Raw genomic sequence first — 60948 nt, 5'->3', positions numbered from 1 at the left:
CTCTCCTTTGGGACACCTGTCCCACCCATATTTTTCACCCCCTGGGGCCGAGGGGCATCAACACTGAACCCTCTTGGTTCTGAGGCCATTGCCTCCCCCTAGAATGCAGTCTCTGTGTCACAAGGAACTTGGGTCTGTCCATCTCTCTTCTGGGACACTTGTCCCCACAATCCCTCCTTTGGGACACCTGTCCCCCCCATATTTTCACCCCCTGGGGCCGAGGGGCATCAACACTGAACCCTCTTGGTTCTGAGGCCGTCATCTCTCTCTTTGGGACAGCTGTCCCCCCCATATTTTTCACCCCCTGGGGCCGAGGGGCATCAACACTGAACCCTCTTGGTTCCGAGGCCGGCATCTCTCTTCTGGGACACCTGTCCCCACAATCTCTCCTTTGGGACAGCTGTCCCCCCCATATTTTTCCACCCCCTGGGGCCGAGGGGCATCCACCCTGAACCCTCTTGGTTCTGTCCATGACTATACAAAAAGAGTCCAGCAAAAGCCACTCCATCATCTCTTCCCACTAGGATTCTCTCGCTTGCCCAGACCTCTCTCACACTGGCCCATTTCCTTTTTCATCTTCCACTCTATCTTCTAGGAAAGGTCAATGTTCTGTGAAGTTCTCATTTTCCAAAAAGGGGTTAAAAGCTCCTACAAGCGGCCGGCTGAACCCCCCCCTCTTCTCCGTCCCAGCCGTGCTGCCGGCACAGGCCCATGTTTATCAAGCTTCAAGGTTACAGTCTCAGGCAGCAGCTCTCTCTTTCTCTCTCTCTCTGTCTCTCGGGGGGGGCCTGCCCGATAGCTCCCGGTGTCTCTCTCTCGCTCTCTTTCTCTCTTCCACCCTTCCACCCCGGGGCTCAGGCCTACCTCTCTTGGCCACATGGCTTTCCCCTCCCCCTGCCCAGCCAACAGCTGGGCCGGGGGAGAGACCCGAACTCTTTCCCGCCGGAAACCCAAGAGGACCCTCCCAGGGGAGAGCTCTGCTTTTAACCCCGTGTTCTCAGAGGCGTGTCCATGTCTCAATGGCCAGGTTAAATGCCAATATTAAAGCCTGAATATCCATTGGCCAAAAACACAGCATCCCAAAAAACACATTTCCTGTCAAACCACCACACACACTCTTGCCTCTCTCTCTTTCCCTCTCTCTCCTCTCTCAGGCCTGCTCTGAGCTGTGTCTGGCAGCTCCCAGCAGGGCCCTGCACCCAGGCCCTTTGCAATAAACCCACAAGTTCCCAGCCCTGGCTTCAGAGATCTCTGCTCTCCATCTGTCCTGACCATCCTACCCCTGACACTCCTACAGCTCCCCTATTCCTTCTCTAGGGGATGGGATGGTGACATGCTCCTGGGCTGTTCTACTGCAAAGAAGAAACCCTGCAATGCCCTCAGAGCAGCACAGGGAACCCTCTGAGGCACCAACCTGTGGCTGGTGGGACCCTGTGAGACCGTGTCTGGGATGGGCTTCTTGGGTCCACTCTACAACAGGACCCTTCAAGGCTGAGCCCAGCAGGGGCTCTGTCACTGGCTTGAGCAATGTTTCAAACAGATTATTTATTTTCATTAGACTTGTACCCATATCTCTGTCCCAGTGTTCCTGATGCAGGTCGACAGCAGTCCTCAGGAATGCTTTAATTGTGTTTTCCTGGCTTTGCACAGCTCTTATCTAATGCCTTCTGGCTTCATTAGATTAGACACCTCTTGTCCCGAGGATGTTGTCATGTTTTCAAATGGCTTCAATCAGCACCTCCCAGGCTCTGGCTATTTCAGGATACAATAAAGCTGAACCTCATCCAGGCTGGTGAGTAATGGAGGTGCATCTCCCACCCCCGTGCAGCCTGGCTTTAAATTTGCCTGCCTGACATCCTGTAGCTGCAGGCAGAACACAATTAAACCTCTTGTCTTTCAGGCATTGTCCACGCTCACACACAGCTCAGGAGGAAGAGCACAGCAACAGCAACCGAGTTTCTAATGATCTTGTCATCCAGAACAGCAGAGAGAGATAAATGAAAGAGTGAGGAAGCAGCCAAGATCAAAGGCAGCTCTCCAGATGTCCAGGGCATGGCAGGTTGCAGGCTGGCTGTGCTCATCTCCTCAGAGCCACGCTGGCTCAGGGTACAGGGACGTGTCCTCAGTGCCAGGGAGTGAAACGCAGAGGGAGCAGCCTAAGCCCACCCAGCACCAGTGCTGGGGGCTTCTCTCCAGGTTTGACTGCTCACAAACCTCATTCTGCAGGAGCCTTCACCAGCCTGTGTCCCCACCACCCAGCTGCAAAGTGCCCACAGGCTCAGGAAGGAAACCGAGGTGGGAAGGGACAAACCAGACCCCAGGCTGGGGGCATGTCGGGTCCATCTGTCTGTCTGTCTGTCTCTGCCCCGACGCAGGTAGGGTGGTTCTTGGGTGGACGCGTTTCAAAGGACGAGTCTGGACTCTTCAGCTTTTCCATCTTCAGATTGTTTATTGTTTCTTATTTACAAAATTTTTCTGTCTGCCCAACAGAGGTCTGATCTGCAAGGCAGCCAAGGGCACTCGTGACCACCCATGGGGCGGTCGTGTCTTTTTATACTAAAATCTACGTACATGATATTTACTTTTATTTTCTAATACTTTTTACCTATGTTGGCAAGTACACTTTCACCACAAACTAATCTCTAAGTGCCAACATCACTACAGAAGATGGAAGACAAGAAGAAAAAAGAAGAAGGACGAGACACGCCCTGATCTCTCTATCTTGTCTCTATAACGTCCCTGTACTAAAAACTTTAAAGCTTATATTTCACTTTCTAAATGTGTCTCTTTTACACTTTTCACTCTAAAGTGATTTTCAAGTCTTCAAACTGCTGTCACTTCTGTGGATGGGTCAAAATCAAGCTACCAAGCACTCTTGGCAACATTCTAGGATTTCTGAGACTCTCAAGGGTTCTCTTGGCATCTCTGGACATCGGGAGCGATGTGCTGAGTTCCCACAGGGGCAGAGACCCCCAGGTGCACTCTGGGGGGGGCTGATGGCTCCAGGACAGTCCCTGCACTGTGTGTGTCCCTCCTGGAGCCCAGCACACCAGTCCCTAGCACAGCAATCCCAGGCACTCTCCCCTGGCAGGAGAATTTCCTCAGCCCTATCTTCTTATCATGAGCCACCACAATGCCAGCATCGATCCCCTTCACCCCACAGGCAGTATTTTGACTTCTGGAATTCATCTTACCTAGCAAGGGACTCTAAATATATCCCAGACAATTTCCTCTCCTCATTTTTAATAATCTCTTTCAGCCTTAAATTCATTTTTGAAAATATGTATTGGGATGATGGGCTTTTTATCACAGCTGATGGACAATATTCATCACACCTGTGTCTTACTCCTCACAACACACACACTCACACATTCCTTACAGCACTCCTGCATCAATTTGAACAGCACTTAATTCATTACAGCCCCATCACTGCCTGTGCCTGCTCCCCTCAACAATGGCACTGGTGATTTGTCACTTGGGTCCCTGTAGGCAGCTCTGTCCCACCTTGCAGAGCCACTGTCACTCCCTGAGCCATGGGACAGGGTGGAATGGCCCTGTTCAAGCACAGCAGGTGTAAAGGGTGCTTGTGCAAACCCAGGGCACTGGGAATATTTCCCTGTCTGCTCTGGGGTGCTTTGATTTCTAGGGGAGCACTGACTTTGACCCTCATTCATGGAGAAAGTTTCCTAAACTCCAGAATAGACCAGAATCCACTAGGGTGTGAAATAGATTATAGAGAGTAGTGTAGATTTATCACTTAGGTGGGAAATTTAGGTTTTAGGATTTTTAGTATGTTGTAGATGGAAGCAAAAACCTGAAGACCAAAAAGATGCAGTGTGTCTCTCTTTCCTGACACAAAATCACTCCAGGAGTGTTTTTTCCCCCTGGGAGGGCACAGCCAGAATCCCAGAAGTTGAGGAATCAGCAACAGGAACCCAACAGGTGCTTCACTGTCCCCACCCTGGAAAGCTCCAGGTGGGAGAGCAGAAGCAAAAAACCCTTTTCTGTCCAGGATCTCTTGTCTCACTGGGCACAGCAGGGCTGGGGACACGTGCTGGGGCTGTGCTGGCACATCCTCCCAACCCTGAGCCCTGGGGACAGCAGCAGTGGTGCCTCTCTGGGCCCCCAAATCAGTCAGGGTCCCCAGGACAGCAGCTCCTTTAGAAAAACTCCTCCAGCAAATTCCCATTTTGCTAGAAACTGAGCAGGACCAATGGTGTCTCTCTGGGCCCCCAGCTCAGTCAGTTGAGTCAGGAAAACTCAGCTTTTGGTGGAATTACACAGGTCAGGGGAGAGAGCTGCATGTGCTGTGTGCACCTTCAAATCAAGAACTCCTGCATGAAAAATCTGCCTGGAGATGGCTCTAATTTGTTCCAAACCATCATCCCTTCCATCAGCAGGCAGGGAATTGTGATCTATTTATGTCTTACACTGCCATTGAATCAAATGGCACCTGGAAGATGTTGAGGATGACAGAGCTCAGAGCCAGCACAGCCCAACACAGGGGCCTCACTGATTATTATTTCTCAGATCAAGTTTCACATTTCCATTAATAATTTGGGCAGAAATGTGGAGTTCTCACAGCACAGCTCAGCACACACCAAGCCCCCCAGGCCACAGGAAGCCCTGAAGGAAGCAGGGCTGAGCTCTGGCAGAAATGCTTTTTCCCTGCCAGGCTGCACTTACCCAGCCCTGGGGAAACAGCCACATGCTTGTTCCCTGTGCAGCTTTCTCTTTCCTAAGGGAAACTTCTTTTGGAAGAGCTTTGGTCTTAAAAATTGCAACTGGAGCTTTTAAATTAGTGTTGATTTAAAAGAATTCCCTAGGTCAGTTAAAAATACTAGTTAATTTTGTTTTCATTTTTTAAAGCAGAATCTCAACTTACACATCCAAAAGCACACCCATTTTTTTATTTACAGCTCAACTAATTGATACCTTTAATTAATTAATATGTGCACAGCAGAGCAAGGCAGGTGTAGGTGTAGCTGAGTGGGATATGTTATTGCCACCTGCAGTTAGGACTCAGAATCTGCTGAAACCTCTCAAAGAGAGTTTTCTAAATCCAGGGTATAGACATGAGGTCTTCCATACAATAAAGTGCTTGTTCTCCAAAGGAAATTCATGTATAAATGCTGTTGTATAAATAAGCTTTGCCACACCCTGCACCAAAGAGCTCTGACTGCAGTTTATCTCCATTTTAACCATGCTGCAGGCCTGGTTTTGCCAAAAGTAGAACTTTTCAAATATACAAAAGGTTCCAAAGTCCCAACATCCCTGTTTATAGCCCCATGAAGAGGCTTAAATCAAGGACAAAGAGGCATCTTTGGAAAGGACAGTGCAGCAGCTTCCAAAGAAACAGGCTTTTTTCTAGAAAAAGAAAATTCTAGACAAAGTTAGAGAGAAGCAGAGTTATTTACTCTGAACATGGCCCTTAACATGCCAATCATCAGGCTTTCTGCCCACTTGCTAATCTGCAAGCCCAAGAGAAGTGTCATGGTTTCGACCTTAAAGGAAATTTTCAACTGATTTTATTTCTCTCCAAAGTTCTATTTATTTTTCCTCCATTACATATCATAGGTAAAATAACTAGTTTTTAGCTTCCATTCTGTATATCAATAAAAGGAATATACAAATTAAAACAAGAACTACAGAGGGATAGAGGGATGTCTTGCTCACTGACTTCCATCTTGGGGCATTTTTGCCTCGTTGCAAGCCTGTGTGAGACAAACCTGAAAGGAAAGAGAAATCCATCAGTACTCAGACACTGGTCCAGCCCACAACCACCTGCAGCTCCAGCCTAAAGCACAACTCTGTTTTTCAGACTGACAACAGCTCTTTTCCCCACTGTGCTATGAGCCAGATGTGATGTAAAGCTCCTGCTTCTCCCTTCCCTGCTCCACGCTGCTTCTTCACCTCAGCCAAAATTCAAGAGAAGGGGCCAGGGGAAATAAGGAGTTTCTATTGCAGCTCAAGAGTCCCCTGAGAGGTGACAGAGGGACAGCATTGCCTTACAGCCATGGCTGACAAAACCACCCAGACTTACTGACAGCTTCTGCATGAGCCCTTGGGCCTTGGGGTTCAGCTGAAGAAAATTCTTCTTGGTCAGATCCTTTTCTGTCAAACGTATGCTCTGTGAAAACAAACACAAAGCTCAGGTTTTCTGTCTGGCCAGCTGCAGCAGTTGGACACAGTAAAAAAGTTAAATAAAATAAAAGAGACTAAGATCTAAGTATAGACAGGCAGAGAACCACATTCAGCTGGAACAGCAGCTCATCTCACACCTCTCCTGCAGTGCATTAATGCATTACTGGCTGTGGTGGTTTTAACTAGCTTGATTTGTGGTGAGGGGAGATAAAGCCAGGGAGTGAATGATTTTTTTTGTGGGTGCACTGGCATGCAGCCAGCATCAAACCCACTAAAGCTGCAGTAGTGTAAGTGCTTTAAAGTGAATGCACAGTGAAACACCCTCCTGTTCTGTTTCAACCAGCTTGAGCAGGCCCCACTTCTGGCTAAGAACCTCTTCAGGTTTGTTTGAAGCTCAATCCACCCCTCGGATAAACTGCAGGGGCACAGCTAAAGAGACAAGAGTGGCTGAACCAAGGCAGGTGAGGCTCCAAGAGGTGCCTGGGCAGTGGAGGGTCAGGATTTACCTCTCCCCCACCGAGGGGCAGGGTGAGCACGACGTCCTCGGGCTCGGCCAGGGGGCTGCCCTTGGCAGAGAAGGTGTAAATGCGCTCGTTGATGGCGGGAGTGCGCAGCCCCGGCGTCCTGAACACCCTGCAACAAGAAACAGGAGGGAGTGATATTTGCTCACAGCACCTGCAGTCCAGTAGGAGCCTGAATGAGAGATGTGGGACTCCAGACAGCTCCTCAAAATGCAGTTTGGTCCATCCAAGAGTTACAGCAGTCCGGGGTTGTGGGTGACAGAGCTGTGCCTACAGCTGTCAGCTCCAGCTGCACCCTTAGTTTGGGTCACAGTGCATTTTGCACTTTTCTTTTGGCCACAATGCATTACATACTTCTTTTCATTTGGTTACAAATGCATTTTGCACTTTTCTTTTGGCCACAATGCATTACATACTTCTTTTCATTTGGTTACAAATGCATTTTGCACTTTTCTTTTGGCCACAATGCATTACATACTTCTTTTCATTTGGTTACAAATGCATTTTGCACTTTTCTTTTGGCCACAATGCATTACATACTTCTTTTCATTTGGTTACAAATGCATTTTGCACTTTTCTTTTGGCCACAATGCATTACATACTTCTTTTCATTTGGTTACAATGCATTCTATACTTTTCTTTTGGTTACAATGCATTATTATACTTTGCTGAGCATTTTAATACAGTAGAACCAATCTATACCTTAACTTTTATCTACAGCCTATCATAACTACTATAATTGCCATATTAATGTTACTATTCTCCAATCACTAAAAGTTAGTACATTACAGTTTAAGCTAGAAGTTGTTTTTCAGTTTTCTTGCAGTAAAAAATTGAGACATTTTTTTCTGCTTGCAACATTGGCAGGTTTGTTTGCCTGTGCTTTCTTTCTGCTTGGTAAAAACATCTTCAGTTTAAAGTGGGTTTATCCTTTGTTCTAAGTCATAAAAACCCTTTCTAACTAACACACCCTTTGCCTCCTTGGTTATCCAGTAAGACTGGCTCAGCAATTCTTTTCTTCTATATCAAAACTTGCTATCATTTCTATTCCTTCTTCAAATTCTATATTCAAGAATCTTTCTGCTAAGCATACATATCTGTGAGACTTTCTTGTCAAACTTCCATCCTTCCCAACATAGTCCAAGTCTTTCATTTCAGGTCCAAAGAGCCATTGAAGGCTGTGCTGTAAACAGATGGTGTGAAGCAGACTGGAGCAGAGATAGAAGGGAAATGTATTTGTTTTCTCTGTTAACAAACCTGGGATCAAATCTGGGTGTAACCATGGAGGTGCCTCCCCGAGCACACATATCAACCATTCTGCCAGAAGCTGGGGTGATGAAGCTGTTCTTGCTTGATCTGTAAAGGGAAATAAACATCTGCACATATCACAACCTCTAACAAGTGTACAGGCACTTGTCAAAGGCTTGGAGAAGGTGACCACCACTAAACCCGGGGGTTATCACTAACCAGTGACCCCCAAAACTGGGAATAGCTTTCATTCCCATCAATTTTGCCCTATAGTGAGGCACAACTCTCCCCACCAACCAAAGAGAGATACTGATATTTGCACTCCCACTCTCCATTTCTAGAGAGGAGACACAGACATCCCCTTTACCTCTTGCTCATGCCCTTCACACTTGCTGAGGGGGGTCTTCTGGCCACGGGTGGTTTTTTGCTGGATGCCTTCACCTGCAGCACACATCAGTCACCAGATCAGTTACTTCCATCTCGTGGGACAGCTGAGTCCACACAAAGAGGCTTCCACACAAAATGCTCAGCCCCTTTCCATGCACAAGAGCCCACAACAAACACCATTCAAGCCTTTGGGATCCTCCCCACTGCTGGAACTCTCTGGGAAGCACCAGCTGGGTGTAGTCTCCCTCAGAGCATCCTGGGCAGCCCCAGCCATCAGCTCAGCCAGGAATTCCTGTCCTGAGGATTATGTCACCCCAGAGAACAGCTATTCACTCACCTTGGCAGTCCTTGCATCCCCTCCCTCAGCCTCTGTGGAACACTGGCTGGCAAGCCGAGATCTCTTCTGCCGTGGAAGTGATGGAGGCTCTGCTTCCTCATCAGCTTCAACACTCCTTTTGATTTTACTCACTAGAAAGAGAAAGTGTTACCCAACTGAATAATAACTTTAAATTGTTACTTAGCAGGGAAGGCAAACAGCTACCAGCAGTTTTGGCAACAATTTGCTTCAGAAATCCAAATTCCAAAGCAATCCTAATGGTTACCAGAGCATTACTTTGGATTATTTTGAATGTTTTAATGAAATTAATTAGACATACTGTAGGTACTCAGCATAAAAGTAGGATTATTATCCTGGTTTAAACATACTGAGGGATGTCAGCAAGAACTGAATTATTATTCACAGTAAGTAACCACAACATGCTTCCACCTCACCAGTGATGCCACAATGTTTAAACTCACCTTTCTCAGCAACATCCAACAGGGGATCGATGATGTCTGCGCTCAGCCTGCGGATTTTTGTTATTTCCATGTCTGCCTAAAATTAAAAACACTTGTGGCACTATTGGGATTGTTGTCAGCCCAATGTAAGTCAAAGTCATAGAGCAAACCCCCAATAATTTTACAGCCAGATGAGCTCCATGTTTGCTGTTGTGCTCAAACTGGGCCCTTTCATGGATCTCTGCCTCCCTCAGGACTCAGTGCCTGGTTGGCAGCTGCAGGTGTGCTGTGCCTACACCCAGCTGCTCAACCAGCTTGGAAATGCTGGCCTTTACTGCAAAGTGCCTGTGCTCTCAGGGATTCGGGAGTGCTACCTAGCAGGTAAGGAAAGATCAACAGGGAGGAGCAGCACCACGTAAATCCCACCTCTGATACAAAGGGCCTCTCTTATTGCTAAATTTTAAAGAAACATTTGTGAAAATATTGGTGTAACTGTTTCTCTTGTAACGCTCCAGTGTGAGGAGCAGAGTGGGATAGCTCCAGAGAGCTTTATGTTCGTTCTGGAAACCTACCTTAGCCACATCCTCCGGCGTGTTTTCACCTCTTGCTAGAGCTAGAAAGAAAACGTATCAGATACATCAGGACGTGTCAGGGGACACTCACACAGCACAGCAGGGCTGTTACCGTGGGGGCGAAAAACCCAGCACAAACCAGACAACAGAAGCAGTGGGGTAGTGGGGTCATTCCCTGGGGATTGCAGGCAGGGTAGATCCCAGCCCCTCCCTTACACCCGTTCGTTATTATCCGCGGCGGAAGGAGTCCCTAAGCCCAGCAGCCCCGGCCCCGCTCCGCACCGAAGAACTCCAGCCAGTTCATCTCGCGGATGGCGGCCGGCAGCCGCAGGATGGCCATGTCGTACATGTGCTCCACTTCTTGCACCATGCGCTCCCCGTCCGCCTCGATCCGCTTCAGCCGCCGCTCCACTGCGGGGAGACGAAGCATGAACGCTGCCCACGGGCCCAGGGCCTCTCCTCTCCCTCTCCTCTCCCTCTCCTCTCCTCCCCGCGATCCCCTCCTCCTCCTCCCTGCCCTACCTTCTCTGTCGAAGTCTTGGAGGAACGCCTCCATTTTGCGGCGGCGGGCGCTGGAGCTGCCCTTTTTCTTGGCGGGGGGCATTTGTGGTTCTGTGGTTCTCTCCTCAGGGGTTCTTATTGCGGGTTACTTATCGCAGGATCTCTCCACTGCGGGTTCTTATTGCGGGTTACCTTATTGCGGGCTTTTTATTGCGAGTTCTCCCCTCAGTGGTTCCTGCCGGGCGGGCTCGCTGAGCGCTTCCTCAGCGCTCGCTCCTTTAAACGCAACCGCCACCCCGGCTGGCCAATGGCGGCGCGGCGCGGGCTGATGACGCGCGGCAGCAGCGCCGGGCAGTGACGGCCATGATGGCGGCGGTGATGGCGGCGCCCGTGGCCGCACTCCGGGCCTGGTCGGAGGCGGCCGCGCGGGCGGAGGCGGCGGCGCAGGCGGCTCTGGCAGCCACGGCCCCGCTGCTGGGCTCGCTGGCCGCGCTGGCGGCGCAGATGCGGGCGGCGCGGCGGCTGCCGTGGGACGCGACGGCGCTGGGCGCCTTCCCGGAGCTGCGGGCGCGGCTGTGGCAGAAGCAGCGCGGTGCGGCTGAGGCGCTGCTTGAGCAGCTCGGCCAGCGGCGGTGAGGAGGCGGCCGGGGCCGGGCGGGCAGGGCCGCCAGGGCTCGGCTGACCCCGCTGTGCTGGCAGGGAGGAGCTGCGGGACGTGCGGGACGCCGTGGGGGCCGCCGGCAGCGCCGTGCTGCGGCTCGTGGAGGAGCGGGGCCCGGCCGAGCTGGGGCTGGCCGCGGTTCTGAGGCGAGGGCCGCGCTGCCCCTCGCTGGCCGATGTGCTGGAGGGGCTGCAGGACGTGGAACGCTACTACCGGCACCTGTATCCATCCTGCTGGGGGTCTCTGGGCGGTACTGCGGGGGCTCTTTTGTCCTTGTTGTCCTTAGCAGGCACGAAGGTACTTGGAGAGCAAACTGCTCCTGCAGCGCCTCAGCTTGGACAGCCTGGCAGACGTGGAAGCCCTGCCGCAGTCCTGGGAGAGGATTTTGGAGCGTTATAAAGAAGATGATGTTGTTCAAGGTAGCTCTGTGTGGAAAAAGCTGAGGGGTGTTACCCAGGGCTCCGGGCTGATGTCCCCTGGGGACAGGCCTGGCTCTGCTGGTCTCTGCAGCAGTGGGTGACCCTGCTCTGAGATCTGGGTCAGCCTCAGGGGAAAATACTCACCATCACACCTGGGCACAGCTGGAAGCAGCATCCTCACAGTGTGGCAGGGGCTCAGTGCTCATCAGTTCTACCCACGCTTTTTTTTATTGCCTTTAGGACGAGTTTTTGGGAGTACAGAATACAGGTAAAGCACATTGCAGCTGACAGGGTTGTTGTTTTCTCTCTGTCTCAGATACACTCCTGAAGGTCTCACTGTTTGTGGAGAACCATCATGAGGTGAGCTGCTCAGCTGGCTCCTGACAGGGCAGCAGGGACTGGCACTGCCCAGCTTCTGGCACGTTCTGTGATGCTGCAGAGGGGATGAGGAGCTGAGGGAGCTCTCCTGGTGCTTTTTGGAAGCTGAATGAGTTGAGTCTTGGCCTCAGCATGAAATGCTTGAACTGTACCATTTTCAAGTGGAAATGGCCTTGGTCTCTGAAGAAGAGGCTGAGCCAAAAAAGCCATGAAGATAGAAGGGAGTCACCTCCAGCTGTGGAACTTGTCCTTTCCTCCTTCTGCCGTGCCTGTTTCGTGTCATGGTAAAAATGTTGGTACTTACCTGAGGTGCTGCAGATTTGTGAGTGTAATAGAGTCTTTCAGGCTGGTGCCATGAAAGATATTTGTCCTTACAAATAAAGAAAACATGTCAGATTAGGGTCTAGAAACAGTGCTCACCTCATGTCTTTGAGCAGTGTGTTCACATTCATCCCACCTGGGCATGGAGGAGGAAGGAAGCAAATCTGGCTTGAAAATGTCATTACAGAGGTGCACAAATGCCTGAGTTCTGACACAGGCAGCTTTTAAGGGTGAGGAGTACACTGCTCTGTTACCACTGAAATCAGTCTTAATATCACTGTGTGACAGTTCAGGGACACCTTTTGGTGGCCATGGCCAACAGAACTGATCCTCTGAGCATTCCCAGGAAGCAGTGGGGTGTTTGTCTCTCAGCTGTGTATTTGGTGAGGAGCTGCAGGGTGACATTTTCTGGGGTCCCCTGTGGCTGGAAAGAATGAATCTGATTCCATGTTCTTAGAAGGCTTATATTATATTATATTATATTATGCTATATTATGCTATATTATGCTATATTATGCTATATTATGCTATATTATGCTATATTATGCTATATTATGCTATATTATGCTATATTATGCTATATTATGCTATACTGAAGAATAGAGAAAGGATACTTACAGAAGCCTCAACAAAATATTAATTAAAAACCTGTGACTCTCTAGAGTCCCGACACAGCCAGACTGTGATTGGTCATTAAGTAAAAACAATTCACATGTTGGATAAACAATCTCTAACCATATTCTAAAGCAGCAAAACACAAAAGAAGCAAATGAAATAATACTGTTTTCCTTTTTCTCTGAGGCTTCTCAGTGTCTCAGGAGAAAGAATCCTGGCAAAGAGATTTTTAAAAATTTACCAATAACACTGCAGCTTCTTGGAGAAAGCCAGTAAAGAATTGCATGGGACATGTTGTGGGCGTGGTGTTTGTGCTCACATTTCTGTGTCCCCGACCTGGGGTGTCCCCGTGGCCACCTGAGGGCACTGCATGACCCATGAACCCTGGAGGGGAGCAGATCAGGGTGCTGGGGATGCCAAGGGTGGGAAAGGGCTGGATAAGGGCTGGGCTGCCAGTGCTCCCATCAGGGACAGGGGATCATGAGTTCTAGCTGCAGTTCTTCACACACAGCTGTAATTGCAAAGGAAACCAGCTGCAATGGAAACCCTCTCCTGGTGCTGGGTGCCCTGCCTGTGGAATTCACATTCTCTGAACACGATTGCTTCATCCACGGTTTTCTCCTGGGAAGCTGAAAGGCAGTGAGAAACCTCAGAGAAAAGAAGAACAATTCTTATCTCATTTGCTTCTCCTGTGTTGTGCTCATCTGGAATGAGTTCTCCTGTGTTTGGAGATTGTTTACCCACAGGTGATTGTTTCATTGGATTCTGCTGTGGGTTGTTTTCACTCTTTGGCCAGTCAGTGCCAAGCTGTGTCGGGGCTCTGGAGAGAGTCACGAGTTTTCATTATTATCTTTTTAGCATTCAGTGTCTTTTCTGTACTCTTTAGTATAGTATTCTTTAATATAATATAGTATAATAAAGTAATAAATTAGCCTTCTGAGAACATGGAGTCAGATGAATTGTTCTTCCCTGCCATGGGACTCACTGTGCATTTCCAATACCCTGCCCAGGGTGGAGGTGAGCTGGGTTCTGCTCCTGGTGGGGGCTCATGTGGCTGTGCAGCCTTGGCTCCTTACACAGGGTTTGGAGCATGGCTGGTGGCTCAGGGTCAATCAGAGGTGTCATTCTTGCTCAGGCCTCGGTGTGTCATCCTCACAAACCAGGTGGTGAGCTTGGATGCAGAATTGTCCTTGCATGTGTGCATGCTGTACAACCCTTCAACACCCCTCTTCTGTCAGCCTCTCTTCAGGACAGCTGCCCAGTGAACAAATGGATTTAAATTCTGGGAGATGTTCAGCACAGTTCAGTGGTGGCCCTCCTGCTTCTCCCAGATGTTTGGCCCCTGATGTCTGTCTTTGTGCTAACAAAGTGCTGAGGGAGCTTTCTGCATTGAAAGTGGCTGTGCCCTGACTCTGACTGACTGAAATGGGGTGAGTGAGGTGCTCATTGAAGTTTTGGTGTGATTAATTGCTCTGTGCTGTTCCTGGGCTGTGTCATCAGCCAGGATGAGCGCTCTGTGGGGTGTGAGTGAGTCTCTGCACTCTAATTGGGATCAGCTGTGGGGCTTGTTCTGCTGCAGATCTGCATCTTCTGTCAGGATGGCTGCCAGAGACCCCACAGCTAAGCAGGACACGGTTCCTCATGTGTGCAGAGCTCCCTTCAGCCTGGGAGTCTCTGGGCTTTGAGGGCTCCCCCATGAGCAGAGCCAGGGTGGGCATTCAGCCTGTCAGTGTCACAGGTGTCCCCAGGCAGCTGCAAAGGCCACTCCTGCTCCTTGCTTGACAGCTGCAGGGCTGAGCCAGACCCCTGCTCACAGCACAGGGATGTCTCTGGTGCCAGATTTCTGCACCTTCCTGACTACTGGGACAGGAGGGAGGTGAGTGAGAGCAGCAGCTGCTGGGGAGCCAAATGCAGGGTCAGGGTGATGCCTTTTCCTTGATCCTAAAATTAAGAGCCAGGCACAGTTAAGGGATAAAGGGTTTTTTTTTCTTGGTATTTAATAAGGATCCTTATGGTGCAACACTTCATCAAGGTGGAGTATGCTGAAATGTACACCTGAGAGATTGTGTGTACAATTTTATAGATTTTGCAAATTAGTATATCTAATAAAGATGCTTCAATGAGAGGCTTGAATTAACAGTCTGACATTTTCTCATCTCAAAATATTCCCTCTTGGATGGGCTTAATCTTAGTTTATAGGATGTATTTTAGATGGGACCTTGGATTTTCAAGATAGTGTAGGGTTTTCCAGCTTTCATCTGCAAGGCCTTTAGGATGTTTGATCTTCTAGCCTAACAGAATACCAGGACTATATTAAGTTTACCAGGACTATATTAAGCTATCAGACTTAAGGAATTACAAGTATGTGTTCTAAGAGCACTGAGAATACATAAAAGATAGAGAAAAGATCTATAAAAGATATAGAAAAGGCAAAAATTTATCTTGGCATCAAGGGGCTCCAGCCTGTGCTGTGTCTTAGTGAGGCTATGGGTAAGGCAGCATAAGGGCTTCTGAGACCAACTGGTAAAATATATGTAACCATAAAAATAAATCCAAGTACCTTTATTTTTGGAGTAGAGCTCTTAAAAGTATTCTTGCACGGAGATCTGTCTTTGAGGAATGCAATAAAATGCAGTTAGCAGCTGGAGCTACCTTGTTAAAGGAAAATTGTCAGGAAACACAAAGCTCACACTTTGATTTTCAGCTTTACCTCCTGCTAACTCCATTGGAAAACAGTTATTCTTCACTTACAGGAAAAGCACAAACTCAATTCAGCTATTAAATTCAAATGCCCACAAACATTTATAAGAGCACCTGACTCGTGTATGGTTGGGTTTTTTCCTCCTGTAGGGGTGGGCACTGGCTTCTGGTGCAGTGAGGCCTTTGCAGTTCTGCTTAGAAATGGGGACCTGCTCTTGGTAACACCAGATTTCCAAAACAAACCCAAAAGCTTTGCTTCAGCCTAAGCTCATGGATTTGAAGCAGATTTCAAAACTGAGTGTATTACAAGAGCCCACAGTTATGGAAAAGACAAGGGATTTGGCACCTGAATTGAAGTGTAAAGTGGCTCAGAGGCAGAAATATGTGATAAAAAGCTTTGTGATTAATTTAATAAACCAACTATGGGCTTCACAAGTCCCTGTGGTTTTTGAGCTTATTCTTTGAGACTTTCATCTTGGCCTGAAGCAGAACTCCTCTGTGACTGTGCTGAGGGGCAAAGAAAATTGCCCCATACAGAAATACTAAACATCTATTTAATTTCCCAAAAAAGCACCCTGAGATTGAGTTCCCCTCTGTCCCCCAGCATGCCACAGCTGCCTCTTCACTGGGGCTGCCATGGGATGGCTCCCTGTGTCACCATGATATTTTATAAAAAATCCTTTCCTTAGGATTTGTTCTCCTGAGAAACTGAGAGGCCTCAGAAATGAAATGCAAACAATGGTTATCTGCTGCTGTGGAATGCAACAGGTGCATCTGGGATTGGTCTCATGTGGTTGTTTTTAATTAATGGCCAATCACAGCCCAGCTGTCTCAGGCTCTCTGGTCAGTCACAAGATTTTATTATCGTTCCATTCCTTCCTTTGCTAGCCTTCTGATGAAATCCTTTCTTCTCTTCTTTTCGTATAGTTTTAATATATCATTTTCTTTTAATATAATATATATAATAAAATAATAAATCAGCCTTCTGAAACATGGAGTCAAGGTTCTCATCTCTTCCCTCGTCCTGGGACCCCTGCAAGCACCACCACACTCCCTGTTCTCCCTGCTCCTTCTCTCCACAGCCCAGACAGTCTCGAGGCTGCCTGGGGAAAGCAGAATGAAGAACATCAAGCCAGTAAGTCTCCTAACCATTCTGCTATGTGAGGAATGAATCCAAGAGCCTTTGCACACTATTAATCTTTTCCAGTTCCTAAGAAAGCAAACGATCTCCTCCCGCTCCCATAAATCCAACCTCGCTCTCCAGCTTCTCCCCTGGTGTTTGAACTGCTCGCCAAGAGCTTTATTAAAACCTACAAGATGCAGTTTTGTTCCTCACTGAATCCTAAACAACTGTGCTAGATGGAGAAGAAACATTTGGTGCTGTCAGCTTTAGAGCATTTTTGTGTGTAGTCCATGGCCACTTGTCAGCCTCAGCCCCACACTGAGCCCAACAGGACCTTTGCTCTGCTCCCCTGAGGTTGGGAGATAAATTCAAGCTGGCCAAACCTCACGGCCTCATGTCCCAAAGCACCTGGCACTGGTGCATATGGGGGGCAGCAGGAGGGATGTTCCCCTGGCTCCAGAGTGCTCCTGTGCCCTCCTGTGCCAGTATCTGCAGCTTGCCAGTGGCCCTGGGGACACTGTGCTGGGCAGCTGCCCCTCCCTGGCAGCTTTCCTGCCACCTCCTCTCCTGCCCTGAGTGGAGAGGCTTCTGCTACAAACCCTGTGTCTGTCCCCTTGGCATGACCCAGCCAGTGCCACCGTGGGGCTGTGGGGCAGCAGGGGATGGTCTGTTGGAACCCAGGAGATTCCTCTGGCTGCCCTGGGTGACTCCAGACCCTGGCAAGGGGCTCAGAGACCTTGGCACGGAGTCACAGACACCTGTGCCTTCAATTTTAACCCATGGAAAACAATTACCAACTTTGTGTGAAGATTTACAAGCCACAAGAGTTTGCGTAGAATGTTAGTGAATTTGTCACAGGGTGAAAAAGTAGAATTTTGGGGATTTAGAATGGGGGTTCAAGAGGCAAGATGGAGGAATCTGGGCATGTCCTGTCCTCCTTCTTCTTCTTCTTGTCCTCCATCTTCTGCTGTGATGGTGACACTTCTGGATTGGTTTAGAGACAGACAGTCTGACATAGGTGATAGGTATAGGAAAATTATTGTAAATAAAGTACAGGTAGTTTTTAGTGTAAAAAGCCAACACCACCACAAACTGACCTGCTGGACAGACCTCAGCAGGTTGGAAGGACAATGTACTAGATAAGAGCAAATAAACAGCCTTGAGAACGAGAGCCAAGGAATCCTGGCTTCTTCTTTGGTCTCGGGGCTGGGAAAAAGAAACTTTTTAACACTTTGGGGTCCTCTCAGCACCAGAGACCTGGTCAATGGTGCCCAGGTGCTGGGGTGAGCAGAGAGGCTGCAGCTGGTGCTGGGCAGCTGTGGGTGTGCAGGGACAGCCAGGTGAGGCTGGCAGGTCCTGTGGGGGCAGCAAGGGTGAGGTGCACACCAGGGTCCTGCCAGCTGCTGTGCATCACTGCTGGTCCTTGGCACATCCTGCAGTGTGTCACAGCCCTCTCCCTCTGGTTTCCTAACGTTCCCTCAGTCTGAAACTCATCAACCAGTGCTGAGAGAAAACATTCACAGACGAAGCCAAAGCAGAAGTGAGCAAAGCTGTTCCTTTGGCTGGGTTCCTCCAGCTCCTTGTGTGCCACTGCTTGGTTTGAGCAAGAGCCACCTTTGCCTGCCCTGTGCACCTGAGCCATGGGGAGGGACAGAATCTCCCCCTGCTCTGGGGGGGAGCTCCTGTTGTGGCTTTGCCAAGGAGAACTCCCTTTCGTGGTACAGTTCTGGTACCTCAGCCCAAACCCCAGGGAAGGGGTGAGAGCAGGTTGTGTGAGAGGGAAGACAAAGCTGTGGAGCGTGGCTTGCACAAGGAGTGCTTTTAAACTTCAAAAATCTACTTGTGAGGAGCAGGAAAGGGTAGAAGTGAGGGTTGAGAAAGTCAGTATAGCTGTGCCCAGAGGAGGAGCAGCTCTGGAACCAAGAAGCTGCAGCTGCTCTGCTGGAAGCAGGGGCTGGGGGCACCTGGGGCAGTGACAAAATTCGGCTCATGAGGAACCCGAACAGGAGCCCCTGTGCAAGCCCCATCTGGGGAGCCCAGAGCTGGCACAGGGGGGTTTGGGCAGTGCTGCCCATCCTGTCCTCATGGGATGCCACCCCCCCTGCTGCCATGTGGGAGGACAGGGAGCCAAGCATGTGGAAAAGCCCCAGAGGTGAATAATCCAGCCCAGCTTTGGCTGGACACGGCTCCCCCAGCTCTGAAAGGCTTTTTGGTCGGGTTTAATGAGATTAGTCTGTAAGCTCTGGAGATGTCAGCCTGCTGGCAGCTCCCTGTTCAGTAGTTCCTCGTGTGCCAGGGAATGATGTTCATTTCATTGGCCTTGACTCTGCTGGATCAGGCTGTTGCTCTGCTCCTCAATTAGCTGCATCTGCGTGGCAGTAATGAGCTGGAGGTCACACAGCCCAGAGAGGGGTGCTGAAAAGTTCACTTGTGTGCAAGGGAGCTCTCCATGCCCCCAGCCAGGAGATGCTGGGGCTCTGCACCCAACCTGGCCCCTGTTCTCCCCACAGCCCCACTGGGGTCCAGACCCTGCTTATCCCTGCTGTGGTGACCCTGCACAGCTGAGAGGCTGTGCTTGTGAAAGCTCCAGTCTGCGTCTGTGCTGACATTATTGAAGCTACTGGTAATAAAACATGTCACTACAGGGGCCAGGGCCACATCCGAGCCTGTGAAGGGAAAGCAAAAATCCAAACAAAACCCAAAACCTCCAAAAAAGCTCCAACCAAGCACATGCTGAGGGTAGGGCTGGATTTCCAGGCATGCAGACCCCACTGGTGCCACCCTGCCAGGATGACAGGCACCTCCTGGCCCTGCTGGGACACAGGAGTCCCAGCTTCCCATCCTTGTGCATGTGCAGAATCCTCCCTGTAGTGCAGGGAACTCCAAATAAATGCTGTTGATGCTTCTGCCCTCCCGTCAGGGATTAGGACATGCTGGAGCAATTTGCATGGGGATGAAACTTGGAAGAAATGGCAAAGCTGAGGGAATATGATATTATTTATTATTGCCAGTTGCAAGGGAACAGCAGCAGCCTCCAAACTTGTATAACTCTGGAACATGACTATTATTAGAACGCAAAGTTAGCAAGCAATTAGCTAATTGCAATTCACATTGTCTGTTGGCAATTATAAGGAGAACAGTTATAAACCCCAACAGATGGAACTCAAATGGGTCAGCCTCTCTTTTTCTGTTTTATTTTTTCCATCCCCAAAAGGCATTTGCTATGAGCTAAACTCAGGTTCTCTCTAGGGCTTGTGAAAGCAGCCAGCCTGTGAGTCAGAGTGCACCAGGGTCCCTGCAGGTCCCTGTCCTGCACCCCAGCCCTGCACATGGGGCTTGTCCTGTCCAGACCTTCCCAAATGACCCAGTTTTGAGGCCAGAGAGCTCAGCTAAAAGCGCTGTGGTTTCCATCATTTGCTGTCTGTGGTGGTGTTTTTTTTAGTGGCTGTGGAAAAAAGCAGGAGCAGAGAAATCCAGCTGCAATTTGTCTTTGTTCCCATCCAGTTCTTCACAGCTGTACAGCTTCAGGTAATACCTTCCCTTCTCTCTCCAGCAGTGACACAAACTGATGCTGCCTCCCTGAGCAGGATTTCTGAATCTTTTGGGTTATTTGAGGGATTTTCATTCCCTTCTGAGGCTGAGTCAGAACAGGGATCTCTGCGAAGATGAGCAGGCAACAAAGCAGCTCTGCCTCCCCTCTCCTGCAACAAAAGATACCAGCAGAACAGCTCCCACAGGGCAGAGATTATCTCATTGCTTTTGTCAGAAATGCCTGGGTGATGCAGTACCAGGACATGACAGAAGGGCAGAACATGAGCCCTGGGCTCGAGGGATCTCAGGTTCACATCTGTTTAACCAAGCACAGGGGCTCCTCCCTGTGACACTTTGCTCTCCTCTGGGTGGGTTTTGTGCTCTCAGTGTTCAAGGGGTGCTGTGACAGGGTCACGCCTCAGGTTTTAGTTTTTATTTCAGATTCTGAGCTGCTTTAGTGCGTGGGTCTGAGCTTCGTATTATGGGATGGTGAGCTCTGTGCACAGAGCAGGGAGACAAAACAACTCCTGCTCCAGCTGGGCACCAAGGACAAATGATCCAAATCTCAGTCCCAGGAGCAGAAACAACGTGGGCTGAAGAGAGAAAAACAAGAAGGATGGGACTTCATAAGCTAAAGCTATAATCAGACAATTAACTGCAATATGGAAATGGAGCAGAACTGATCAAAGGGAGAGACCCCGTGACTGGTTGTCCATTTTGTGACCATTTTGGCTCATCTTGGGTATGTGCTATTGTACTGCCCAAGGTGGATCCATTGAGGCCTTTTAATAAATCCCTAATTATTCTTTAACTCTGTCCAGCCTCTGTTCTGGGTCAGCCTTCTCCAGGCATCAGGGGGTCAGAAATCATCATTTACCTGTCAAGCATTTCTCTGCTGAAGCATGGCAGGGTCCAAGCTGTGCACACAGATCAGTGTGTTTGACACCAGAGCCAAAGCAGGGGCACACATGATAACCCCAATACCCCAAGTGGTGCAGCCTGGCACGTGCCAGCCTCTTCCTAACGTTTACAGCACCTGCAGGAGAGGGGCAGCAAGGCTGCTCTGACACGTGGAAACTCACCCTGCATTTCAGAATAATGGAAACTCATCCTGCATTTCAGACTCATGGAAACTCATCCTGCATTTCAGAATAATGGAAACTCATCCTGCATTTCAGACCATGGAAACTCATCCTGCATTTCACACTAATGGAACTCATCCTGCATTTCAGACCATGGAAACTCATCCTGCATTTCAGATCCATGGAAACTCATCCTGCATTTCAGACTCATGGAAACTCAATTTGCGTTTTAGACTCATGGAAACTCAACTTGCATTTCAGATTCCTGGAAACTCATCCTGCATTTCAGATCATGGAAACTCAACTTGCGTTTCAGATTAATGGAAACTCATCCTGCATTTCAGATTCATGGAAACTCATCCTGCATTTCAGACCATGGAAACTCATCCTGCATTTCAGATCCATGGAAACTCATCCTGCATTTCAGATTTGTGGAAACTCATCCTGCATTTCAGATTCCTGGAAACTCATCCTGCATTTCAGACCATGGAAATTCATCCTGCACTTCAGACTCATGGAAACTCAACTTGCGTTTCGATTAATGGAAACTCATCCTGCATTTCAGAATAATGGAAACTCATCCTGCATTTCAGATTCCTGGAAACTCATCCTGCATTTCAGATTTGTGGAAACTTATCCTGCATTTCAGACCCATGGAAACTCATCCTGCATTTCAGATTTGTGGAAACTTATCCTGCATTTCAGACCCATGGAAACTCATCCTGCATTTCAGATTCCTGGAAACTCAACCTGCATTTCAGATTAATGGAAATTCATCCTGCATTTCAGATTAATGGAAACTCATCCTGCATTTCAGCTTAATGGAAACTCAACCTGCATTTCAGATACCTTTTTAGAGTAAGGACCAGTACAGGCCTTAAGAGGAAATATCACAGAAAGTATTCTGAGGAAATATTTCACTAAAGGACCTCATATCTGCTTTCAGATGCTTAGTGGCCATGGAAGGAGCTTTGCCCTTTATCCTTCCTGAATGCTGGTGATGTCAGTGACCATGGCAAAAGAACATCCTTGTTTTGGGTCAGGCTGATGCAGACACAGACACAGCTGGGTGATCTGAAACAGATTAGGCCCAGCAATATGACTTTCATAAATAGCAACACAAACCCACTGCACACCTTTGGCTGATATTAAACAGGGGATGGGTTGGAATTCATCTCGGAGCAAAGGCATAATAATGAAATGGAAACATCAGGTTTTACTTAGAGCTCCCAGGTTTCCCATAGGAGGCAGTTTGTGTAGTGCCCATTTATTAAAGACAAATGCTATCATTTGGAACATATCTCATGGACAGCAGGGGACTGGCTGAGGCAGGGGAGCAGTAACTGGAGATGGAGCTTTGCATTTACAAGCAGTTGTTTTCAACAGGCTCTGCACGTCCTGCCAGGTGTGATGAAAGCTGCCAGGTGCCCCAGAGCCTGCCCTGGCCCTGGCCCTGCCTCCCACCATGCACAGCCCCACGAGGGCCCTGACCCAGGTGGAACATGCTGGACTTCAATGAGTGTTTAACAGCAGACAGAAAGATAATCTGGTTATCAGGAGTCAGGCAATCATGGGCTAAAATAAGCAGGTACGGATGGGGGGCCCAGCTCTGGCTCCAGGTGCTGAGCCCTGCTCTGGGCTCCAGGAATCCCTTGAAATGAGAGCCAGCTCCTGCAGAGCATCTGCTGGGGATGCCTCAGGTCTGAGCTTTTGTGTTTTTCAGATTCTGGGTTGCTTTAGTGTGTGGGTCTGAGCTTCATATTAGGGGATGGTGAGACAAAGGGATAGGGAGACAAAACAATTCCTGCTCCAGCTGGGGACCAAGGACAAATGATCCAAATCTCAGCCCCAAGAGCACAATGGTGAAGTGAAGAGAGAAAAACAAACAGGATGGGACTTCATAAGCTAAAGCTGTAATTGGACAATGAACTCCAATATGCAAATGGAGCAGAACTGATCAAAGTGAGAGACCCCATGACCAGGTGTCCATTTTGGGACCATTTTGGTTCATCTTGGGTTCATTTTGTGACCATTTTGGTTCATCTTGGGTTTATTTTGTGACCATTTTGGTTCATCTTTGGTGCAGCCCTGGCTGGGCTCTTGTGCTGCCCAAGGTGCATCCATTGAAGACTTTTAATAAATCCCTGCTCTATTCTTTAGCTCTGCCTAGTCTCTGCTTGAGTTCAGCCTTCTCAAGGCATCACTGGGGCCAGAGGAGACCTTGGCCAAGGAGCAGCAGGGACCAGGATGTCACCTGTGCCCCAGGACACGTGGCAGCCCGCACATGTCACCCCTCACAGCTCCTGAGGCTCTGGGGTCTCTGATTTGGGGTCCTCACTCAAAAAGCTTCAGAGGGCTGTGCCTTTTGGAGGGAGAGCCTCCCTGGCTCAGCTTATTCCTTTTGAGGCCCTTTTGGGTCAGCACCCACTGGGCACCAGGCTGATGTTCCTTCCCTTTCATGAGTGAGTGGTTCTGAACTAAAGGGCAAATGCTGAACAGGAACAATTGCTGTTACAGTCACATCTACAGGCAACTTTGGCTGAATTATTCACCTGGAAAGAAACGATGTCCAGTTAATTAATTGGGAAAAAATTGCCCTTCTGGATGGGTGCTGGCATCCCAGCAAGATTGCTGTTTTGTTCTTTTGAGAGCAGGATCCAGGACAGGCCTGTCCTTCCTGGGCAGTAAAGCTGCATGCTTTGGGGAGTACAAATTCTGCTCTTTGCATGTAGGAGAACTTCCTGCCTCGATGCAGGGTGGCAATTGCCACCATGAATTGGAATAAATTCCATATTTATGCTCCATGCAGATTTCAGTACATCAGCCAGAGCATTCATATGGGACAGAACAGTGAGTGCTGCAGTGTTCATGCAGTCAGTCCTGCCTGTATTCCCCTCCCATGTGATCATCAGGGATCTGACATCTGATGCCACTGCTCCTTTCTCTTACAGAGCTCCCCGAGATCAGTTCATGGAGTCCTACAAGAATTCCTATTGGGAATTCTTGGTTCCCAAAGATTGATTAAGAGATTGATAAAGGAATTCCAAAGATTGATAAAGGAATCTTGATTCAAGATTCCTTTTGGGTAAAAAGCAGCTCTGGAGCAAGAGGGTTTTGGGATCTCTCCCATTCCTCATTCTGGGTACTGGGGGGGAGGCTGATCCCTCTGCAGTGTGCCGGGGAGGAAACATTAAATGACATTAAACATTAAAACATAAATTACATTAAAACCATTAATTACAGCCAGGGAGGGCTGCAAATTAGGGTCAGTTCATGGAGTCCTATAAGAAGCCATGGATTCCTTTTGGGTAAAAGGCAGCTCTGGAGCAAGAGGGGTTTGGGATCTCTGCCCATTTCTCATGCTGGGTACTGAGGGAGGCTGATCCCCCTGCAGTGTGCCAGGCAGGAAACATTAAATAACATTTAAACCATGAATTGCAGCCAGGGAGGGCTGTAAATTAGGGAAGAATATTGACATTGCTGTGATCCCCCCAGTGAGCACTGTAGGCATTGGGGAACCTCCTGTCAAAATACAGGCACAGGAAAGGGTGCTGGACTCAAGAACCATCATTTGGCATCCCTTAATGAGAAAATCAAACCTTGTCCCCACAGAACTGCCTGCTGCAGGTGGCTTGACCCTGGCAATGTAGCTGGGGAAAATCTGCATCTGTGCTGAGCCTGCCTGGCCCCTGAACAGAGTGGAATAACCCCCCAAAAGGCAATTGGTATCAGCCAAGGGATCTCCTGACTGCCTCATCCTGCCAGCTCCACATCTGGGAGGGGAGCAGGAGGGCAGAGAAGTGCACTGCCTGCCTGCCTGCTCCGTGCAGACAGCCTGGTGACAGCTCAGCAATGTAAATGATGCATAATAAGCCCTAAATAAAGTGTGAGGAACATGTTTGGGATCAGCAAATCCATCCTGACAAGAAGAAGCAAAGGAATGAAATCCCTTTTCCCAAACAGACTGCTAAATCATGGAATAGATGTAATCTAATCCCCCTGGAAAATGGCTACTGAAGATTTCTGGCTGATTTCTCCATGGTGCACCAGGGGACAGGGACGAGGAGAGCTGGGCAGGGACTGGGGGCCACATTCTCCTTCTAAAAATGCTCAGGTTCTACTGAAACCACTTTTGTGCACTCAGTTACAGCCAAGTCTGTCCCATTTCCTACATTCCCCCATCAGCCATTTATCACCAGCAAGGCTTGGCTGGAGCCAAATGTTCCCCTGACCCTCCAGAGCCCTGTGAGCCTTCCTGCTCTGCTCAAGTGGGAGACTTAAAATAAGCCCAGAGCAGTCTCCAATAAACACAGGGAGCTGATGGCTCACAGGCTGCCTTGGCCAGATGAGGAGAAGGGGATTCTCTTCTCATTCTGGGGTGCTGTGGAGTTTTTGTCCTCACAGGATGACAGGCAGGCCAAGAGCCACTGCAGCACCTCACAGCAGGACGAGTGGAGGTCACAACCACAGGCAGAGAGCCCAGAGCAGCGTCCTGGGGTGACTTCATGTAGCCCCATTCATCTTTTTAGCCCAGAAATAAATTTTGCACCTTTAGGACTCATTCTGAGAGCGAAGAGGGGGAAAAGAAGCAGAGTTTGTTATCAGAAACTGCACTCAGCCCTCCACATCCCTGCTCCTGTGCTGTCTGCAGCATGGACAGACAGAGCTCTCCTTTGCTTTCAGGTAGTTTTATCCAGCTGAGGCACAGAAGTTCCTTTGACTGTGGTTTTTCTTTTTATTGGACCTGTTTAAACCTGCTCTGGACTGAACACCCAGAAGAACTCCAGCAGCCCCACTTGTGGCTTGAGCACTGATAAGAGACTGATAAGAGATGGATAAGAGACTGATAACAGATTGATAACAGGCTGAGTGAGCAGAGCTACAGTCCACGAGGGGACTTTCTGAGTTTGTCATCTCTTTTGGAGCAGCAAGAATTTTTATTCTTTAAAAATGTTCGGGTTTTTTTGTGCTGGTGAATGCTTTACCTGTTAAATAAACAAATTTTCCCACTTTTCTCCAAGAAAATCTTGTTCCCAAACCAGCTGGAGGAAGGGCTGCTTGAATTGGTTTTCTAGAGGAAATGTCTTTAGAGAGTTTTCTCCCAAAATTGCCCTAAACCAAGACAAGCAGCCACGGTGCCAGGAGGAGCTGTGCCCTGGGAGCAAGAGCAGCCCCATGCTCCATGCAAAGTGTGATCTGACCCAGCTTTGTACTGTTAATTTTCCATGGGTTTCTATGCCCATTCCCTCTGCTGAGCCACCTCCAGGCAGGCACATATTTTCCAGGGAAAATGCATTTTTTTTGTCTCATTTTTGTCTCATTTTTTGCCCACGCTGGGAGGTGCTGAGGCTGCAGGGAATGGTCCTCCCTGGACTTCATTGGGACTGTGAGCCTTCAAGCAGTTGTTTCATGTTCTTTGTTGCCCTTTCACTGAAGCAGGGGCCAGAAAGGTGGGATCCAGATTGCAGGTGTGTTTCTGGTGCCTCTTTGTGTCTGGGAGCTGCTGCTCCTGCCCTTTGTGGGCTGCACTGAGGGTCTCTCACTGTCCCCAGACCTTGGGGACCACAGCCCCCCCAGGCTCTGCAGGTTGACCAGGCAGCTGTCCCAGGACATGGGGCTGCACTGACAGCACGAGATGCAGCCTTGGAGCACAGGAGGCTGCCAGGACACCTCATCAGATGGAGATTGCCTCTTTGTTCCTCTGAAAACCACAAAAAAAAAAAAAAGAAAAAAAAAGTTTCTCTCGTCACAGTTCACTGATGCCCAGACAAAGATGATGTGAAATCTGTGGGAAGAGTTATTTTATTACAATATAGGAATGCACAGAACCAGATGTTGAAGCTTAGCTGTGGCTCCTCCATGTCCTGCTGTCCCTGCTCACTGGGTGCTGTGCAGCACTCAGAATGTGACACAGCACTCTCACATTCTCTGTGGGACTCTCACATTCTCTGGGCAGGTCCCCAAGAGCTGCCTGGAGTCAGGGACACGAAGGAAGGAAGGAAGGAAGGAAGGAAGGAAGGAAGGAAGGAAGGAAGGAAGGAAGGAAGGAAGGAAGGAAGGAAGGATCTGACTCAATGTTCTCAGAAGGCTAATTTATTACTTTATTATACTATTTATATATATTTATATATATACAATATATATTATTTATTTATTACCTATTATTATCTATCACTATCTATTATTATCTATTATTTATATTATTATATATTTATTATATACTATTATATTATTCATATAATATAATATTATATGAAAGAATACTAAACTAAACTATGGTAAAGAATACAGAGAGAATACTTAGAGAAGGCTAAAAGATAATAATGAAAAACTCGTGACTCTTTCCAGAGTCCCAGCACAGCCTAACCCCAAGTGGCCAAAGAGTGAAAAAATTCACAGAAACCCAATGGAACAATCACCTGTGGGTAAACAATCTCCAAACACATTCCACATGAGCACAACACAGGAGAAGCAAATGAGATAAGAATTGTTTTCCTTTTTAAACAAATTCCAAAGGAGCAAGACCCAGGAGAAGCAAATGAGATAAGAATTGTTTTCCTTTTTAAACAAATTTCAAAGGAGCAAGACCCAGGAGAAGCAAATGAGATAAGAATTGTTTTCCTTTTTAAACAAATTCCAAAGGAGCAAAACCCAGGAGAAGCAAATGAGATAAAAATTGTTTTCCTTTTTCTCTGAGGCTTCTCAGCTTCCCAGGAGAAAAATCCTGGGCAAAGGGATTTTTTTTCAGAAAATAGGAATGTGAGAGGCCATGGCCACTGCAGGTCCCCTCTGTGCCACAGTTCCTGGAGGAGCAGGTGGCCCTTGGTGACCCCAGCAGGGCTCACAGCCCCAGCCCCAGCCCCTGCAGGTGCTGCTCTGCAGGGCCCCAGGCTGTTTTGCCTTTCTGTTGTCCCCTGAGGCCAAACCCTGCTCCTGGTTTTCTGTTTGTCTCTGCTGCTTCTCCACTGAGTTCAACCAATCCAAGTCCAGCCAGGGCTGTGTCCTGGTGGAGCTGGGAGCCTGCAGATGTTTTGCAAGAGCCTGGGATAGCCCAGCCCAGCCCAGGCTCACACGCACCTCCAGCCTGACAGCCTTGTTTGTTTCTCCAGCAGCCAGAATTTCATCTTTTCCACCTCCAGGCTGCCAGGAGAGCCCTTATGCACTGCCCTGACACCTCCAGGGTTTATTTCCAGCTGAGCCACACTGCCTCCATATGTGCTGCTGCTGCCGGTTGTGAAGTTGGTGCTGTTATTGGTCCCCCTGCCTCCATTCAGAAGTTGGCAGTCATTAAAAGCTCATTCATCCTGGGAGCCCAGTGGCAATTACAGCCTCTCCTTTGAGGTGGGTTAACTCCTGCTCTCCCACCAGCCTGAGGGGCAGCAGCCACACCTGGTCCTGATTAACGTGATGCAGAAAATCCAGCTCTGATTAACATGATGCAGAAAGTCCAGGTCCCCACTCTGCTTAGGGAGACACAGAGAGGGAAAGGGGGAAAATGGTGAAAACTGCCTGGAGGAGGAGATAAGCTGGGTTACTGGGTTACTGTGACCTGCACAGAGCTGTGGGCACTGCATCCCCTCACTGGGAAGGGCAGAGTGCTCAGTCTGCAGTGACTGCAGCAATGATGGGAGAGGACGTGGGTATTTCCTCAGCAGGGAAAATTGTCAATCGGATTGTAAAATTAAATTCTAAAATTGTCAATCTGATCACCCCTCATTGCCTTCCCAACCATCAAGGTATTCTTGGCTGTTAGAGGAAGAACTGGCAAATGTTTGTGGGAAAATTTCAGGGACCATTCCCCAGGAGGTTTAAGTAAGGAATTCAATGCCTGGAGAAGTGCAAGGCTCACAGTGATTCCAATTCCAGGGACAGGAGGGGCTGCTCCCTTGGACGTGGTCACTGTTTAACAGAAAACTTCAGCAAATCAAATGCTCTGAATTGCCCCTGGGTACAAAACTCCCAAAGCACGAGGATTATAATGACCAGGAAAGAGCAAGCTGAGGGTTTGTGGCCCCTGAGCAGACTGCTTGCAATTCCTCCTGCTCCAGAGCTTCCCTCCAGGCTGCAAGTCAGAGCTAATGCTAAAAAAATATTTTTTATGCAAGATCAACTCTGAAGTGAAATAGAGAAACATACAAAGGAATCTCAATTGACTATCTGGCTCTGACACTCCTGAAGCTCATGGCTATTTATCTCTGCCCAAAAGTGTGCTTTAAAAACACAACAGGAATCTTCCTTTGGGGAGAGAAAGGAGTGACTGTCCGGCCTTCAAATGTCAAATCCAACACCAAAGATATGGGAAGCACATAAACACCAGAGAACAAACACTCCATACCTGAGATGAAGCTTGATTTTGGATGCAGAAATGTGTTTATTTTCTTGGAAAGAAGCAGGCCCTGGCCTTTCAGCTGTTACAGATTTTCTCAAGGGAAAAATTTTCCTAGCAAACCTTGTTCCTTCTGTAATCCTTCGTAGCAACTCACCAAGTCATGCTGCCCTTGCTTTAAAAATACATTTTCAAGGCCCATTAGCAAATTCACAGGTTTTTTTTTTCTTTTTTTTTATACACTGAGAATTAAAGTGAAAACATAAGACCCAGCAAACCATTTTCTCTTTATATACAGCCTCCCCAGTAAACAAGTGTTGCAAGAGCCTGTGTGCTGCCGGCAGAGCAGAGGGATGGGAAACAGAATGTGGTCACATGTGGTTTTATTCAGAGAGTTATTTATATAATCTGAAGTATAGTAACAATGTCCTTGGATCCAGAGTCTCCCAGCTCTGCAGTCCCTGCTGCTGGTGCCTCTTGGCTTCTCCCCTGAGCTCCCAGAGCTTCACTCCCTCGTGACACTGCTCCAGTCAAGGTCCTGGTTCCTGGGAGCTGGGATCTGCAGGGCTCTGGGACACATTTCCAGAGCTGCATCCTCCCACAGCACCCTGAACCCTGGTACTCACAGGATACATCATCCTGGTACTCACTGGGTACATAATCCTGCATCCTGGAGCTCTACTTGTACATGCTCCTGGTACTCACAGGGTACATCATCCTCCATCCTTGTACTCACTGGGTATGTCATCCTGCATTGTGGTACTCACTGGGTACATCATCCTGGTACTCACTGGGTACATCATCCTCCATCCTGGTACTCACTGGGTACATAATCCTGCATCGTGGAGCTCTACTGGTACATACTCCTGTGTCCTGGTACTCACTGGGAACATCATTCTGCATTCTGGTACTCCCTTGGTACATCATCCTGGTACTCACTGAGTACATCATCCTGGTACTCACTGGGCACATCATCCTGCACAGTGGAGCTCTGCTGGTCCATGCTCCTGTGCCCTGGCACTGCCCTGCTGCATCATTCTGGTGCTCCACATGGATGTTCAGCATCACCTGAGGCTGGGCAGGAGGGTGCTGTGACAATGCCTGAAGGACAGCGTGTCCCAGGAGCCAGCATGGCCTCATCCTCCCTGGTTCTTACCACCCTCTGCCTTCTCAAAGGCCCAGTTTATGCCTAGAGATGTCCAAAAGCACTGGGGCTCCATCTCCTCACTTTGCATCACCTGCCTTGCAGCATTATTGTATTTGCAGGAAGGAAGGAATGATGAATTTGACTCCATGTTCTCAGAAGTCTAATTTATTATTTTATGATACTATATTATATTAAAGAATACTATACTATACTAAAGAATACAGAAAGGATACTTACAGAATGTTAAAAATATAATAATGAAAACTCATTTCCAGAGTCCTGACACAGCTTGGCCCTGATTGGCCAAAGAGTGAAAACAACTCAGAGCAGAATCCAATGGAACAATCACCTGTGGGTAAACAATCCCCAAACACATTCCACATGAGCACAACACAGGAGAAGCAAACGAGATAAGAATTGTTTTCCTTTTTCTGAGGATTTTCAGCTTCCCAGGAGAGAAATCCCGGGCAAGGGGATTTTTCAGAGAATGTGAATGCCCCAGAGCCTCTGTTCCTGTGCCCTCCCAGAGCCCCCACAGCAAGGGATGGTCCCTGCAGTGAGGGGCTGTGCTGCCCCCCGTGTCTGCACGCCCTGGGGTGGGCAGCCAGCCCAGCAGCACCCCCGGGTTCCTGCCAGGGCACAGGAGGGCACCGAGCTTGGAGCATGGGCTCTGCAACACTGCAGACTAGTGGCACTCAGGAGATCAGCTGGGAAGGGCCAGAGCAAACACCTGATCCGTTCCCATCTCTTCAAAATGTCTTTAATCTTGCTGGAATTAGAGGCTATGGTCAGCCCTTCTCCAGGCAAGTGAATGGAATTCCTTATTGTGCCTATTTGGTTATATCTTGGATAGCAATAAGGATTACCCTCGGATTTTTGTGTCTCACTCAGAGCCCCCAGCACGTGTTTATAATTTTCTTCTCCCTTTCAGGCAATGCCAGCAATCTCCTGAAGTTCTTAAACTGAACCTGTGAAATTTAATGGCTGGACAGTGTAGAGGAATATGTATCTGACATATTCCTCTAAAATTCAAATGTGCTTCTCATGCTGATTTATGATCTTTTTTTTTTTTTTTTCCTCCAGCAAAATATCCCCTGTATTTTATCTCTAGCATTTCTCATGTGATTCTGTGTCAGAAAGGAAGGTCAGGCACGCCACTGCTCTGAATTTCCAAGGAGCAGCAGTAGGTGGCTGGCTTGGATTTCTTTAGTCTGGTTTGTGCTTGTTTGTGCAGGCAAAGCCTTTTTCAGGGCAGGGACAGTCAGAGCCTGGGCTGGGCAGGTCCTGGCCCTTGGCCCTGGTGCTGCAGGCACAGCAGGGGCAGGGTGGGGTCTGGGGCAGCATTGCTGGCACTGCCCAGCCCTGCTCCCTGCTCTGGGGCTGTGTCCCAGCCCAGCTCAGCCATCCTGCTCCACTCTTGGCTGCTTTTCTGTTATGAGCCAGGGGTTTAAAACTTGAAATAACCACGGATAATTACCCAAATTGAGGGGGATGATGCTGCTGCTCTTCCCGAGCCAAAAGAAAGACAATTTATCATGGAAATTCCATAGGTTTTCCTACACTCACACACACTCTCTGCCCCTGTGGAGCTGGCTGGGTGACTTGGGACACTCAGGTGTCCCCATACCAGATTTTGGTGAACATTTTGTGTCTTGCTGTCCCCCTGGGGTGCACCTAAGGCTGGTGGGGGCAGCCAGCTTGGCTCTGGGGCTGCAGAAGGGCTCCAGGCAGTGCTTGGTGGCAAGGCTGGATGCTGAGCCCCACGAATCTGTAATTGCAAATGTGGAGCTGTGGTACTGAGGGAATTCAGTGAATCCACAGATTTCATATCTCCACTGATCTTCTGTGGCCCATAAATGGTCTAAATACTGGTTTCTGTTGTCTGTGGCCAAGAGTTAGCTCTTGGGTTTTTGACCAAGAACTGGCATCACTTGGCAGCGGATTTGAGGCCATGTGGAGTCATCAGCTCTGCTTCTCAAAAGCTTTTTTCAAAAGCAATTTCTTCCACTGAACCTTTAAGTGCTGCCCTCATCCCAGCCCTTCCCTGCTCTTGTTGCACCCTCAGCCATCAGATCCATGCCTGGTGTGGGGCTGCCCCTCTGCCTCTCAGCAGTGATGGGCAGAGCTTTAAGGGCTCTGCTTCCCCACCCAGGCTCCTGCACAGGTCCCAGGAGGAGGTGGCACTGCCAAAAGGCAGGAGAAGGTGGCACTGCCAAGACCAGAAGCAGCCCCAGGAGGTTTCACAAGCAGAGGATTTGCAGGAGGGATCCAGTGGCACCACCACGCACCAGCGTGTGCTGGGAGGAGGCTGCCAGAGAATTTTCTTTTCTTTTTCTTTTCTTTTCTTTTCTTTTCTTTTCTTTTCTTTTCTTTTCTTTTCTTTTCTTTTCTTTTCTTTTCTTTTCTTTTCTTTTCTTTTCTTTTCTTTTCTTTTCTTTTCTTTTCTTTTCTTTTCTTTTCTTTTCTTTTCTTTTCTTTTCTTTTCTTTTCTTTTCTTTTCTCGTCCTCCCACCCCAGTCTCTGTGCTGGCCAAGTGTTTCCAGCTTTCAGAAGGAAGGGCACAGGGCAATCTGCTGCTGTGCCCTCCACAGTGCCTGGGGTGAGCTGTGGTGGCACTGGCACTGCCACCAGCCCTGCTCCTGCCATGCCACTCCTGCCCTGAGCCCCTGTGGCCTCTCCTCACCCATGCCCATGGCAGAGGGGTGGCTGCTGCCTCCTCCAGCTGCCCAGCCCAGTGTCCCTGGCACGGCCATGGAGCCCAGGACCCTCATGCAGGGACAGCCAGGCTCTTTTCCAGCCCAGCAGAAACCCACGGTTTGGCTCTCTGCTTCCTCCCATTCTGCCCAAGTTTATTTTCCTTGTTTTCTGTTTATGAGCTAGGGGAGTATTGAATTTCCCAAAGTCACTGCCATCCATTGCCACAGGTCTTGCACACAAAGACTCCCTCCATGCCAGGATCCAAGTTTTGCAATTGGACCGGTTCCCTTTCCCTTCAACCATTGTGGAAACTGCCTTTGTTTTGCTTCTGGATCTTGTTCCTCAGGCCCAAATCAAGGGCCACTGTCCAAGCCTGGCTTGTTTGAAATCCGATTTCACTGCTTTAATGAAAACAGCACATTTCAGGGGCTGGGGCTGAGGTCCTTGAACAGTAGGATTTTTTTTTTTTCTGCAGGACTTGTATATCTGCAAATGCTGCGCTGTCCAGCCCTGCCAGATCCCTGCAAACAGCAGGAACTGGAGGGACAGGGCAAAAATGCTCCTTGGGGACTTGTTAAAAGAGAAAGCTGGCTCAGAATCCCCATTCCAGCTGCAGACTGACAGCCAAGGTTGAACATCCTGTGCCCCCAAAGGGGCTGGGGAGCTTGGCAGGTGCCAGAGTCTCCCCAGTGAGTGTGGGGAGCAGTGGCTGTGGCCAGTGGGAGCCACTGTCATGCTCTGGCTCCTCCAGGGCCTCTCTGTTCCCCAGCAATGTGGCTCCTTTCACTGGAGTCACTCATTGCCTCCAGTGGGAGAAGCCTCTGGCAAAGGGCAGCTGTGCTCCTCTGCTCCATGCATGGAAGTCGCACCAACCTCAGCCTTCCCTGATGAAAACTCCATTTATTCTGGGCCTGTAGGAGAGGAATCCCCTCTAACTGCGTGCTCAGGCATGTGCTGAAGCTGCCCTTGTGTGTGTCAGAGGCAGGGAATGGTTCTGTAATCGCCCATTTTGATTTAATTGTAACGCCTCTGTCCCACGAACTGTTCCAGATGCTCTTATGGTTCCTAGCTCTGGGCTCTAAACATGCTGTTCTCCTCACCCTGGTCCCCACCCTTCGAGCACAAACAATGGTTTTGCTGGTTTTTGAGCCTTTTTCGTGCCAACGGGATGTGGGGAGAGGATCCCCTCCATGCCAAATCCAGTTGATAATACAAAACAGGAAGGGAGCTGGATGCCTCAGAGAGCTGGGCAGTGAGGGCCAGGAGGGTGTCACTGTCACCCAGCAGCATCCTGGGCTGGGGAGGGACAGGGAGGGCAGGGCCATGGGGCAGAGGGGTTTCATGGGGGGATAGGAAGGGAAGGCTGCACCCCTATATTGGAATATTTACCAATATTGGGGTAAATAAATACTAAGGGCTTGTCTGGCCCTTAGTGCTGAACCAAACAGCAACACTGTTGGTGTTTCACCCCACAGACACTTTTGGCTTGGCTGGGTGTGTGGTGTTTCACCCCACAGACACTTTTGCCTGGCTGGGTGCTGCAGCTGGCACTGCAGACAAGTCCAGGCCTGCAGGAGCTCTGGTGGTGCTGGGATGGAGCTTCCCCCCATAACAGGGGCTGCTCCTGGGGTTTCCCTCTGGCAGAGAAGCTTTAAGGGGATGGTGAAGGAAAGGAGTCGGTTCTGATGGAGGCTTTGGATCCAGAGCTTTATTCTGGCCCTCAGGCCTCTGAATGCAGCACCAGCTCCAACAGAACTCCCTGAGCCCGTGGCTGCTGCTCCTTTAACCCCGGGGAGAGGGGCAGGGAAGGGGCAGGGAGGCACCAAGCAGGGACAGGAGGGGAGGGACAAAGGGACAAAGGACACCTGGATGGCCCAATGCCCCCCAGGGGTAGAGGGCATCCTTTGGATCTGCCAATCACTCGAGGCCCTTCTGGAATGCCAGGAGTGCCAGACAGTGCTGGGAGGGGAGAGGAGAGGTGACTGACACACCTGGGAGGGAACTATCAGGGGAGGGACCCGAGGTTCTGGGGTAAACCCTGAAATCACAGCACAACACACCCCCCTGCAGCAATGCTCCCAAAGCCCAGCTGCAGCCCCCAGTGGGTGCTGGCTGCACCTGGGATGTGCAGGGGCAAGGAAGCCTCCAGATTCCACAGCAGCGTGGGCAGAGCACAACCAGTGCCCTGGGGAGGGGCCTGAGGGCTGTGGGGATGCTGCTGGCAGTGCCAGGAGCTCCCTGTGCCATGGCAGTGCCACCATCTGTGTGTCACAGTGCCTGGCAGGTGCTGTGCCCACGCTGGTGGCACCGCTGCCCTTCTCAGGGGCTGTGGGCAGGTGGCCCAGAGGGACCCTGAGCAGCTGCTCCATCCCTCCCCCTGCACAGCTCATCAGCCCACTGCCACCTTTGCTGTTCTTTGGGGGATCAGTTGTCCTTGTCCTCTTGCTGATGGCAGAGGTGGGCAGGCACAGCTCCAGATGCAGCTGGGAAATTGGTGCCATCAGTGCTGGGGCCACATGGAGCCACAGGAAGGGGACCCTTGCTCCCAGGACAGATTGTTGCTCTGGTCTCTGCAGGTTCCCCCATCTCCTCTTTTATCCCTCCTTTATATATATTTCAGAATGATATAAATTCTCTGCTATGGACCCTGCTGGGTGAGCACAAAAGAGAACTCGCAGGCAGGCCCAAGAGAAAGGGAGGATGAAAAAAACCACAGGAGAAAATTAATAAAGCATTTGAGAAAGGGAGAGGATGCCTCGCTGGGAAAGTGTGTAGCACACAGGGCTCCCCAAAGCACATCAAAGCCTGACTCTGAAATTAGCCCAAGTGATGGGAATGTAAAGCAGGGGATTCTCCCACTGAGCTGTGGATTGAGAGTCCCCCCACAGGCTGCGAGGCACTGACATTTGTATTTATCCAGGCTCGAAGCTCCATCATGGAGCTTTTCAAAGGGCACTGCTGGGACCCAGCAGGCCTCCTCCCCAGCATGGCAAACATGGCACTTTTAATTACTGCTCTGTGCCTGCACATGTGCCCGACCCCCACACTAATTCTTGTTGCAATTACAGCGATCTAATTGAGTTTATTCACTCCCTGAAGCCTTTGTGTCTTTCTTCCTCGCACTCCCTGCCGGTGAGAGCCAGGCCCTCCATTGATGGGGTAGGTAGGGACAGGGCCAGTGCCTGGTGCTGGCCCTGGGGCTTCTTTGTGTCCCCTGAGCTGCTGGGAAATGCCAAATCCCCCCCAGGCAACGCCCTGCTGACCCCGGCGCCGAGCCTGGACGAGAAACACTTTTACATTTTTATAGGAAAAATTGCTTCCAATTGACAGGGAAAGGATGGCACCAAAGGGACAAATGGGATGTCCGTGCACAGAGTGTTCAACAGGGGCTTCAGACAGAGACTCGTGGCCGTGGGACATCAGGGAGCTTCTGTCCCCTTGTCCCCACCTCATCCCTCACTCTCTGCAGGTGCTTGAGGCAGGTCTGAGACTTTCCAGGTCCCCAACTGTTGGAACCCAGGAGATTCCTCTGGCTGCCCTGGGTGACTCCAGACCAAGGCAAGGGGCTCAGAGACCTTGGCACAGAGTCACAAACACCTGTGCCTTGGATTTTAACCCATGGAAACAATTTCCAACTTTGTGTGAGGATTTACAAGCCACAAGAGTTTGAGTAGAATGTTAGTGAATTTGTCACAGGGTGAAAAAGTAGAATTTTGGGGATTTAGAATGGGGGTTCAAGAGGCAAGATGGAGGAATCTGGGTGTGTCCTGTCCTTCTCCTTCTTGTCCTCCATCTTCTGCTGTGATGGTGACACTTCTGGATTGGTTTAGAGTAGAGGCAGACTGTCTAAGATAGGTGATAGGTATTGGAAAATTATTGTAAATAAAGTACACGTAGTTCTTAGTATAAAAAGTTAACACCACCCCAAGGGCAGGGACTGTGGCACAACCTGACCTGCTGGACAGATCTCAGCAGGTCAGAGAGAGAGAATGTTATAGATAAGAGGAAATAAACCTTGAAAAGCAGAACCAACAAATCTCGACTCCTTTGGTCACAGAGCTGGGAGAAAAAAGAGACTTTCTGATCCCTCAGGAGCCATTTCAAGCACAGAAAACCTGAGACCCAACATGAAAATGCTCCCACCCACCAGGGAGGAGGCCCTTTTGGAAGGGGGTTCCTGGCTGGGAGGGGTCAGCTCCAGCGAGCCCCAGCCCTGCCAGCAGCAGGTGCCCAGCAAGGGCCATCAGTGTCCAAATAACGTCCTTGTCACAGCCCCCAGCTGTGCCTTGCACCTGTGGCAGGTGCTGCAAGTGGAGCCAGGAGCTGGCAGTGTCAGGGAGTCCCAGGTGAGTCATTGGGAAGAGCCCCTGGGTGCTGCCCCTCCAGCTGTTTTATACAATGGCAAGTATCGATGTCTACTGAAAACAAACAAACCCATTCACAAGTTTCTCTTGGACATAATTTGCCCAGAAAACAAACCAAAATCCACTTCATATATTTTTTTAAATCCCCTTAGCTTTCGCATCTCTTGGGAGTGAATTTTGCCTCCTCTTTTCCAGCACTCAGCTGCTTTTTCTTTTTTTTTTTCCTTTGCTATCTCCCTAGGTTACAGGGCCTGGTGGGACATGACATTCCAGCTCCAGGAGCTGCTGCCACTGCTCATCCCACTGACCCCTTGCTTTTCCAGCTTATTTGATTAACCATAAAGAAAATAAAACTTGCTGGTGCTTGAAATTAAAACTTCCTCATGCAATATCAGCTGAAGAATTGCTGGACCTTCCACAGGGAAAAGAGCAAGGTTCCCACCTGAGGCAGAGCCAGGGTGGGGCCCCCAGGGGCACCCCCATTCCTGCAGGAGAACCTTTTCTTGGAACCTTTCCTCTTGGAGAGCCTGATGGGAACATCTGCCGTGGCTTCTGTGGATGCTCTTGAGGAGGGAGTGAAGCAGACACATGGTGGCTGGCACCCGGCCCAATGAGGGAGGAGGGGGAGGAATTAACTCTCATTTAAGTCCACTTTTGTTGTAAATAAACTATAATCACTTCAAACCTTTTGCTTAATCAGAAAAGGCTGCTGAACATTAAGTAAACCATCGGCAGACTTGTCTTACTGCTGGATTAGAGATATTAAATGCCAGCAATGCTTGATTTTTTTAATCTGTCCTGCAGCTGCATTATTAAAACAAACACATTTGCAGACCTGCAAAAATCCAGAAATGAAAACAAAAGATGAGATTGAAGCTCTCCCAGAGGCAAGATCTGAAATCTGGATAATTTAAAAATCTACGTTTAGTCTTCATCTTTTGAACCAAATAATGGAGGGAAATGACACATAATAAAATTACCACTGGAATTAGCAGCACATTCCCTAACAAAGCCAGGTTAAAACTTAGGAATCCCTCTGTGCAGAGGCAACAGCTCTGGAGACCTCTCAGTGCCCTGCTGGCACAGAGGACTCCTCTGCAGCCCAGGTTTCTGCTGAAGAGAGCAAACAGCTCTGGCTGTAAAAATGATGCTGGTTTTTGGTTGTTTTTTTTTTTTTTTCCAGGAACTGGTGGGATTTCTGAAAACTTCTGGACTCCAGAGGCTCTTGCAGTTCATTAAGTCTCACCTGTATTAAATAATGAAGTTTTCTGGCAGAGAAGAGCTTGGATGCCCAGGAGCCACAGAGCAGCCCATACTCATCATTTACTCAAACTTTGAGCCCTTGTGCTGGCCAGGGAGCAGCTGATGGTGCCAGGAGCTCCAGGAGGCCACAGGGAGAGTGACTCAGTGTCTGCTGGGCTGAAACCCCACTGCTGCCCCCAGAGAGGGGCTGGGGGCCCCTGAACTGGTGGGATTTCTGAAATCTCCAACTTCTGGTCTCCAGAGGCTCTTGCAGTTCATTAAGTCTCACCTGTCTTAAAAAATGAAATTTTCTCGTTACCTTGGTGGCAGAGAAAAGCTTGGAAGTGTGATGCCCAGGAGCCACAGAGCAGCCCATACTCATCATTTACTCAAACTTTGAGCCCTTGTGCTGGCCAGGGGGCAGCTGATGGTGCCAGGAGCTCCAGGAGGCCACAGGGAGAGTGACTCAGTGTCTGCTGGGCTGAAACCCCACTGCTGCCCCCAGAGAGGGGCTGGGGGCCCCTGAGGATGAGGCAGGGCCAGGAGCAGAGTGTGGAGTGCTGCCCTCAGCCAGGGTGTGAGCAGGGTGTGAGCAGGCCCCTCCTTGCCTCGCCACTGCCACCCTGCCCACAGCTCTGGCATCCTTTTGTTCCTCCCTGCAGCCCTGGGCACAATAAAATCCGATTTTAAGGGAAGCAGGGGAAGATGCCAGCTTGGCAGGGCTGGGCACGCTGGGACGTGCTGCTGTCCCAGGGCAGCAGAGTTGCAGAGAGTGTCCGTCACTGACAGGGATGCCAGCCAGCAATTTATTTTCCACATTAATTTTGATTATGAGTTCTTATATGGTTGCAGAGTCCAATTTTCAAAAGGGAAGTTTCCACCCCCCTACACACAGGACAAAAAAAAATCAGATTGACCTAAAGTTGTTCTTTCCTAAATTTCTTGTGGAATCTTGGCTGGATACAAGTTGTCTCAAATGCAATTACTCTGTCATAAATAATTTTCCACCTCTTTTTTCCGTCTCCACCATCCCGCTCCCCTGCGGTCAGTGGAAATTTCCCCCTTTTATTAGGTTAGACTCATTGGCACTGAGAAAAACTCTGCTCATGGCATCATTGTCTGCTTCGAGCCAAATCCTCGGAGATTTCCCTCCCACTAACACAAAAGCTGGGGCCAGGGCTGGATAAGGGAGCCTGCAGCCTTCCACAAGCCTGGGGTGTCCTTGTTCTGATTTAGGAAACTCCCCCAGGAGTGCCTGCAGCACCCACAGTGCCTCGGGGGGCTCAGGAACAGCAGCTCCCCATGGGCTCAGAGCTCATGGTGCTTCCAGACTGTTAAAAACAGGACCAGACTCTTGGTACTAAAGTGATTTCAGCATTTATTATAATTAAATAAAGGCCTAAGGCAAGGGCGCCTGAGCAGGAGCGTTCCCATCGAGGATGGAGCAGCACCAGCACTGGGGCTGCTCAGCAGCGATGGCCCTGATGTTCCAGGGGAGCAGCACAGCTTCCCTGGGTCAGATGCCCCTTTTCATCCTGGTTTTTCTCCCTTTGGATTGGTTTCTGTTTGGATTTTTCATTTGCATGAAGGTTTAGGCCTTGATTGGCCATTACAGCTCTGTCCAGGCCTGCTCATGGTGCACTTTACTGAGGTGTGTTATGGTACATTGAATACCTTATTTCTTATAACTCCCCTTTTAACCCCTTTTACCATAACCAAACTAACAGTACATGTTAAAAACGAGAGCAGGCTCCTGGTACTAAAGTGATTTCAGCAATTATTAGAATAAAAGAAAGGCCCAAAGCAGGGCCCAGGCCGAGCAGGAGCGTTCCCGTCGAGGATGCTGCAGTTGGCACTGAGTCTCCTTGAGCAGTGATGGCCCTGATGCCTTCCCTGGGTCAGATGCCCCTTTTAATCCTGTTTTTTGTCCCTTTGGGTTGGTTTCTGTTTGGATCCTTCATTTGCATAAAGGTTTAAGGCATTTGATTGGCCCATTACAGTTCTGTCCAGGCAGGTTTCACTTGGGCATGATGCACTTAGGTGTGTTATGGTGTTGCCCTGATTTTTAAAGTTTTTCTAAGTCTTCGGATGTTTACATTCTTGTAACGAACTTTCTCACAATAAATTATGTAAATAATTTATTGTTTAGCATTATTTTATGGAGGAGGAGAAATTTGATGGACTTTTGGTTTGTCCAGTGTCATTGGAGAGGTGGCACTGTCACCCTCCAATCCACTATCACTTTTGGAAATCTATACATGTTGGAGTAAGAAATTAAAAAACTCTCTTTTACCTTGAAAGAGCAGTGTGTTGTGTTATTTCGTGTCCCATAGTGACATTATGGTATGTGGAGTACCTTATTTCTAATAACTCCCCTTTTAACCCCTTTTACCATAACCAAACTAACAGTACATGCTTAACAATTGCCAACTATTTTACAACAGTTTCTAACCTTTTTTTAACACAGACAAACACAAAAATCATTTCTAGAAACGCTTCTCTGCAGTGATGTTGGCCAGGGGTTATCACAGGCACAGCTCTCAAGGTTTTTGGCCAAAAAAACCTCACTTGTGCCTGCTCTGCTCCCTGTGCTCTGCTTGCTGAGTCTGGACAGACAGACAGACAAAGGGGATGTGACTAACAGCTGCCACATGTGGCCGTGTCCTCCTGCTGGAGGGACTCAGCTGGGCTCGGATTTCCTGAGCTTTTCCTACAAGCTGCATCCCCAAAGCACTTCCCAGAGCAGGGTGGTTGGAATCGTGGGTGCAGAGCCATGAGGAGAGGAAAAGCTCCTTGAGAGGGGTTGTGCTCCATGCCTTGGCTGCTCTGCAGGGCCAAGACACATCTGTCCCTGGGCTCTGGCACACCGAGGCCATGGCTGAGCAGATCCCATTAATTCAGCCCCTTCAAGGGCTGGTATACAATTTTTAAGGGTCATTAAAAGTATTACTTTATAGGTCCTGAGATTTTATTATTTATTTTATTTTATTTTACATTTTCTATTTTATTTTATTTTATTTTTTTGTATGGTTCCTGGGATGACCATTGGGAGCACAGAGAGGGATGGCCATGGGGGCACAGTAGAGGCTGTGCTGCTCCAGGTTCATCCCTGCCCATCTGCCCAGCCCCTCCTCTCTCCAAACACTGCCTCTCCTGCCAGATTAAGCTGCCAGGACTGGGCACCCCAGCCCTCTCTGCTTGCTCCCTAGCCCTGCTGGCACCCTGCAGAGAACAAGGAGGGTGTCTCAGGCCACAGAGCCCATTTTACAATGCTGCAGCAAGCCTCAAACAGTTGGGTGTATCTTGTGCTGCAAGAAGTTTGTTTCTGGACACTCACTTCAGTGCCTTCCCAGCATCCAGGCTGTCTCACTGCAGCCTGACAGGGCTCTGGTTTCTGTCTGGATGAGGAGTGCTCATCCTTCTCCTGCTCCTGTGGCCGAGTGTTTTGAATTAAATCGTATGGGAGACGTTCAGGAAAGTGTGAAGTGATTTTTATGTAGCAGATGAAAAAGATTCAGGGGAAATAGAATTTGATGAAATTGCACTGTCCAATATTAGCAACTGGTTCACAGGAAAGCAGAGAGGAGTCTGCAGCCCCGAGTCCTGTGAATGCTGCCAGGACTGTGAGCCACATTACTCACTGAGTGGAAAGTCCAGGTAAAGCCCAGCCCCTGGCTCCACATGTGGAAGTGATTTGGGCAGATCCTCTGTCAGAGCTGACATCATGACGAGAGGTATTTACAGCCGACAAGGAGAGCTCTGCACAGACCTTGCCCCCCCCCCCTTCCCTTTTTTTTTTGTTTTATTCTGAGCTGTTATTATAAAGTATTATTTATGAAGTGGTGAGAGCATGAGCAGCACAACCCTGCCAAACTTAAAGCACTTTTCATTTAACAGAATGAAAATTATTTTAACATGAGTATCTGAAGGAAAGATCCACAGATTCTGGACAGCTTTATGGAGGCAGGCTATAAATTCTGAGCTCACAAAACTATTTTTCTCACCAATAGGCTTCTCTTTACCTCTGAAAGTTTACTTTCAGTAAACACAGGCTGACTCCTCGGCAGTCTGCAGAGGAGGATGTTCACAGCCATCACTGTGTGCAGTCCCTGGGATCTGTGGATCATTCCAGAGGCACTTGGGGACGCGTTTCCATGTGTGCCAGCACTGCTCCTGCACGAGGCCTGGGGCTGGGGCTCAGCCCCAGACCTGACCCCAGCCCAGCCCAGGCTGCCCTGCTGGCATCCCTGGACTGTCCCTCAGCTGGAGCAGGAGAAATCTGTCCCTGGGTCATAGCAGAGGTCAAGCTGCAAGCCATGGGAACGGGCCAGACCAGGGGTGAGCAGCACCCATACCCACTCAAGAACCCATTCAAGCTTACAACAGTTAAGGAAAATGTGATGTGTGTATTTATTAAGATACAAGGATTTGGTACATGTACTGTGTATACACACTTATTAATGCATCTATCATGAGATTTCTTACTATATTTATTTTCTGGGATGTCTCAATTTGCATATCAGTGACAACTTGCCTATTCCATTATCCACTGGGGCCTCTGCACTGGCCCCAGTGAGACAGAAACCTGCCCAAAGAGGGGAGGGACAGGCACTCTGTGCCCTCCCTGTGCTGCTGTGCCCCATTGCTGTGTGTGCTGTGCCAGCAGTGATGGGCTGTGTGCCCCTGGATGGAAACACCCAGAGCATCCCCCAGACTCGAGCTGACCTGCTGGGGGCTCTGCTTTGCTGCCTCACCTGGCCACACACAGCCGGAGAGGGGCTGTGTTTCTTCCTCACAGAGCTCAGAAAGCCAGTTGCCATCGTATTATTTTTATTTGTGATCTCATGTCAGCTCAGAATGCTACTGTGTCCTCCCCTCAGCGAGGGCTGTAGGGAAACCACAAGCTTTTTGAAATGCAAAACTGGTAAGCAACAAAATTATGAAACCACAGGAAACAAAATGAGCAATTCCTGCAGTTCATGCTTTCCCCCTTAAGCTCCTCCATTGCTCTTAGAAAAATGTGCATTAAATGTGGTGTTAGCAAATGCTTCCTGTCCTCCAGTAAGATTCCAGCTTCCCCAGTGCTGTGCAGGATGGAGGGCTGAGCTGCAGAGGGTAATGCTGACTCATTGTGCCAAACACCACAAATGAAAAAAGCCCATCAGGAGCACTGGGCAGAGGCTGACAAAGGAGCCCAGGATGACAATAGGCAGTGACATCTGATGGCAGCTGGTGGCATGGAGAGCCACAGCTTGCCTCCTGCCCTGCTCCACGTTTGTGGGGTGGTTTTTGTCTCGTTTTTGGCACCCCAATGTCACGGACGTATTTTATGAAAAGTCCTTTTGCTAGGATCTTTTCTCCTGAGAAGCTGAGAGGCCTCAGAAATGAAATGTAACCAATGATTCTCTGCTGCTGTGGAATGCAACAGGTGCATCTTTGATTGGTCTCATGTGGTTGTTTCTCATTAATGGCCAATCACAGCCCAGCTGTCTCAGACTCTCTGGTCAGTCACAAGATTTTATTATCATTCCTTCCTTTTCCTTTCAAGCTTTTCTGATGAAATCCTTTCTTCTATTCTTCAGTATAGTTTTAATATATAATTTTCTTTTAATATAATGTATATAATAAAATAATAAATCAGCCCTCTGAAACATGAAGCCAAGATTTTCATCCCTTCCCTCATCCTGGGATCCCTATGAACACAACTACACCCCAGCAGTGGGGCAGTTCCACAGCCCCTGGTCTCTGCTCACACCAGTGCAGGACAACTCCATGCCAGGCTCTCTCTGCCTCTGCCAGCCCCAGGCCTGGCTTTGGGCAGGGGGTGTTGGTCCTTTGTAAGAGCTGAAATGAGGGAGCTGTCAGCTCCAGCTGCAGGCAGGCTGGAGACCCTTTGGTTTTGGTTACAATGCATTCTATACTTTTCTTTGCTGAGCATCTCAATACAGTAGAACCAATTTACACCTTAACTTTTATCTATAGCCTATCATAACTACTGTAATTACCATATTCATGTTACTGTTCTCCAATCACTAAAAGTTAGCACATAAATCACTTTTCTTTGCTGAGCATCTCAATACAGTAGAACCAATTTACACCTTAACTTTTATCTATAGCCTATCATAACTACTGTAATTACCATATTCATGTTACTGTTCTCCAATCACTAAAAGTTAGCACATTACAGTTTAAGCTAGAAGTTGGCTTTCAGTTTTCTCGCAGTAGAAAATTCTGAGACCTTTTTTCTTCTAGCAATATTGGCAGGTTGTTTGCCTGTGCTCTCTTTCTGCTTGGTAAAAACATCTTCTTGTTTGGGGTGGGTTTATCCTCTGCTCTAAGCCATAAAAACCCCTCTAACTAACACACCCTTTGCCTCCTTGGTTATCCAGTGAGACTGGCTCAGCAATTCTTTTCTTCTATATCAAAACTTGCTTCCATCTCTATTCCTTCATCAGACTCTACATTTAAAAATCTTTCTGCTAAGCACACACATCTGTGAGACTTTCTTGTCAAACTTTCATCCTTCCCAAGAGTCCTTCCCAGCCTCGTTGGGAGAAAGCTGCACATTTTGGGAGCATTAGCACTGTGAAGTGACAGAGCAGGTACAGCATGGCCCTCAGCACATCCCCCTGCCCTGTCAGCCCTGTCCCACGCTGTGGAGCCCCAGAGTCCTCCATCCTCCATGTAATCCTCACTGCCAGTGCAGTTACAGAGGAAGTGCAAACAGGCTGGTGCTTGTGGTTGACTTCACTGTCATGTGGTTTGTGTTTCACTGATGACACGTTTATGGGGTGCCATGCCAGGGCAATGACCCCTGAGGGGAGTGAGAGCATCAGTGCTCTGCCCTGTTTGCAGAGCACACAGCTGCACGAATGGCCAGAAGCTGGAGAAGCTTCACCATGCTCAGAGGCATAATTCACAATAATAATATCATAAAATCACAATAATCATAATATCAGTGACCAGAGCAGCTTCAGCCCTTCCATCTCCTCAGCAGGTGCAGCTCTGGAGAAGCTTCACAATGCTCAGAGGCATAATTCACACTAATAATATCATAAAATCACAATAATCATAATATCAGTGACCAGAGCACACAGCTGGATGAATGGCCAGAAGCTGGAGGTGCCTGAGCTCTCAAGCCCAGTCTCCACGGTGCTCAGAGGCATAATTCACACTAATAATATCGTAAAATCACAATAATCATAATATCAGTGACCAGAGCAGCTTCAGCCCTTCCATCTCCTCAGCAGGTGCAGCTCTGCTGGCTCCAGAGCAGCAAGGCCACACCTCACAAGTGACAAACAGCAGGGGCTGCTGGCAGGGCTCACCCCATCCATGCTGCTTTTGGACAGTCAGAGGGTGATGGTGCCCTGCAGATCCCTCTGAATCCTTTCTCAGCAGCCCAGCAAGGGCCAGGGGAAGGCTCTGTAGCCTTGGAGGGACTGTCACAGCCCATGGAGAGTGAAGCAGAAGCTCCCGAGCCCTTGGCAGGAGAGCAGCTGCCTGCACATGGCGCTGCTGGCTCCACTGGGGTGTCCTGGTGCCTCCAGTGAGCTACAAGGCTCCAGGATTTCCCCAAGAAACGTCAAGGGACAGTGCAGAAAATGATGCTTTTCAATAACAAGGAAATATTCCATGAATGAAACCAGATCTGTTTATTTTGAGTTCACTGTTGCAAATCATTGCAAAGAGAACCCAGTCCTACAGAGTAGGTCCAGCATGGATGTGAACCACATGAGGTGCAGGTTTGATCCAGCACAGAAACTTTTTGAATTTGCTTTCTTTAAATCTAATTTCTTATTGAAACAATGTGGTTTGCATTAAGGTTTTGATGTTTTGTTTTAAAACCACACATCTAATTTTAAATGTTTAAGAATTATAAATAATACAGTAATTTTGATGCAGCCAAGGAAGATCTCATGCGAGAAACAGATAAATCAGTAAATCAGTACCTCATTTACATGTTTAACATGTGCCACATTTCATTCCCCATCCTCCTTGGATGAGACTCAAAGGGACTTTCCAAAGAATTTGCCCCCACATCCCTGCTTCATCCTGAGACAGAAACAAATTCCAGTTTGGGAAAAAAAAACCCAGCTTTTATCACAGATGTCAGCAATTAAATTGTCCATTAAATAAAACATTCACTCACCTTATTTTTCCCTTTTCTCATTTGCTAAGATGAGAAATATTTCCCTCTGTTGCTGCAATCCTTTGGGAAGGGTTTCCAACACATCCATGGGGCAGCTCCTTAGGAACTGAGCTCTCCTGAGGGAGCCAGAGCTGCTCCATGGGGCCAGCCTGGGGTTCAACACCTCCTCCAGGGCCACCTTTGCCCACCCAGGTGCTCCCTGGACATCAGGCATGGCACACAGAAAGCCTTCAATGAAGTGGAGAACAAGCTGAGTTTGCTCAGAGTGTCCCACATCCCCAGCAGGGCCACCCACAGCACCTTTGTTATCACCTAGGCTTGCACCTGTCCTCAGCCAGGTGACAATCACACCAACCCAGCTCATTTCCTCCTGCTTCCCCTCACCAGAGAGCCTCTGCCTCCTGCAGAAGGATTAATTCCAGTAATTAATTCAGCCACTCTAGGCATGGAGAGAAAATGCCCCAATTACTGTCTCTCCTCCTGTGGTGTCACAGTGAAATCTCATTAGCACTTGTGTGCAGCCAGAGCTGCTCTGACGGGGTGTTAGATGTGTTAATGGAAAACACTTTCCTTTATCCTTTGACAAATCCAGCTGTTTCCACCAAATCAGGCTGGAATTTGATCTGGAAGGGTCTGCATGGCCAGGCTTTGGGGTGGTGAAGTGTTAAAGGGAGCAGAGCTCTCTCAGTGCCCTGACCTCACTCAGAGGTGCCTCCCCAGCACCTCTGCACTTCTCACCTGTGCTCTCAGATTTGTTCAAGGTGCAAGGACCCAAATCCTGAGCCATTTTATCAGCTGATGCGCAGCAATGTGTGGCTCACAGGCTTTCTGGGCAGCTGAAAGGGCTGGCTGGAGCTCCAGGGCCCATGGGACAGGGCTCCCAGGCAGTGCCAGTGCCTGTCCTCAGGGTGCCACGGTGCTGGAGAGCCCAAGCAGCCTCCTCCTGCCCATCCTGCTCCTGGGCTGCTCCATCCAGCCCATCCTGCCCATCCTGCTCCTGCTCCTGGCCTGGCTCCACCAGGCCTGCTGGAAAGGTTAAAAGCATTCTTGATCTGATCCCAGCACAGGTCTGAATTATAAATAAATGAAAAAGAAAAGAAGACAAAACTATCATTTGACTTTTATTAAAGTTTCAGGGGGAATGCAGGCCAATAATTCCTTTTTATTGATAAACCTACCATCAAACAATGCATTCCCCATCCCTTTCCACTTTTGGCTGCAAGGTGTCTGGCACTGAGGGGCAGAGGAATGTGCTGTCCCTCTGAGAGCAGGGACAATTTGGGCCCACATCTGCTGTTAAAAATAGGTTAGAAACTGTTGTAAAATAGCTGATAGATCATTAACATGTACTGTTAGTTTGGTTGTTATATTGTAAAAGGGTTAAAAGGGGAGTTATAAGAAATTACACCTCAGTAAAGTGCACCATGAGCCAGCCTGGACAGAACTGTAATGGGCCAATCAAGGCCTTAAACCTTCATGCAAATGGAGGATACAAAAAGAAACCATTCCAAAGGGACAAAAAACAGGATAAAAAGGGGCATCTGACCCAGGGAAGGCATCGGGGCCATCGCTGCTCAAGGAGACTCAGTGCCAACTGCAGCATCCTCAATGGGAACGCTCCTGCTCGGCCTGGCCCCTGCTTTGGGCCTTTCTTTTATTCTAATAAATGCTGAAATTACTTTAGTACCAGGAGCCTGCTCTCGTTTTTAACATGTGCTGTTAGTTTGGTTATGGTAAAAGGGGTTAAAAGGGCAGTTATAAGAAATAAGGTACTCAATGTACCATAACACACCTCAGTAAAGTGCAGCATGAGCCAGCCTGGACAGAGCTGGAATGGCCAATCAAGGCCTAAACCTTCATGCAAATGAAAGATCCAAACAGAAACCAATCCAAAGGACAAAAACAGGATGAAAAGGGGCATCTGACCCAGGAAAGGCATCGGGGCCATCGCTGCTGAGCAGCCCCAGCACCGGCGCTGCTCCATCCTCGATGGGAACGCTCCTGCTCGGCCTGGGCCCCTGCTTTGGGCCTTTCTTTTATTATAATAAATGCTGAAATCACTTTAGTACCAGGAGCCTGCTCTCGTTTTTAACACCTGCCAAGGGCTGCTGCCCCGTGGCTCTGGGCTCATTGGCAGAGCAGGGAATCACAGTGCCCCTTGCCACCGGTTTCACAGGGGTGCTGCAGCCCTGACCAAGACGATCCTGTTTGTTTTGTTTGGCAGCGAGAAGCGCTTCCCTTGTGCTGTTTATTGACACATGAATCAGCGCTGGCACGGCAGCCAGGGCTCGGCACTTGTGTACAAGCACGAGGGCGCGTGTCAGGCAGAGCAGTGAAAGCTGCACTAATGAGCCCATTCATCTTGTCACTCCCAGGCAGGGACAGCCCACAGTCCCCGGTGCGTGGGACACTCGCCGCTGGCTGGGTGAGGAGAGCCCAACACGCAGGCACCATCACTGCCTGTGGGCTCCTGGCCAGATCCAGACACCCAGCTGTGACTGACTTCATCCCCATCACTCACTTCCAGACACCCAGATGTGACTTCATCCCCATCTCTCACTTCCAGACCCCCAGTTCATGCCCATCTCTCACTTCCAGACACCCAGATATAACCTCATCCCCATCACTCACTTCCAGACACCATGTTGTGACCTCATCCCATCAGTCCCTGGTGCATGGGACACTCGCCACTGGCTGGGTGAGGCGAGCCTGACACACGGCCACTGTCACTGCCCGTGGGTTCCTGGCCACTTCCAGACACCCAGCTGTGAGTTCATGCCAATCACCCACTTCCAGACACCCAGCTGTGAGTTCATGCCAATCACCCACTTCCAGACACCCACCAGTGAGTTCATGCCCATCTCTCACTTCCAGACACCATGTTGTAAGTTCATCCCCATCAGTCCCTGGTGTGTGGGACACTCGTCACTGGCTGGGCAAGGGGAACATGTCCTGTGGCCACCACTGCTGCCCATGGGCTCCCAGCCAGCTCCAGACACCCAGCTGTGACTGACTTCATCCCCATCTCTCACTTCCAGACACCCAGATGTCAGTTCATGCCCATCTCTCACTTCCAGACACCGTGTTGTGACTTCATCCCCATCTCTCACTTCCAGACCCCCAGTTCATGTCCATCACTCACTTCCAGACCCCCAGTTCATCCCCATCTCTCACTTCCAGACACCCAGACATCAGTTCATGCCCATCACTGCCCTGCCACAGCCGTGGGGGTCCCAACAGCCCCCCCCAGCCTGGCGTGGGAGCTGCCTCAGCCCCGCTGTGCTCAGTGTGCTGCATCCTGCAGTGCTCCTCTGACCGTCCCCAAGGGTGCCCCTGATCTCCCTGGTGGGACTGGCAGGATCCTGGTGTCCCTCCATGCCCAGCTTCATCTCACCCAGCTCACTTTGTCCCCATGCACAGCTCTGCCCACACAAGTGACCCATTCTGCTTCCACATGCCCACAGCACACGTGCTCCTTTCTCTGCCTCCACCCCTGCTCTGCCTCTGCAGAGCTAGCAGGACAGCTAGTAAAAAACCCAGCAATTTTTATTCAGCATTAATAGACACTTTTAGTCATTATTTTTCACAACTTGAGAGGGTTTATTTTGTTTGATCCTGGGATATAAAGTCTTCCCCTTCAGGGAAATTTCCACTGAAAGTACTAACCTAAATAATAAGTTTTCTTGTAAAATCTCAGAAGGAGCTTTCTTTTGAAAATGATGACACTTCAGAGAGAGTTTGCAATGAGTTTTACTTTGAGTGCAACACAGCTTGACCTCAATTATGGAGCTGTCCCTGCTGCTTCGTTAAACAGATAAATAACAATAAGAGGCAGATTTGCTTAATGTCACTGCAGAGTTTGTGGGCCAAGTTCAGAACGTTAAGTGCTACACCAGTGTCTGTGCTGACACTTCAAGCAGGATAAATAACAACAGACATGACATGTGGGGGACAGGGTGCTGGTGGAGCATCCTTCCTTCCTTCCTCCATGAGGTCTCCAGGAGCTGCTGCTGCTGGCTCTGCCTCAAGAAGTGGATACAGGTTTTGCTGCATTTCTAGAAGCTGGTCTGTAACCCAAACCTGCAGCATAGGAAAGCCCAGCTCCTTGTGACACAGAGAAATCTTTTTTTGGCTGCCCTGTGCCAGCAGCAAGACTGACCTCTCCTCTGGGCTGCAGCTGCTCTGGTATCAATAAACTACTGGAGGAGGTTGGTGAAATCAGGACAGCACCAGATTGTGAGCACTGCCCTGGGTCACCCATCAGCAGCCTCTTGGCACAGGGAGCAGCCAGCCCAGCGTGGGCTCCATTTGTGAGAGCAGAGCCTTGGCAGGGCTGCCCTGATGTGCTCGGGGTGGATGCACTGAGCTCCTGCTCTGCTGAGCTCCAGGACAGAGCTGTGCTGAGTGCTCAGGGCTCAGCCTCACACAACCCCAGCTCCTGGCCTGTGCTGCCTGCACCTGCTGGGGCTGCTGGAGCTCCTGTGCCTGCCTGGCTGCAGAGCTGCCTGCAGGGGAGGGAGGGTGTGCACCAAGGGTTGGCATCTGCAGCTTCCCAGCAGTGCTGGGGTCTCAGAATCTCTGCTGGTCAGAGTGACTGAGATGTGTACAAGCCTCTTTTTCCCAGCCCAGCAGACAAATGAGGAGTCAGGATTCTTCTGTTCTCATTCTCAAGATTGTTTATTATTTCTTATCTATAACATTCTTTCTGTGACCTGCTGAGGTCTGTCTGGCAGATTGGTTTGAGGCACACTGGTGTTATCTTTTATACTAAAAGCTACCTGTACAATATTTACAGTAACTTCCCAATACCTATCACCTATGTTAGACAGTGAGCTTCTACTCTAAACCAATCCAAAAGTGCCAACATCACAGCAGAAGATGGAGGCCAAGAAGAAGAAGAAGAAGAAGAAGAAGAAGAAGAAGAAGAAGAAGAAGAAGAAGAAGAAAGACAGCACACACTCAGATTCTTCCATCTTGCCCCCTGAACCCCCATTCTAAAAACCCCAAAAATCTATTTTTCACCCTGTGATAAATTCACTATCATTCTACTTAAACTGTTGTGGCTTGCAGATCCTTATCTAAGGTTGGTAATTTTTTCCCATGGGTCATAATCAAAGGCACAGGGGTCTTAGGCTCTGTGCCAGGGTCCCTGAGCCCCCTGGGCAGGGGCTGGAGCCCTCCAGGGCAGCCAGAGGGATTTCCTGGGTTCTGACACTGGAGAGGGAGGACATGGACCAAGGGTTGGCATCTGCAGCTCTGCAGGTTCCCAACACCTGCCCTGCCATACTCAGAGCCAGTGCCAAGAGACAAACAGACAAATGCTGTCACTGCTGCTTGTGCTGTAGATATTCTGATCAGAACAATGAAGCTGATTAATGCAAACCAGAAATGCAATTCAGAGTGAGGAAGGGGAGGATAAAACCCATTACCCCAAGCCTTCTGGGATTCTGGGGAGCTGGCTGCAATAAGCTGCTCCTGCTGGGCACCCCTGAGTGCCAGGTGTGATGCCATGAGGGCAGTGCTGGTGCTGGGGAAGCTTTGAGCACAGACCATGCACAGCATTGTGTGTTTGCTTTTATTGCAGCATGTGCTTCCATGAGGTCTGTGCTCTGAGGGAGTGTAGAATGCATCAGACATGCAGCCAAGAGCATAAAGTGAAGGAGATGTGAGACAGGGAAAACCACCCGTTCCTGATCTCACTCTCTTGGACTCAGTGCAAAATCTCTCCAATCTTAGCATGCGAATTAACTGGTAAATTAAACATGAATTTTAAGTTGATGACATCCCTTTAAATAAACAACAACACTGGTATCTTGCTTGCAATTAGCTCCTGATCAATTATCTGTGTTTTCACCAATGTGCTGTTGCACAGTGCCTGCAGTTCCTTCGTGCACTGCAGCATCCTGAATCAAAGAAACCTCTCACACGAACATCATGGGCTGAAAACAATGGAACCGAGCACCACTTCTTCAACTTAAATTGCTAACAGACGACAAAATTAAATAGATTTTTTTTTCCATCAGAGAGCTCTCGGCAGCAGAGTCAATCATGGGGGACCCAGAGTGCTCAGGAGGTGGAACTTCTCATGAAGCTCTTGCTCAGGCATCGGGAGAGCAGCAAACAAACCCCAGAGCTGCTGTGTGTCCATCTGGGTCAGATGGATGGATGGACAGAGGCCATGGGAAGGTGGTGGGCTGAGGTGAAGTGTGGAACATCATCAGGAGACCCAGGAGACTCTGCAGTGCTGGCAGCATCCACAGCTGGCCCAGCACTGGGTGTGGCTGGGTCCTGAGGACTGGGGGCTCTTCTGTTAATCTTTGGTCCTAAATCTTGAAATAAAAAAGAAGTTGAGCTAAAATTTATCCTTCCCCTCTGAATTACTTTCTTGGCAGAAGTATGAGCTGTGTGACAGCTGCTACTTCAGACACTAAAAGTGCTCATTCATCACAGAAAATACAACCCCTCGTTGCTGTTCAGCTGAGAGCCCATGTAATCACCATGTAACTGAATTAGAAATGAGTGACTTTGCTCAGCTTCAGTTTCACACGATCCAGACAAGACCTGCTCGGCTGACTCCTCTGGGAACTGCGCTTTATTACAGCTTCAAAAATTCAATAATGCCCAGAAAAAAAGCTAACTTTTATGACCTCAGCCAGTGCCCACCATGCCACATAACATTTATATTCTCAATTTCCAACATCAGAGTGAGGCTCTTTGAACTCAGGCTTCGCTGGTTTTCTCACTGCTGGGATTGGCTTTGCTGCTTAATTGGGGGTGCAATGTCCAGGATCTGGGGTGCAACATCCAGGATGCACCCAGGACCTGGTGTACAATGCCTGGGAGCTGTAAGAGTGGTGCCAAAGAACTGGGGGGACAATGCCCAGGATCTGGGGTGCAGCAGCAGCCATGGGGGGGCTGCACTGCTTGGGATTCAGGGCTGGAGGACCAATGGCCATGGGGCCGTGGAGGGCTGCAGTTCCTGGGATCAAGAGGGTGAACCAATGGCCATGAGGCCATTGGGGGGCTGCAGTGCCCAGGATTCAGGACCTGAACTGAGGGATGGCCATGGGGGGCTGCAGTGCCTGTGATTCAGGCCCATGGGGGCTACAGTGCCTGGGATCAGGCCCATGGGGAGCTACAGTGCCTGGGATCAAGGCTGGGGGGCTGCAGTGCCTGGGATCAGGGCTGGGGGGCTGCAGTGCTCGTGATTCAGGCCCATGGGGGGCTGCAGCACCCAGGCTCAGGGCTGGGGGCCGCAGTGCCCATGATTCAGGCCTGTGGGGGGCCGCAGTGCCTGGGATCAGGCCCATGGGGGGCTGCAATGCCCGGGATCAGGCCCATGGGGGGCTGCAGTGCCCATGATTCAGGCCCATGAGGGGCTGCAGTGCCCGGGATCAGGCCCATGGGGGCTGCAGTGCCCATGATTCAGGCCCATGGGGGGCCGCAATGCCCATGCTCAGGGCTGGGGGTCTGCAGTGCCCATGATTCAGGCCCATGGGGGCTGCAGTGCCCATGATTCAGGCCCATGGGGGCTGCAGTGCCCGGGATCAGGCCCATGGGGGGCTGCAGTGCCCATGATTCAGGCCCATGGGGGCTGCAGTGCCCATGATTCAGGCCCATGGGGGATGCAGTGCCCATGATTCAGGCCCATGGGGGGCTGCAGTGCCCGCGCTCAGGCCCATGGGGGCTGCAGTGCCCATGATTCAGGCCCATGGGGGCCGCAGTGCCCGCGCTCAGGGCCGGCCACGCTGCCAGCAGCTGCAGAGGCCCCAGCCCCGCGTGCCCGCAGTGGCTCCGCGCCCCGCAGGGAGCTTTGCGCAAGGCGAGCTGCTGTCAGGATTTGCACATAAGTCACAGGGTTTAACTGAAATCCAATTTGCCGGAGAGAAGTGTTGGTTTAGATTATGGAAGAACAATTCACTTGTGGGTGTGCTGGGAGGGGAGCGGGGAGGGCAGGGGATGGGGGGGCCCTTCCCTCCCCTGCCATGGCCAGGTTTGGTGGAGACTCGTTGAGCCTGAATAAAAACAAATGTAAAACTGATAGGTACATTTGTAACCCATTACCAGGCTGACTTTATGAAACTCTAAACTTGCTGGCAAGTGGAGGGAGGTGGCGGCTTCCAAAATATTTTTTTCCCTAAATGAGAAAGTTGCTTCAGTTTGTGCTGGTTCTCCTGGCTGAGGCCGAGCCCCCACACCTGGAGCCCGGCTGCACCTCACTCTAATCACCTGAGGCAGCACTTCCAAGCCCTGCTGCACGTGTGGGTGTCACGTCCGAGTCCCCCAGCCCCTGATCCCCACCATAAGGAGAAGCTGATCCATTGCCATGGGTGGGAATTAGCCAACAGGCCCCAGGGAAGGTTGAGGCAGGCAAATTGGAGGCCATGGATCCCTGCCCAGGGTTCCTTCACGGGAGGGGCACCACAGCCTTGTGGGGTGGCAGGAGCATCAGTGTCCCATTGGGGACATCTGTGATAGCCCCAGAGCTCCTTCATGGGAGAACCACGGCCATGTGGGGTGGCAGGAGCATCAGTGTCCCTTTGGGGACATCTGTGATAGCCCCAGAGCTCCCCAGGCCCCACCAGCCACCAGCTCAGCTGGGGAATGGAGACATCAAAGGTGTCTCCTTTGTTTGTGAGTCATGTTCTGGTGACTCATTGGGCTCCAAGCACTTGTAGGGTTTCTGTAGCCATTCCTATAATGTATTTGTGCAAAGCTGTTGTATGACACAGCTCCTGCTCTCCCAGGGACAGGGATGGTGTCACTGCAAGGGCACCACAGCCCAGAGCTCTCTCCATGGTGAGAGGTTAGCAGGGGGTCAGTGAGTGTCCAATAAATCCCCATAGGATCATTTCCACCTTTTCCCATCAGGGTGATGACGTGATGGTGGTGGCTGCAGCTCAGGGCTTGAAGGCACTGGCAGCTCCATCCCAACCAGGGGATGGAGTGTGGGTTCCTGAGCATAGCCAGAGACCCAGCTGTAGTCTCACAGTCCTGTTTCCATATTTATGTGGTGACATGTGTAAATATTCCTCAGTGACAATTCTGAAATCCCTTACACCTGTCTTTTCCTTGGTGGGGAGTCAGGAGGGGAGCAGGAGGGAATTTCCCCTGAAGCACCAAGCCTCATGCAAGGTTGCATCTCCCTGCCCTTGGCAGCAACAGCACAGGGTCTCATATCAGGTTCCCATGTACAAAGGAAGTTATGGGCCCAGGCAGGAGCTTTTGTGGATGTGCTCACCCTTGAAAATCTGACCCTCAAATCCTGTGCAACCCACATGAATTTTGAAGGAAGAAATACTGGGCTTCATTTCTTAAAGGAAAATAAATGATTTCAGAATAAATCAATAGAACACAACTTTGCTCAGTGGAATAAACCAAGTGGAGAGAGGGAAAAATAAACTCTTTCTGACAACTCCTGCTGAAAGATCCTCATCTCTGTAGGTCATGGGATCAGCTCTGGAATGGCAGCACTTGAACCCTGGCAGGCAGCCCGCAGGCTCTGGCAGATGTTCCTGGCACTGAGACACGAGGATGCTTTGCTGATTGCTCCTGGGCTGGACAGGGCTGGCTCCTGGGCAGCCTCAGAGCCCCAGGTGCCACTCTGGGGTCAGCCTGAGCCTCCCCCTGCACCCCACCCAGCGTGGAGCTGCTGGGCTGGGGCAGCACTGCTGGCCCAGGGGGCAAGGCAGGGGTCAGGGGCAATGCTGGAAGAGATGGGGCCCCACCAGCAGCCTCTGGAGATGCTGAACCATCAGGAGAGGCACCAGGGATGCATCTGCCTCTGTCTGTCCTGCTCATGGATCCCAATGTCCTGCGAGATGGCAGCTGCCCACCCCTGTGCAGCAGCACCTGGCTCCTGCCCATGCAGCCAGGGCAGAGTTTGGGTGCCCTTTGGCACCCCACACCCTCTGGGGTGGCCCCACTTCTCCATCCTCCTGCACTTATGGGAGCTGACACGATGAGACCATGGAAGAGCAATTTGAGAAGGCTGACAGGACAGAGCCCCACTGCCAGCTCAGGAGGTGATACCTGGAGTCCCAGCAAAGTCACTAAAATGGGGAGAAATTCTCATTTAATTTGGTTCATTTGTTATAATGATTCTTCACCACGGTCCATATTAAACACTTCAGTGATTTTTGCCTCTAAAACCCTCTTGCAGGGATCGTGATGAAAGGTATATTTATTGTACTTCAGCTTGGAAAGTTGTTTCAGATGTTTCCAATTCATCAACCAGTTCAGACATCTGTTCCTGGTTGGGGCAGAAAAGCTTAACTCACACACACACACACAAAAACTGCTCATTTTGGAGGGTTTTATGATGAGCTTTCTAATCCTGACAAGTTGTCAAATAGTGCTAATAGCCACATGAGCCCTGGCCCCAGCACCCTCAGCCCCAGGTAGGAGCCTGTGGTGACCTCAGGGGGCTCAGAGATGTCCCCAAGCCAGGGCTGCCCCTGCTGAGACCCCCAGTCCTGCCCCAGTCCCAGCAGGACGTGCCCAGGGCTGCACAGCCAGACTCAGGCTCTACTCAGGATTGCAAAATCTGGCTCTAAGATGGAACAAAATGATAATATTTAGAAATACTCTGGTACAGCAAATCAAACCTCAAAGAAGGTTTGGGGGAGGAGGTTGAGATGTTTCAGTGAGGCAAAAATCAATGACTTTGTTTGGTTGCAACTTGTCGATAAACACAATCCATTTCTGTACCAAAAAAGGCAGTGAGGTCATTCCAAACAAAATAAAAAAAAATAAAAATCAAAGTGATTCATTCAGAAAATGTCAAAACAGGATGTTTTGATACTGTGGGAGTCTATTTCCAGATTTCTTTCGAAAGATATTTGGGTTGAATGGAGCAGGTTGCAGGAAGTGCTGGGATTTTGGAAGAAGAACCACATGCTCTGACAGGACAGGGCAGACACATCACCCTCCCTGTGGCTGCTCCAGAATTCCCTTCCAGCCCTCACTGATCCAGGCAGGCTGGGCTGGCCAGAGTCCCACAGTGCTGGCCCAGTGGCCAAGCCCTGAGGCCAAGGTGACAGCACAGAAATGAACCCCTCGAGCCTGGACAAGGTGTGCACACCTGGTACACGTGCACACACACCTGTGCTCATTGTGCATACACATGGACACAGGGACACACACACAGATACACACAGATACACACAGACACAGATACACACACAGATACAAACCACAGGTACACAGAGATATACACACAGACACAGATACACACAGATACACACAGATATACACACGGACACACACACACACAGATACACACACAGATACATACCACAGATACACAGAGATATACACACAGACACAGATACACACCAAAGATACACAGAGATAGAGATACACAAATACACAGAGATACACAGATACACACCATAGATACACACTGTACATACTCACAGATACACACAGACACAGATACACACCAAAGATACACAGAGATAGAGATACACAGATACACAGAGATACACAGATACACACCAAAGATACACACAGGCATAGATACACACCACAGATACAGACTGATACAACAGATACACACACAGATACACACAGGCATAGATACACATGCAGATACACAAATACACAGAGATGGACACACAGATACCACAGATACACACAGATACAAACACAGACACACATACAGATACACACTTATGGACACAGATACACACACACAGATACACACACACAGATACACACAGATACACACATAGACACCACAGATACACACATAGACACACATAGACACACCATAGATACACACAGACACACACAGACACACACAGAGATACACACCACAGACTCATACACAGATACACACCACAGACACATACACACACACGGACACACAGACACACACATGGACACAGATACACCCAGATACAAACAGAGATACACACACACAGACACTCACAGATACACATAGATAAACACACACGGACACACAGACACACACATGGATGCAGCTACACACCACAGATACAGAAACACACAGATACACACAGATGGACACAGATACACACACAGATACAGATACACAGATACACACAGAGATACAGACACACAGATACACACAGATGGACACAGATACACACACAGATACAGATACACACACAGATGGACACAGATGCACACACAGATGGACACAGAGACCCAGATATACACAGACTTACACACAGATACACACACATCAACACACACAGTCACAGATACACCCAAATGGACACAAAGACACACACACATGTGTTTTCTCCAGCCATGACAAGGGGTTTGCTGGTGGATGTGACTTTCCAGCACAACAACAGTGAGTGAGGAGTGAGATGTCACCCACTGCTCCCCCCAGGGCAGGCAGGGGAGGCTGGGGACACTCTGGGTACCCTTCTGGCTGCACTGGCAGCTCTGGAAACCAGTGCCTTCCAGCACCAGGATGCTTTCCCAGGAAAGGCTGCAGCTTTTCTGGGAATGTCAGCTCCTTAATTAACCCTGAGCCTTGTTGCCCTCCTGGGGTGTGAACCCCCAGACATGCTGTGCATCTGCCCCAAAGGGAGAGTGAGAAAAGTTAATGAACCACGTTCTTCAGCTCCACACAGAAGTTCCCCTGCTTCCCTGTGCCAAGCAACCTGAGAGATTCCCACAGCCTAATCTCTGCACAGAGACAGGCTGTCTGTGACTCTGCAAGTGCCACAGATCCCAGGGGTGAATCTGCCCTCGGGTGCCACACAGAGATTCTTTCATTAAAGCCAAGGTTGCCATGGTGGGGTCCAGAGAGCTCCTGACAGACTCAGGCTGGGGAACAACAGCCAGCACACAATCTCACAATCTCATTAGCACCTGCAGCTCCAGCTGGTTATTGCATTGGGCTGCTGTGACCGTGTTCACAGGGGTTCTTGGATGAGGGAAGAGATGAAGGATCTGACTCCATGTTTCAGAAGGCTTGATTTATTATTTTAATGTATATATTACATTAAAACTATACTAAAAGAATAGAAGAAAAGGTTTCATCAGAAAGCTAGCTAAGAATAGAATAAGAAAGAATGATAACAAAAGTTTGTAGCCCGAGCTCTGTGTCCAAGCCAGCTGGGCTGTGATTGGCCATTAATTAGAAACAACCACATGAGCCCAATCCCAGATGCACCTGTTGCATTCCACAGCAGCAGATAACCATTGGTTACATTTTGTTCTTGAGGGTTCTCAGCTTCTTAAGAAAAATCCTAAAAAAAAAAAGATTTTTCCATAAAGGATGTCTACAACAGGCTGCTTTGAATTTTCATTGTGTGGCCTCCTGGTTCTCACCCCTCTGGCAGCATGAGGAGCAGGTTTGGGGCACGTTGCAATCAGCCCTGCTCTGCCTGGCACAGGCACATCCCAGCCTGACAGAGCCTCTCTGTGGGTGTTGGAGGAGCAGCTGATTCTGCTCGAGCCTCGGGAGTAAGGCAGGTTCTGGTGAGCTTTGCCAGGCAGGGATATCTGTTATCACAGCAGCTCAGGGGGTAGGAAGGAGCAGATTCTGCCCTCAGCCCAGGGGAGAGCTGCTGGCAGACAGCAGAGCATCTGACTCACCTCTGCAATGGGAGAGGACAGTTCTGTCACAGCTCCCAGCGCTGCTGCCCACACCCCCAGGCAGTGTCTGCCCCCAGGGTGACCATCCCACCTGGGACAGGCACACCTGGGGAGCTGGAGCAGGTCACAGCTGCAGGCCAGAGCATGCTGCAAGCAAAGTGACAGGAGGGAGAGGTGCCACCCATCCCATCCCATATCCCATCCCATCCCATCCCATCCCAGGATGGTCATGCTGGGGTTTCCCCATCCACCAGCACACAGCCCATCTGCTGAAGCACCCATGAGATCTCTGGTTCTGTTCCTTCACCAAATTCCTGGCAGACAGAGCTCACCTTTCTGCAGTAATTCCTGTATTTTCCCATATCCCATCCCATCCCAGGATGGTCATGCTGGGGTTTTCCCTGCCCACCAGCACACAGCCCATCTGCTGAAGCACCCATGAGACGTCTGGGTATTTTC

The 60948-nt window shown here is 49.6% G+C and overlaps 2 protein-coding genes across 2 annotated transcripts; one reads left to right on the top strand and one right to left on the bottom strand.

Annotated features, from left to right (window-relative positions):
* Positions 1-5532: 5532 nt before the first annotated feature.
* On the bottom strand, positions 5533-10539 carry CDCA8 (cell division cycle associated 8). The gene is made up of 10 exons (XM_071453061.1): positions 10172-10539; positions 9932-10060; positions 9650-9690; positions 9099-9174; positions 8638-8768; positions 8281-8354; positions 7923-8021; positions 6651-6777; positions 6044-6130; positions 5533-5729 (listed from the first exon to the last, which is right to left on the bottom strand). Exons 1-10 carry the CDS (start codon positions 10251-10253, stop codon positions 5673-5675), a joined length of 903 nt encoding a protein of 300 aa, XP_071309162.1. The 5' UTR covers positions 10254-10539; the 3' UTR covers positions 5533-5672.
* AIRIM (AFG2 interacting ribosome maturation factor) lies at positions 10511-15681 on the top strand. The gene is made up of 4 exons (XM_071453062.1): positions 10511-10782; positions 10850-11032; positions 11109-11230; positions 11547-15681. Exons 1-4 carry the CDS (start codon positions 10514-10516, stop codon positions 11612-11614), a joined length of 642 nt encoding a protein of 213 aa, XP_071309163.1. The 5' UTR covers positions 10511-10513; the 3' UTR covers positions 11615-15681.
* The last annotated feature ends 45267 nt before the right edge of the window (positions 15682-60948 follow it).

This window comes from Agelaius tricolor, unplaced genomic scaffold (genome assembly GCF_023055355.1).
Source record: "Agelaius tricolor isolate 1412-34295 unplaced genomic scaffold, bAgeTri1.0.p SCAF_36, whole genome shotgun sequence".
NCBI classification, from domain to species: domain Eukaryota; kingdom Metazoa; phylum Chordata; class Aves; order Passeriformes; family Icteridae; genus Agelaius; species Agelaius tricolor.
This window is presented reverse-complemented; position numbering and strand designations above follow the sequence as displayed.

Coding starts and splice junctions, on each gene's coding strand:
- AIRIM (XM_071453062.1), top strand. CDS start 10,514: ATGATGGCGGCGGTGATGGCGGCGCCCGTGGCCGCACTCCGGGCCTGG. Junction 10,783..10,849: donor GAGCAGCTCGGCCAGCGGCG/GTGAGGAGGCGG, acceptor CTGTGCTGGCAG/GGAGGAGCTGCGGGACGTGC. Junction 11,033..11,108: donor GAACGCTACTACCGGCACCT/GTATCCATCCTG, acceptor GCAGGCACGAAG/GTACTTGGAGAGCAAACTGC.
- CDCA8 (XM_071453061.1), bottom strand. CDS start 10,253: ATGCCCCCCGCCAAGAAAAAGGGCAGCTCCAGCGCCCGCCGCCGCAAA. Junction 9,691..9,931: donor GAACTGGCTGGAGTTCTTCG/GTGCGGAGCGGG, acceptor TTTTCTTTCTAG/CTCTAGCAAGAGGTGAAAAC. Junction 8,769..9,098: donor GTTGGATGTTGCTGAGAAAG/GTGAGTTTAAAC, acceptor TTCTCTTTCTAG/TGAGTAAAATCAAAAGGAGT.